Source organism: Pygocentrus nattereri, chromosome 2, assembly GCF_015220715.1.
Source record: "Pygocentrus nattereri isolate fPygNat1 chromosome 2, fPygNat1.pri, whole genome shotgun sequence".
Taxonomy (NCBI): Eukaryota; Metazoa; Chordata; class Actinopteri; order Characiformes; family Serrasalmidae; genus Pygocentrus; species Pygocentrus nattereri.
Window position 1 is genome coordinate 7230638 of NC_051212.1, and position 57500 is coordinate 7288137.

General features: G+C 43.7%; 3 long non-coding RNA genes across 3 annotated transcripts; 1 reads left to right on the plus strand and 2 right to left on the minus strand.

The window, feature by feature from the left end:
- Nucleotides 1–5571: 5571 nt before the first annotated feature.
- LOC119265162 lies at nucleotides 5572–9831 on the minus strand. Its single transcript, XR_005131448.1, has 4 exons — nucleotides 9574–9831; nucleotides 8452–8663; nucleotides 6440–6538; nucleotides 5572–6132 (listed from the first exon to the last, which is right to left on the minus strand). It is a non-coding gene; the product is annotated as an uncharacterized LOC119265162 (long non-coding RNA).
- Nucleotides 9832–11241: 1410 nt separating this feature from the next.
- Nucleotides 11242–14705, minus strand: LOC108415963. Its single transcript, XR_001857103.2, has 4 exons — nucleotides 14281–14705; nucleotides 12672–12883; nucleotides 12321–12419; nucleotides 11242–11847 (listed from the first exon to the last, which is right to left on the minus strand). It is a non-coding gene; the product is annotated as an uncharacterized LOC108415963 (long non-coding RNA).
- Nucleotides 14706–37503: 22798 nt separating this feature from the next.
- LOC119265192 lies at nucleotides 37504–54025 on the plus strand. Its single transcript, XR_005131474.1, has 2 exons — nucleotides 37504–37630; nucleotides 53666–54025. It is a non-coding gene; the product is annotated as an uncharacterized LOC119265192 (long non-coding RNA).
- The last annotated feature ends 3475 nt before the right edge of the window (nucleotides 54026–57500 follow it).

The following is a 57500-nucleotide window of genomic DNA, read 5'->3' on the forward strand; positions in this document are numbered from 1 at the left end:
TATAGATATTATAGATACACCTGTCAATCACAGTTGGGTTTAGTTTGTATTAGTCTTTAAACACACAAAAGTAAAGAGGTCTTAAAGGTCTGACCTTCTTCTGAAACGACTTGATTAATCTGGCGTCTCATAACTGTGTGTTAGTGTTTTTAACAGACACCAGAGCCTCATCTGTGATGTGACTGAGCTGATGTGCTGATTGGCTCCTCCAGGAATATGTTTCACAACATATGAGACATTATGGAGTCCATAGGTTAACTGTGGCCTTTGGGCTCTTGGCGCTCACTCACTGTCCAGTTCTCTTTCTTTCCCTCCTTTTTCTTCGCTTTGATCTCCTTTCAAAGCCCCCCTGCCCCTCCATTCTGTATCGGTCCGACTAATTAAATCACACAGAGTCACCAGAGTCCTTCAGTTCTATGTTTGGTCCCACATTATTGAGATGATCTACAGATACATCATCAACAAACGTTCTGGAGATACTCAGTAGATTATTAACATCATTCTGGTTAGTGTTTAGAGTAGATTAGGATTTGGGTTTGTAGTAAATAGGATTGCAGAACATAATGTCCACCAGGGGAACCCTACCTCTTTAGTAACCCACTCAGGGAGTTTACTTAGTGTTCTAAAAAGGGGCTCGGGGCTCAGTGGTGCTGTACATGTAATGATGAATGCGAGGTTCCAGTAAACGTCAACAATTACTTCACTCCTGTGTCCGCGTCCGTCCTTATACTAACAAGGATATTACATTTGGCGACGAGGAAATCGGTGAACTCGGAATACGCTGTTAGTGATGACAACCGCAACTTGAGAGTTTACAGCGAATGTCGGATCGTGAGGAACCAGAAGCAGCTCGAGTAGCTACAGAAGCTAGCAGTATCGAGGCTAACAACGCGGGAGCTGCTAGTCCACCGGTTAACGGCGCGGGAATGGCTACAGGAATGGTAGGAAACCTAACTGCTTTCGACAGGCAGACTCAGAGTTGGGAGGAATATTGCGAGGTGTTGGGACACTTCTTTGAGGCAAGTGGGATCGCTGACGCAGGGAGAAAGCGGGCGACACTATAAAGCTCAGTGGGTAGCAAGACGTACAGCTTGATGAGGAACTTGCTAAGCCCGGAAAAGCCAGGTGATAAAACATTCGAGGAGTTGACCGCATTACTCCACTCACATTTCAACCCGAAGCCCAGTGAAATAGTCCAGAGATTCCAATTCAATTTGAGGACAAGAGCGGCTAATGAGTGTTGGAGTATGTGGCTGTGTTAAGGGAGCTGGCGAAACATTGGAACTTTGGTGACAAGCTGAAGGAAATGCTAAGGGACAGGCTCGTGTGTGGCATTGGGGAGGATCGTATGCAAAGGAGAATGTTAGCGGAGTCGGGGCTGACGTTTTTCTATGCACAACATCAAAAGCTCAAAAATGACAAAAGTTGACCCCATTACCACACAGTTAGACTTAAATGGACACTGTGTTGAATTCGAAGTGGATACAGGCTGTAGTGTTACCATCCTGACGAAGGCCGATTATGGCAAGTTGTGGGCTGCTGGAAAGGCACAGGAACTGCAAAACTGCTCGACTACCCTGAAAACATACACAGGTGAAAAAGTCACAACCCTAGGGACAGCCAATGTAACCATGACATACCAAAACAAAGCCAAGGACTTACCGGCACCGGACCAAACCTGATAGGCCGTGCATGGCTCAGGGAGTTAGACATGAACTGTGTATATGTCAATAAGATAGACTAGCCCCAACTAACTTTGCAGAATGTGCTTAAGCAGAACGAAGAGGTGTTCAAGGAGGAGCTCGGGACCTGAACAGGCCCACCAGCCAAAATCTACATCAACGAGGATGTGGCGCCAAAGTTCTACAAGCCCAGGCCCGTCCCCTACGCCATGCGAAAGAAACAAGTGTGCATTCCTGGAGAGGGAAGCAGAGTTCCTGGGGCACACCGTGGACGCCTCGGGGCTACACCCTCTGCCGAGCAAGGTAAAGGCCATACAGCAAGCACCCGCACCAAACAACATCACAGAGCTGAGAGCTTACTTAGGCCTACTCAACTACTACAACAGGTTCTTGCCAAACCTGTCAACACTGTTAGCTCCCTTGCACAAGCTGCTACGTAAAGAGACCAAGTGGCACTGGCATGAGGAGCAGGAGAGAGCATTTGAGAAGTCTAAGAGATTCATGCTGTCGTCGGAAGTGTTAGTACATTATGACAGCCAGAAGGACTTGGTCCTGTCCTGTGACGCATCGCCTTATGGGGTAGGGGCGGTGTTGTCACATCGCATGCCAGACGGGCAGGAGTGACCAATCGGCTTCATGTCAAGAACACTCACAGCGGCGGAAACAAACTACAAGTCCATGATGAAGAAAGCAGGTGAGGGCACCATCCACACCAAGGTGTCGCGAGTGCTGTTTAGTTTCCGCATAACACTGCAGTCCACCACAGGGCGGTCACCTGCTGAAATGTTGCAAGGCAGACGATTACGATCCACATTAGATATAGGAAGAGGAAGAGAGGAGGAGACAGGAAGAGGAAGAGAACAGGAAGACGCTATGCTGTAGTAACCCAGACCTCAACGCGAACCTCGGCAATATTGAGCAAGGCAGCAAGTCAGTAATCTATAAACTACATGGATTAGATTTCTTGGCCAACACAGTTATAAAACAACTTTAAAAGCTATAAAATTTATATTAATAAGCTACTCACTACCGGAAGTACACTGGAGGACGGTGAAGAAGATCTGGACAGTCTGCAAGCTTACATCGACGAGTGTTTCGACCGAGTCGTAATGGGAAAACCAACCAACACTCCGTCCAGCAGCAAAGGAGCTCCATCCACCAAGAGGAGTCGCCCAGAAGATTCACCAGGGGCTTCTTCTCAGTCCAGCGAAATGGCGGACATTTTGGAGTCCATTGATAAGAAGCTGTCCAGTTTCGACGCTCGCCTCTCCATTTTGGAAATTCTTCACAAGGAGTTTCAGGCTCTCCGGGAGTCGGTAGAGTTCAGCCAACAGCAGGTGGAAGCACTGGCTGTGGAGAACGCCGCTCTCAGAGAGTCGGTGAATTCCCTCACCAAGGGAATGACCCGGCTCTCGGAGGAGAATAAAAAAATCAGGGAAACCGTCACCGAGCTCCAGGCCCGCAGCATGAGGGACAACCTCGTGTTTTCGGGTCTACCGGAGAAATCGGAAGAAAACCCGGAAACGACAGTGAAAGAGTTCTTGCAATCCTACCTGAAGCTCCCGGAGGACACCGTAAAAACCATCAACTTCGATCGTGTTCACCGTATAGGAGCTAAGCGACCCGGGGCACACAGACCCAGACCAATCGTTGCCAAATTCGAACGTTTCAAGCAGAAAGAGCTGGTGAAGAGCTGCGGACGGGAGCTGAGAGGAACGGATTTCAGCGTCAACGATCAGTTTCCTAAAGAGATCCTGGAGCGACGCAAAATCCTGTTCCCTCTCCGGAAAAAACATATTCAAGAAGGTTCACGAGCTATCATTGCGGTGGACAAACTCTATATAAACGGACAGCTCTATCGCGACCAGGAAACCACGCCATGGCTATACTGATCAGGTGACCTGTGTACACAAACGCCTTTTTTCTCTATCTTCTTTGTTTTTTTTTGTTTTTTTTACATGTCTGTATATAACAATTAATGCCGGTTCAGACAGCATAGTGGACTTTGTTATGTTAAGTAATTATTATTATTTTTATTTTATTTTTATTATTATTATTAATTTTTTTTTCTTTTTTTTTGCTATATTTGTCACTTTGGAACACCCTTTCCTTTTCTTTCTGCATCCAACATGTTTGCTACACAACACACACAACATGCAGTGTGCACTCACATACACATCCACACACACACACACATCTTCAGTGAGCACGCAACACTTTCTCGATTAATTTCAATATGAGCAAACTGAGGTTTGTTTCATGGAATGTGCGTGGAGTTGGTTCAAGGGAGAAGAAGGTGAAAATTATTAATCGGTTAAACGACTTACAGGCTGACATTGTGTTCCTACAGGAGACACATGTGTCCAGAACATCTGCACACACACTCTCCTCTTCACAGTTTCCTCATATGTACTCAGCCTGTTACAACTCTAAACAAAGAGGTGTAGCTATATTAATTAACAAAAGGATAAACTTCTCTATTAGAAACACGATGTCAGACCCCGAAGGCAGATTTATAATACTTAATCTATCTATTCAGAATATAGATTTATGTATTGCCAGTATATATGGACCAAATGTTGATGATCCCTCCTTCTTTCATACCTTCTTCACCTCACTTGCTGATCACTCTGACACCACACATGTAATAGGAGGGGACTTCAACCTGGTACTTAATGCAGAGATTGACAGGCTCAGTACAGCAGTGAGTCAAAGAAACTGGCAGTCTGCAGACATTCTTAAACAATACATGAAGGATTTTGGTCTTTGCGATGCTTGGCGCTCACATCACCCCACTCTGAGAGATTATAGTTTTTTCTCACAAGTACATCACTCCCACTCCCGCCTGGATTACTTTTTAGTCAGTAGCTCCATGATGACGGAAATCACAGACACTCAGATACATCCTATCACTATTTGTGATCACGCACCTGTATCTATGTCTCTGACACAGAAACGAGTTACACCACCAACTAGGAACTGGAGATTTAATACATCATTACTTAAAGAACAAGATTTCATTAATTATTTTAAACGAGAGTGGGCTATATACTTAGAACAAAATAATCTGCCGGAAATATCGCCATGTGTTCTATGGGAAGCAGGAAAGGCAGTAATGCGGGGTAAAATAATTTCTTACTGCGCACATAAGAAAAATAAAGAAAAAACACGTATATTAGAATTGGAACAGAAAAAATTAAATTTTTAGAAAATGCCTATGCTGCATCACCACAAGAAAATATAATTAACAGCCTGAGGAAACTTAAATTGGAATTAAATGAAATACTTGATAAGAAGACACAGTTTATGTTGCAGAGGTTGCGTCTGGAAAACTTTGAACATGGAAATAAATCTGGAAAATTCCTGGCCAATCAATTAAAACTGAATAAAGAAAAAACAGCTATTCACTCTATTAAAGACTCGGTCGGTAATATTACTCATGACCCACAACAAATAAATAACTCCTTTAAAGACTTTTATGAAGCCTTATACTCATCACAGATTCATCCATCTGATGCTGAAATTGAAGAATTTCTTAATGACATAAATCTTCCTAAATTAAATGAGGATCAGATTACAACTCTTGATTCACCGTTTTCATCATCTGAATTCTATAAGGCAATACAGCACCTTCCAAAGTGGGTGTGATACAGTGCAATAAGAAAACCAAGAACTTAATGCATCACATCACAAAACAGACCCCTAAAGACCCTCGTAGCTGCGTGTGAAGTTCAGTCTAAAATGAGACCTTTGAATGATGCAGTGAGGTTCAGTCAGGTTTCAGTGTCTGACAGTGGAACATCACACTGTACAAAACAGTTCAACCTAAACAAGCTGGTGAGGTAAATTAACTAGTTTTATTCAGCGTAAATTAGACTCGTTAAGTGGGTCATTATTTCAGTGAGTTTGTTTATTTGAGTATAAAACTATGTTTGAGCAAACATTTTTATTGGCCAAGAAACACTTTCAGACTTCTTCAGCAGCGTCACGTTAGACTGCCGTAATAATAATCCATGAAACACAGAAATGAAAAACACATAAAATAACACTTTCTGTAGATTATGAATAAAGTGTCTGGTGAATTTAGATCAAGTACATGCAAAAATATAAAAAGAAGAAAATATTGCAGATATAGGGAACATATTCAGTGAATTCTGCAGATGAACAATACTGACTGTTTCAGTGAACAGAACGAACAGTACATACAGAACAACTACAGTGAATTTACATAGAAATAACTCATCACTGTGAGTAACAGGTGCAGCATCTGTGGCTCAGCAAGGCTGATATTTGTGAGGAAATCTGATTAAAATAAAGAGTTGAACTCAAACACCTTCTACTAAATCAGTCCAGTTTAAACAGAAACCATCAGGTTTTCTCAAACACAGTCGGATTAAACCATGAATCCTCCAGCTTTCTTCATCTGAGCTGCGTGAACTTTGGTGGAAACCTGGAGAAACGTAGGAACATCATGATCATCACAAAGTCTAATAGACACAAACGTGATATTGATAAAGAAATCGATGTGATTAGAGACAGAAAGACAGAGCAGGTCTGAGGAAGAAGAGCTCAGACCTCAGGTTGTGAAGATGATGAAACGAATGGAAAAGAGCACAGATTCAGTCTCATGTTCTCTCTGTTATAACACATTTATTAACACATCAGTTCAGGATGAAGTCCGTCAGAAGGTCAATCAAGTGTTGAGACAGAGTCTCACAGGACTGGACATGGTCAGCACGGTGGAACAGAAGACTCACCTCTAAAATCAGTGAGTAGATCCAGTGTGGAGCTCCTCCTTATTTCACTGCTCTCTCTCTCTCTCCTCACATCACAGTCATCAGGTTCTTTCTCTCCGTCTGAGGAGGAACAACATCAGATCAGCTCAGACGTTTCTGTAAGATGTAATCTGGAGCTGTAGAGCCACACGGACACAGGATCATCTGAACGTGTTTCTCAGATATTTCTTTATAGATCGTCTAGAAAAGTAAAGCAAGTCCACCAGAAAAGTGGAAAGTATTGAGAAAATACAGAGAATTGAACATCACAGCCTGTCAGCCCAGCATGATTCACCTCATACCTTATTAATAAATAAAGTGTTTATTCTATCTGAACGAAGAATTCCCTCTACAGACCCTCACAAACACTGAAACCCATGGACACCCAGCAGACTGTAGATGGAGCAGCAGCAGGAAAATCTACAGACATCTGACAGTTATAAAACCAAAATGACGGAGCAAATTAATGAGAAGCTCTCACATCAGAACCGATATGATGTGTTTAATCAGCATCTCAGGCCTCTGTAGAGAATCTTTCCCTCTAACTCCTCCAGAAACGTCCAGTACTGAGGGGGATTCATTTCTCAGTCACAGTTTATTACAGGACTCAATTCAGCATCTTCATCAGAGCTGCTGGACTTCTGGGACACAGGAAACACAAACCAGCCTCAGAAATTCATCCCATTATAGGACTGAGCCACATTTAAAAACTATTCGCATGATATTATCACCCCCCCCCCCAAAACCCCACCTTCATACTGTTCTCACTGTACTCTGAACATTAACTGTTCAATCTTTAACAGAACCACATCCTAGATGATGTGACACTGAGGAGCTCAACATCTCTACAAACTGCTGTTTATAATAAACGGCACTGAAAACAGTCACTCAGGAGCCGCTTCTGCAGATTGAACATGCCCCCTGCTGGACCGCGGAGGCTAGTTCTGTTTTTTTGCCCTCAGGCGCGCCCCCAGGGGCAGGTCACCCCCCCAGGTATCCCCCCCTGTTTCAGAGGTTCCTCAATGCCATTGGTTCGTGCTCAGGAAGCGAAGTCTGGATCTGATTGGATCTAAGCCGGTTCTGAGGCGCGGAGTCGACAGAGGAAGAAAAGCTGAAAGAAAAAGTGTTTCATTTCCATTTAAACAGCAACTTAGACTGCAGATAAAGAGAGACTTTATAATCGCACCTGCTGATGGAGGAAAACTGGGGACAGTCTCAGCAGAGGAGAGGAAGAACGAGGGAGGAGAGAAAGAAGATGGATGAACGGACTTTAACAGAGTCTAATGAAGGAGTGAGAGAAGATCTGAGAGTCCACAGAGAGCCTCGAAGCTCGAAGGGCTCATGGTTCAGTTCGAGATTCCACCATTGCCATCAAGTCAGTAGGGGCTGGTCCATCTTTGGCTCTGTAGGCCAGCATTAGGGTCTTAAATCAGATCTGTGCAGCTACAGGAATCCGGTGAAGGGAGCAGCAGTGGGGTGACGAGGCTGAACTTGGGGAGACTGAAGACGAGTCGTGCTGCTGCTTTCTGGATGAGATGCAGAATTTGTGTAATGCTGCACTAATTCAGTTTAATATTTCGTGGCTCCAACACATCAGCTAATTATCAAACCACTGAAAGAAAGAAATAATTCATGTAACTCATCACAGAAACCAATGAATATATCGAGACTGTGGCTCCTCTTTATTTCACTGCTCTCTTCCTCTTTCCTCACATCACACTCCTCACTCTGTTTCCCACTGACTGAGGAGGAAACAGTGAAACCTTTAATCATATATTTCATTATTAATGATCCACATTCAACAGGTCCAGTTCATTACTTCCACTGTTTCATATAAAAGCTGACGAGACTTTCAAATTTGCTGTTTTAACACATTTTCTGAGCCTTTTATTTTTTAAAGACTTTTATTGTGAAATGAACAGTGATGTAGTGTGTCAGGTGACTGTTTCATGGCTGTACGTGTCTGCTGTGTTTAGTGTCTCTGTAAAACCCACCTGTACAGCTCTCTGGGGGGTTTCTCAGACTCAGTAATGTCTGGATATCTCTCTTCACCTCTTCACCAGTTAAAGGCTCTGTTCTTCTTTCTCTCCTCTTACATCTTCTGTTTCTGTTCTTCTGGTAATCCATTTTCCCACCAGCAGCTGTTCTTCTCCAGCTCCTCTCTCCAGTGTTCTTCAGAAACTCTCAGTCTGCTGCTGTAGGACTTCTGCAGGGGGGAAATCTGGGGTCAGTGCTGTCCATCATTAGTCCAATGTGTCAGTCAACACACCTTACCACCCAACATGCTTCTCAACAGCCAATCAGGGATATAAGCTGGTTCTTTTTTTGGCCAAGCCACAAATCAGTCACAGCAGAAAGATTCCCACATTGTCTAAATGCCCGCCCACTGGACTGTCCACCAAGTCAGGAACACAGGCTGGTGGATGAGGTTCAGTTTATTCTGCAGTGATTACAACAACACCAACTACTACAACTACAACAACAACACCACCACCACCAACAGGCTTCATTCATACTGTGGTCAGTGTATCTGATCCCAGCTGGACTCACTGTTAACAGTGTCACTTCATGCTCCTTATTAATTACAGTCAAACTCACTGCAGTCTGTCTCACATTTACAGTGTGAATATGAAATATTAGCTGAGTTTCACCTCAATTATAACAGAGTGAACACACAGAAAGCAGAGAAACACCATCTGGTGGGCACCATTAAAACTACAGCCTTGTAACTCCGAGCATATCACTGCTGTCGGAAAAAAACCTCGTATCTCCACTTTTGTCACTTCTCGGTTTATGAAATAATTTGAACAGGCATGTTGGCCTTTATATTGTCTGTGAAGTTCATGAAGGATGGAGCAAAATAAACGGCCAAACTTGGCTTGGAGAACATTCCGGTTCCATTGACTTGCATTGAAAGTAATGCAGGTTTTTCCCTTCTACTGTAAAGTTTCCACTTTAGAAACAGGAGGAGCGATAAATAGACAGAAATACAGTAAAGAAATGATGAGTGATCGTCTACAGTGTCTGATTTTTATACAGAATATACGGCCTACAGATTAAAGAGATTCATCATCATCCGCACTACAGCGCAGTTACACTGAGAGGACCAGACGTACCTGTGGGTCTCCACCACTGGACGCAGCGGAGCGACTGCAGGGGTGGTCGTAGTGGACGAGGGGGGAGAAAAGGGCAGCCAGGACACCAAAACGGGCAGATCCACCGAGAATATTCACAGATGCGAACAAACAAAAGAACAGAGGAAAACAAACGAGGCGATTTAACTGAAAACCAGATGCAGCAGGACCTCAACACGAGTTCAGCCGGACCTGCTTCAGCGGCGCCCCCTGCACTTCAGCTCAGCCTGAAAGCGGCTGCCCCAGCGCCGGCTATATAGTCAGCTGATTTCTCCACAAGCCCGCCTACCTCTCTTTCTGTTTTTTATAGACAGCCTTCGCCAAGTGTTTCTATTGAGGAGAGGAAACCTCGCCCTTTTTTGCACAGCAACTTCCTGTACAAACTACCAAACTATTCCGGGAATACAGGGGTAGACCCCCACCCCCCCCCCTCCTCCCCCCGGGGCGCAGCTGAGGGCAAAAAAAAAACAGAACTAGCCTCCCCTTTCCATGCAGGGGGCGCGTTCAAAAGCGGCTCCTGAGTGACTGTTTTCAGTGCCGTTTATTATAAACAGCAGTTTGTAGAGATGTTGAGCTCCTCAGTGCCACATCATCTAGGATGTGGTTCTGTTAAAGATTGAACAGTTAATGTTCAGAGTACAGTGAGAACAGTATGAAGGTGGGGCTTTGGGGGGGGGGGGGGGGGGTGATAATATCATGCCAATAGTTTTTAGATGTGGCTCAGTCCTATAATGGGATGAATTTCTGAGGCTGGTTTGTGTTTCCTGTGTCCCAGAAGTCCAGCAGCTCTGATGAAGATGCTGAAGTGAGTCCTGTAATAAACTGTGACTGAGAGATGAATCCCCCTCAGTACTGGACGTTTCTGGAGGAGTTAGAGGGAAAGATTCTCTACAGAGGCCTGAGATGCTGATTAAACACATCATATCGGTTCTGATTTGAGAGCTTCTCATTAATTTGCTCCATCATTTTGGTTTTATAACTGTCAGAGGGTTTAGTCTGTAGATTTTTCTGCTGCTGCTCCATCTACAGTCTGCTGGGTGTCCATGGGTTTCAGTGTTTGTGAGGCTCTGTAGAGGGAATTCTTCGTTCAGATAGAATAAACACTTTATTTATTAATAAGGTATGAGGTGAATCATGCTGGGCTGACAGGCTGTGATGTTCAATTCTCTGTATTTTCTCAATACTTTCCACTTTTCTGGTGGACTTGCTTTACTTCTGTAGACGATCTATATCACAGATCACAGATGCTGCACCTGTTACTCACAGTGATGAGTTATTTCTACTAAAATACACTAGTTACGGTTTTCTGTCTGTACTGTTCAGTCTGTTCACATTCACAAGGTTCATATTTCCATCCTCTTAATTTTCTACAGTCCTGCTCTGTTTATACTGTTTGTTGATTTTTGTGTTTTATTGCACTTTTAGTTAAAATTTGACCTGCTAAATATTCAGTTTGTTTACTGCTTTTCTCTTCTTTATGCTGCTATTTTCATGTATATATTTATAGTTGTGTCTGATTAATGTGAGTAATAATATCTAATATTAGCAGTGATAAATAAATAAGTGATAAAAAAACAAATTCTGAGTGCAGTTTCTCTGTTTGTCCTGCACTTGTGAAGGAGCGTGAAAACACACACTGCTCTGCTGCTGTTGAATCTGAAAGCCTTTATTTCTCAAACTGATGTCCTGCTGGCCAACAGGGTGAACACGTTTCTGCTGTTTATCTCAGAACTTCTGCAGAACTGCAGTTGAAGGAAAACGCTCATACAGTATTTTAATCACAAGCACATCAGTTTCTCCAGATAATCCCAGAGATGTGGTCCAAGATTTACAGGCTTTAACAGGCTTTTTACATATATCAGGATAATGTATCTCAGGATATAGATCAGGATAATGTGTATATGGATATTTACAGTATTCCACATGGAGTATTGATTATACCCCCTGCACTCCAAACACCTCCGCCTCCTGAGCAGGTAGAGTCAATAGAGTCAGCTCTGGCCTTTCCTGTAAAGTGCAGTGGTGCTGTCTGACCAGTCCAGTCTATGGTTGAGGTGAAAACCCAGGTACCTATAAGGGTCCATTCTCTCAGTGTCCCTTCCTTGGATGTTCACTGGTGGATGGATGGATGGAGGCGACTGTGCCTCCAAAAATCCACCATCACTGTTTGGTCTTCCCGGCGTTGATCAGGAGCTGGTTCCTCATAGCAGTCCACACAGTCCTGTATCAGTCCTCTGTTCTCGCTGTCGTCCTCATCTGCAATGACAACTTCTTTAGATGAATGATGGTTAAATGAATGCAATTTACATGTACAGCATTTAGCAGACGCTCTTATCCAGAGCATCAATCTAGAGAAAGTATCTTTGCTACTTACCAATAGCTTACAGAGAAAGACCAATAGCTTAGAGAGAAAGACCAGTAGGTTAGAGGGAAAGACCAGTAGGTTAGAGAGAAAGAAGGTCCAGAGCTCAGAAACAAAAGGTCACTGTTGATACTGAGAGAAAGGGAACAGCGTTGAACACAGAGCAGTGCAATAAAATAAAATATGATATATAAGTGCAGCAGGATATAATGAATACGGATATACTGAAGACGAGGCGTGCTGCTGCTTTCTGGATGAGATGCAGAATTTGTGTAATGCTGCACTAATTCAGTTTAATATTTCGTGGCTCCAACACATCAGCTAATTATCAAACCACTGAAAGAAAGAAATAATTCATGTAACTCACCACAGAAATTAGTGAGTCTATCAAGACTGTGGCTCCTCTTTATTTCACTGCTCTCTTCCTCTTTCCTCACATCACACTCCTCACTCTCTTTCCCACTGACTGAGGAGGAAACAGTGAAACCTTTAATCATATATTTCATTATTAATGATCCACATTCAACAGGTCCAGTTCATTACTTCCACTGTTTCATATAAAAGCTGACGAGACTTTCAAATTTGCTGTTTTAACACATTTTCTGAGCCTTTTATTTTTTAAAGACTTTTATTGTGAAATGAACAGTGATGTAGTGTGTCAGGTGACTGTTTCATGGCTGTACGTGTCTGCTGTGTTTAGTGTCTCTGTAAAACCCACCTGTACAGCACTCTGGGGGGGTTCTCAGTCTCAGTAATGTCTGGATATCTCTCTTCACCTCTTCACCAGTTAAAGGCTCTGTTCTTCTTTCTCTCCTCTTACATCTTCTGTTTCTGTTCTTCTGGTAATCCATTTTCCCACCAGCAGCTGTTCTTCTCCAGCTCCTCTCTCCAGTGTTCTTCAGAAACTCTCAGTCTGCTGCTGTAGGACTTCTGCAGGGGGGAAATCTGGGGTCAGTGCTGTCCATCATTAGTCCAATCTGTCAGTCAACACACCTTACCAGCCAACGTGCTTCTCACCAGCCAATCAGGGATATAGGCTGGTTCTTTTTTTGGCCAAGCCACAAATCAGTCACAGCAGAAAGATTCACACATTGTCTAAATGCCCGCCCACTGGACTGTCCACCAAGTCAGGAACACAGGCTGGTGGATGAGGTTCAGTTTATTCTGCAGTGATTACAACAACACCAACTACTACAACTACAACAACAACACCACCACCACCAACAGGCTTCATTCATACTGTGGTCAGTGTATCTGATCCCAGCTGGACTCACTGTTAACAGTGTCACTTCATGAAAAGCCCGGCCTTTATACTAGAGCTAATGAGAGGTCACATGGGTAACAGATCAGCAGTCTGGAGAGACAGATCTGTGAAAGGAGCATGGTGGAGGGTCAGGGGCCATGTGAGCTCCTAGAGGATTCTGGGTGATGGAGTCCAGGGAAACCCCTGGTCCATCAGTGTGCGTGACACTTGTTAACATGGAAAAATACAAATGATGTAAACCAGTAAACTGATAAACAAAACATTTCCAGATTAACTTTCCCAACAAGTGGTGTAATTCCACTTCTACTGAGGGGCTCAAACTGCCCACCTAGCCAGGAACACAGGCTGGTGGATGAGGTTCAGTTTATTCTGCAGTGGTGATGATGATGATGATGATGATGATGATGATGATGATGATGACTATTACTATTACTACAAGAACAACAACAGGCTTCATTCATACTGTGGTCAGTGTATCTGATCCCAGCTGGACTCACTGTTAACAGTGTCACTTCATGCTCCTTATTAATTACAGTCAAACTCACTGCAGTCTGTCTCCAATTTACAGTGTGAATATGAAATATTAGCTGAGTTTCACCTCAAATATAACAGAGTGAACACACAGAAATCAGAGAAACACCATTTGGTGGGCACCATTAAAACTACAGCCTTGTAACTCCGAGCATATCACTGCTGTCAGAACAAAACCTCGTATCTCCACTTTTGTCACTTCTCGGTTTATGAAATAATTTGAACAGGCATGTTGGCCTTTATATTGTCTGTGAAGTTCATGAAGGATGGAGCAAAATAAACGGCCAAAATTGACTTGGAAAACATTCCGGTTCCATTGACTTGGATTGAAAGTAATGCAGGTTTTTCCCTTCTACTGTAAAGTTTCCATGTTAGAAACAGGAGGAGCGATAAATAGACAGAAATACAGTAAAGAAATGATGAGTGATCGTCTACAGTGTCTGATTTTTATATAGAATATACGGCCTACAGATTAAAGAGATTCATCATCATCCGCACTACAGCGCTGTTACACTGAGAGGACCAGACGTACCTGTGGGTCTCCACCACTGGACGCAGCGGAGCGACTGCAGGGGTGGTCGTAGTGGACGAGGGGGGAGAAAAGGGCAGCCAGGACACCAAAACGGGCAGATCTACCGAGAATATTCACAGATACGAACAAACAAAAGAACAGAGGAAAACAAACGAGGCGATTTAACTGAAAACCAGATGCAGCAGGACCTCAACACGAGTTCAGCCGGACCTGCTTCAGCGGCGCCCCCTGCACTTCAGCTCAGTCCGAGTCGGCTGACCCAGCGCCGCCTTTTAGACAGTCGCGCATTCTGATTGGAAGGCTCGAGTCTTTGGGCCAGTCGCTTCAGTATCACTGCAGTTGTATGTAAATCTGGATTAATCCCTGCCGCTGTGTTTAGCGCTTCCAGAAGTGACTCACCCTCTGCAACAGCGCACTGAGTTAAAACGCGGGAGCCCATGATAACCGGAAGACAAGTTAGTTTCAGAGTTCAAGTCACATTTGGTCGATGTCCAGAATCCATTATTCTGCCTCGTGTTAGAAAACCTAGCTGAACAGGTTCAATCACACAGCACACAAGAACTCATTAGAGCAGAATCAGGATCAGGATTTATTGTCCTGGTCTGCTTACGACTAAATATAAAATATAACACAATAACAGCTGCATTCCTACCATCACACACACACACACACACACACACACACACACACACACACTCAGACACACACTCAGACACACACTCAGACACACACACACACACACACACACACACACACACACACACACACACACACTCAGACACACACACACACACACACACACACACACTCACACACACTCACACACTCACACACACACACTCAGACACACACACACACACACACACACACACACACTCACACACACACTCACACACTCACACACACACACACACTCACACACACACTCACACACACACACACACACACACACACACACACATACACACTCAGACACACACACACACACACACACACACTCACTCTCACACACACACACACACACACACACACACACACACACACACACACACACACACACACACACACTCACTCAGACACATACATAACAGTGGCGGTCTGCGATCAAATGTATTGATACCTGCATAAAATAATTGCATAAGTAAAAAGTCCCTTCCTCAAAATGACTTGAGTACAAATACAAAAGAAGCAGGTTAAAAATCTACTTAAGTATCGAGTACTGCAGTCAAACATCTAAATCAATGTTAAAATCGACTTTCAATCAACACAATGTCAGACATTCTACCTTATAAATGATTGTTATTATTTTATTAGCATTTATTTGTATTTTGATCATAATAGTACTTTAAAAGTCTAAATGTTTATGTTAAAATACCAAACAACAATAATAGTAACTAGAAAATAGCTGAATAGCTCTGGAGCTTTGGAGTAGGTGTTGCGCCACCCCTGCAATCAGCACTCAGTAGAAGTAATGTTAGGATAATGTGAGGAAAGGAAACATACAGGAAGCTTTCTTTGCTGTTTTAGTTAAACACGTTGTTCTACTTTCTAAATGAAAGTTTTGGGCGAGTGATTTTTTTCCAGAGCAGCTCTGAAACCCAGTTTTTGTTCAGGGAGTTCAGTTCAGAGTTCTGTACAGCTGCTAAAGATCAGAGCGCTTTTGGAAAACAACAGCGTATCACAGCGAAAAACCAGGGAAACAGTTGAAGGAAAGAGTGCGTACAGAAGAAATGAGCAATGAGAAACAAAAGGAAAAAAATCTAACACGTTTTCAAAAAAGCCCAAGAAAGTCGCCGCCAACAAAGAGAGACCCCGCAAGGCAAACAGAGCTGGTAAGTCCTATATTTGAGTAATGGCGCTAAGGTACGTCCGTAGTCCGTTAAAGTGGGCCAGCTGTGCGGCTCAGGGTGACGTGGGACACGAGGTCGGCCCAGTCCATCACCAGGTTATGGAGTAACTTACTGCACGACCAGCAGTGGTAACGGTAACGATGCGGCCCTCGGGGGCTCTGTAAGACTTAGAAGGCCATTCAGTGCAGCAGCGCGGCCTCTAATAAAAGTGACGGCGCAGTGGCGGTCTCTAATAAAAGTGACGGCGCAGTGGCGGTCTCTAATAAAAGTGACGGCGCAGTAGCTGTCTCTAATAAAAATGACGGCGCAGTGGCGGTCTCTAATAAAAGTGACGGCGCAGTGGCTGTCTCTAATAAAAGTGACGGCGCAGTGGCGGTCTCTAATAAAAATGACGGCGCAGTGGCTGTCTCTAATAAAAGTGACGGCGCAGTGGCTGTCTCTAATAAAAATGACGACGCAGTGGCGGTCTCTAATAAAAATGACGGCGCAGTGGCTGTCTCTAATAAAAGTGACGGCGCAGTGGCGGTCTCTAATAAAAATGACGGCGCAGTGGCTGTCTCTAATAAAAGTGACGGCGCAGTGGCGGTCTCTAATAAAAGTGACGGCGCAGTGGCTGTCTCTAATAAAAGTGACGGCGCAGTGGCGGTCTCTAATAAAAGTGACGGCGCAGTGGCGGTCTCTAATAAAAATGACGACGCAGTGGCTGTCTCTAATAAAAATGACGGCGCAGTGGCGGTTTCTAATAAAAATGACGGCGCAGTGGCGGTCTCTAATAAAAGTGACGGCGCAGTGGCTGTCTCTAATAAAAGTGACGGCGCAGTGGCGGTCTCTAATAAAAGTGACGGCGCAGTGGCGGTCTCTAATAAAAGTGACGGCGCAGTGGCGGTCTCTAATAAAAATGACGACGCAGTGGCGGTCTCTAATAAAAGTGACGGCGCAGTGGCGGTCTCTAATAAAAATGACGGCGCAGTGGCGGTCTCTAATAAAAATGACGGCGCAGTGGCGGTCTCTAATAAAAGTGACGGCGCAGTGGCTGTCTCTAATAAAAGTGACGGCGCAGTGGCGGTCTCTAATAAAAGTGACGGCGCAGTGGCGGTCTCTAATAAAAATGACGACGCAGTGGATGTCTCTAATAAAAATGACGGCGCAGTGGCGGTTTCTAATAAAAATGACGGCGCAGTGGCGGTCTCTAATAAAAGTGACGGCGCAGTGGCTGTCTCTAATAAAAGTGACGGCGCAGTGGTGGTCTCTAATAAAAGTGACGGCGCAGTGGCGGTCTCTAATAAAAATGACGGCGCAGTGGCGGTCTCTAATAAAAATGACGACGCAGTGGCGGTCTCTAATAAAAATGACGGCGCAGTGGCGGTCTCTAATAAAAATGACGGCGCAGTGGCGGTCTCTAATAAAAATGACGACGCAGTGGCGGTCTCTAACAAAAGTGACGGCGCAGTGGCGGTCTCTAATAAAAATGACGACGCAGTGGCGGTCTCTAATAAAAATGACGGCGCAGTGGCGGTCTCTAATAAAAGTGACGGCGCAGTGGCGGTTTCTAATAAAAATGACGGCGCAGTGGCGGTCTCTAATAAAAGTGACGGCGCAGTGGCTGTCTCTAATAAAAGTGACGGCGCAGTGGTGGTCTCTAATAAAAGTGACGGCGCAGTGGCGGTCTCTAATAAAAATGACGGCGCAGTGGCGGTCTCTAATAAAAATGACGACGCAGTGGCGGTCTCTAATAAAAATGACGGCGCAGTGGCGGTCTCTAATAAAAATGACGGCGCAGTGGCGGTCTCTAATAAAAATGACGACGCAGTGGCGGTCTCTAACAAAAGTGACGGCGCAGTGGCGGTCTCTAATAAAAATGACGACGCAGTGGCGGTCTCTAATAAAAATGACGGCGCAGTGGCGGTCTCTAATAAAAGTGACGGCGCAGTGGCGGTCTCTAATAAAAATGACGGCGCAGTGGCGGTCTCTAATAAAAACGACGGCGCAGTGGCGGTCTCTAATAAAAATGACGACGCAGTGGCGGTCTCTAATAAAAGTGACGGCGCAGTGGCGGTCTCTAATAAAAGTGACGGCGCAGTGGCGGTCTCTAATAAAAGTGACGGCGCAGTGGCGGTCTCTAATAAAAATGACGGCGCAGTGGCGGTCTCTAATAAAAATGACGGCGCAGTGGTGTCATGCATGCAGCCATACAGTTTCATTTCATCGCGAGCAGATACCACAGAAAAACAGAGGACAACATCTCTTCCAGCTCCTCTCTCTCTCTCTCTCTGTTTCTGAGTGAGTGGAGCGGCAGTGAGTGTGAGAGCGCGTACAGACTGGTCTGAGTGTGTTTCTCCACTCTTTTCTCTTACTTTCCCATCGCCTTTTCCTTTCTGGTTTCATTTCAGTGTGTGACAGTACAATGTGGTGTTTGGGTGGTGTAGGAGGTTAGTGGGTGTTTGAGCAGTTAATGCCGGGTAGAATTTTAAAAATTCATGCCATTTTTGAACATTGCGCCTTTGTCTTTCTGTGTGTGTGTGTGTATGCACCCGCAGTGGGGGGTGGACAGGATGCTGTTTTTAGATGTTCTGTGTAAAATGCTGGGTGGCTGCAGCAGTGATGATTATTTAGTTTTAGCTGGTGATTTTAACTGCACAGAGTCCAGTGCAGATAGGAATCACTCAGAACCGCACGCTGCTTCGCGTAGACGGCTGGTCCAGCTAATCAACACACATGAGCTCTGTGATATTTGGAGGTTTCTAAATGACCAACAAAAACAGTACCTGGGCACATACAAGCGAGAACCGTATCTCTCTAGCAAGACTCCACAGATTTTACTGTTTTAAGCATCATCTTAGTGTTTTTAGACATTGCCAAATCTCACCGGTTGCCTTGTCTGACCACACTTTAGTCCACTGTACAATGGGTGTGAGGCATATAAAGCCAAGGAGTTCGTATTGGCTATTTAACACATCCTTGGTGGATGATGCACATTTTAGAGACACTTTAATTTCTTTTGGCGTGGATTTCAAGCAACTAAGCCTACTTTTCAGTCTTTACAGCAATGGTGGGATTAAAGAGATTCATCATCATCCGCACTACAGCGCTGTTACACTGAGAGGACCAGACGTACCTGTTGCTCTCCACCACTGGACGCAGCGGAGCGACTGCAGGGGTGGTCGTAGTGGACGAGGGGGGAGAAAAGGGCAGCCAGGACACCAAAACGGGCAGATCCACCGAGAATATTCACAGATACGAACAAACAAAAGAACAGAGGAAAACAAACGAGGCGATTTAACTGAAAACCAGATGCAACAGGACCTCAACACGAGTTCAGCCGGACCTGCTCCAGCGGCGCCCCCTGCACTTCAGCTCAGTCTGAAAACGGCTGATCCAGCGCCGCTTTTATAGACAGTCGCGCATTCTGACTGGGTGGCTCGAGTCTTTGGGCCAGTCGCTTCAGTATCACTACAGTTGTATGTAAATGTAGACTAATCCGTGTTGATGGCCTCTCTCTGCCGCTGTCAGCGTGTTTAGTAACCGCATCGTCTGTAACAGCGCGCTGAGTCAAAACGCGGGAGCCCATGATAACCGGAAGACAAGTTAGTTTCAGAGTTCAAGTCACATTTGGTCGATGTCCAGAATCCATTATTCTGCCTCGTGTTAGAAAACCTAGCTGAACAGGTTCAATCACACAGCACACAATAACTCATTAGAGCAGAATCAGGATCAGGATTTATTGGCCTGGTCTGCTTACGACTAAATATAAAATATAACACAATAACAGCTGCATTCCTACCATCACTCACACACACACACACACACACACACACACACACACTCACACACTCACACACACACACTCTCAGACACACACACACACACACACACACACACACACACACACACTCAGACACACACACACGAAAGAAATATGATGTGAAAGACAGTAAAATCCATCAATATTGAACTTAAGTACATACCCAACTGCCACATGACTGACCTTCAATGTTGAAATGTGGTTAAAATAATGTCAGCTGTCGTTTAAACACTGAAAAACCATTGAAGCAACTTTTAATGTTCAAGGGCCGTGAAAAGGCTGACAAAATCATCGACTTTCAATCAACACAATGTCAGACATTCTACCTTATAAATGATTATTATTTTATTAGCATTTATTTGTATTTTGATCGTAAGAGTACTTTAAAAGTCTAAATGTTTATGTTAAAATACCAAACAACAATAATAGTAACTAGAAAATAGCTGAATAGCTCTGGAGCTTTGGAGTAGGTGTTGCGCCACCCCTGCAATCAGCACTCAGTAGAAGTAATGTTAGGATAATGTGAGGAAAGGAAACATACAGGAAGCTTTCTTTGCTGTTTTAGTTAAACACGTTGTTCTACTTTCTAAATGAAAGTTTTGGGCGAGTGATTTTTTTCCAGAGCAGCTCTGAAACCCACAGTTTTTGTTCAGGGAGTTCAGTTCAGAGTTCTGTACAGCTGCTAAAGATCAGAGCGCTTTTGGAAAACAACAGCGTATCACAGCGAAAAACCAGGGAAACAGTTGAAGGAAAGAGTGCGTACAGAAGAAATGAGCAATGAGAAACAAAAGGAAAAAAATCTAACACGTTTTCAAAAAAGCCCAAGAAAGTCGCCGCCAACAAAGAGAGACCCCGCAAGGCAAACAGAGCTGGTAAGTCCTATATTTGAGTAATGGCGCTAAGGTACGTCCGTAGTCCGTTAAAGTGGGCCAGCTGTGCGGCTCAGGGTGACGTGGGACACGAGGTCGGCCCAGTCCATCACCAGGTAATGGAGTAACTTACTACACGACCAGCAGTGGTGACGGTAACGATGCGGCCCTCGGGGGCTCTGTAAGACTTAGAAGGCCATTCAGTGCAGCAGCGCGGCCTCTAATAAAAGTGACGGCGCAGTGGCGGTCTCTAATAAAAGTGACGGCGCAGTGGCGGTCTCTAATAAAAGTGACGGCGCAGTGGCGGTCTCTAATAAAAATGACGGCGCAGTGGCTGTCTCTAATAAAAGTGACGGCGCAGTGGCGGTCTCTAATAAAAATGACGGCGCAGTGGCGGTCTCTAATAAAAGTGACGGCGCAGTGGCTGTCTCTAATAAAAGTGACGGCGCAGTGGCGGTCTCTAATAAAAATGATGGCGCAGTGGCTGTTTATAATAAAAATTACGACGCAGTGGCGGTCTCTATTAAAAATGACGACGCAGTGGCTGTCTCTAATAAAAATTACGACGCAGTGGCGGTCTCTATTAAAAATGACGACGCAGTGGCTGTCTCTAATAAAAATGACGACGCAGTGGCGGTCTCTAATAAAAATGACGGCGCAGTGGCGTTCTCTAATAAAAATTACGACGCAGTGGTGGTCTCTAATAAAAATGACGACGCAGTGGCTGTCTCTAATAAAAATGACGACGCAGTGGCGGTCTCTAATAAAAATGACGATGCAGTGGCTGTCTCTAATAAAAATGACGACGCAGTGGCGGTCTCTAATAAAAATGACAACGCAGTGGCTGTCTCTAATAAAAATGACGACGCCGTGGTGGTCTCTAATAAAAATGACGACGCAGTGGCGGTCTCTAATAAAAATGACCACGCAGTGGCGGTCTCTAATAAAAATGACGACGCAGTGGCTGTCTCTAATAAAAATGACGACACAGTGGTGGTCTCTAATAAAAGTGACGACGCAGTGGCGGTCTCTAATAAAAATGACGACGCAGTGGCTGTCTCTAATAAAAATGACGGTGCAGTGGCGGTCTCTAATAAAAATTACGACGCAGTGGCTGTCTCTAATAAAAATGACGACGCAGTGGCGGTCTCTAATAAAAATGACGACGCAGTGGCGGTCTCTAATAAAAATGACGACGCAGTGGCTGTCTCTAATAAAAATGACGACGCAGTGGCGGTCTCTAATAAAAATGACGACGCAGTGGCGGTCTCTAATAAAAATGACGATGCAGTGGCTGTCTCTAATAAAAATGACGGCACAGTGGCGGTCTCTAATAAAAATGACCACGCAGTGGCGGTCTCTAATAAAAATGACCATGCAGTGGCGGTCTCTAATAAAATGACCACGCAGTGGCGGTCTCTAATAAAAATGACGGTGCAGTGGTGGTCTCTAATAAAAATGACGACACAGTGGCGGTCTCTAATAAAAATGACGACGCAGTGGCGGTCTCTAATAAAAATGACGACGCAGTGGCGGTCTCTAATAAAAATGACCATGCAGTGGCGGTCTCTAATAAAAATGACGACACAGTGGCGGTCTCTAATAAAAATGACGACGCAGTGGCGGTCTCTAATAAAAATTACGGTGCAGTGGTGGTCTCTAATAAAAATGACGGCGCAGTGGCTGTCTCTAATAAAAGTGACGGCGCAATGACAGTCTCTAATAAAAGTGACGGCGCAGTAGCTGTCTCTAATAAAAATGACGGCACAGTGGCGGTCTCTAATAAATGTGATGGCGCAGTAGCTGTTTCTAATAAAAATGACGGCGCAGTGGCGGTCTCTAATAAAAATGACGACGCAGTGGCTGTCTCTAATAAAAATGACCACGCAGTGGCGGTCTCTAATAAAAATGACGACGCAGTGGCGGTCTCTAATAAAAATGACGACGCAGTGGTGGTCTCTAATAAAAATGACGACGCAGTGGCTGTCTCTAATAAAAATGACGACGCAGTGGCGGTCTCTAATAAAAATGACGACGCAGTGGCTGTCTCTAATAAAAATGACGGCGCAGTGGCGGTCTCTAATAAAAATGACCACGCAGTGGCGGTCTCTAATAAAAATGACCACGCAGTGGCGGTCTCTAATAAAAATGACGACACAGTGGCGGTCTCTAATAAAAATGACGACGCAGTGGCGGTCTCTAATAAAAATGACGGCGCAGTGGCGGTCTCTAATAAAAATGACCACGCAGTGGCGGTCTCTAATAAAAATGACGACACAGTGGCGGTCTCTAATAAAAATGACGACGCAGTGGCGGTCTCTAATAAAAATGACGACGCAGTGGCGGTCTCTAATAAAAATGACGGCGCAGTGGTGGTCTCTAATAAAAATGACGACGCAGTGGCGGTCTCTAATAAAAATGACGACGCAGTGGCGGTCTCTAATAAAAATGACAACGCAGTGGCTGTCTCTAATAAAAATGACGACGCCGTGGCTGTCTCTAATAAAAATGACGACGCAGTGGCGGTCTCTAATAAAAATGACGATGCAGTGGCTGTCTCTAATAAAAATGACGACGCAGTGGCGGTCTCTAATAAAAATGACAACGCAGTGGCTGTCTCTAATAAAAATGACGACGCCGTGGTGGTCTCTAATAAAAATGACGACGCAGTGGCGGTCTCTAATAAAAATGACCACGCAGTGGCGGTCTCTAATAAAAATGACGACGCAGTGGCTGTCTCTAATAAAAATGACGACACAGTGGTGGTCTCTAATAAAAGTGACGACGCAGTGGCGGTCTCTAATAAAAATGACGACGCAGTGGCTGTCTCTAATAAAAATGACGGTGCAGTGGCGGTCTCTAATAAAAATTACGACGCAGTGGCTGTCTCTAATAAAAATGACGACGCAGTGGCTGTCTCTAATAAAAATGACGACGCAGTGGCGGTCTCTAATAAAAATGACGACGCAGTGGCTGTCTCTAATAAAAATGACGACGCAGTGGCGGTCTCTAATAAAAATGACGACGCAGTGGCGGTCTCTAATAAAAATGACGGCACAGTGGCGGTCTCTAATAAAAATGACCACGCAGTGGCGGTCTCTAATAAAAATGACCACGCAGTGGCGGTCTCTAATAAAAATGACCACGCAGTGGCGGTCTCTAATAAAATGACCACGCAGTGGCGGTCTCTAATAAAAATGACGACGCAGTGGCGGTCTCTAATAAAAATGACGACGCAGTGGCGGTCTCTAATAAAAATGACGATGCAGTGGCTGTCTCTAATAAAAATGACGGCACAGTGGCGGTCTCTAATAAAAATGACCACGCAGTGGCGGTCTCTAATAAAAATGACCATGCAGTGGCGGTCTCTAATAAAATGACCACGCAGTGGCGGTCTCTAATAAAAATGACGGTGCAGTGGTGGTCTCTAATAAAAATGACGACACAGTGGCGGTCTCTAATAAAAATGACGACGCAGTGGCGGTCTCTAATAAAAATGACGACGCAGTGGCGGTCTCTAATAAAAATGACCATGCAGTGGCGGTCTCTAATAAAAATGACGACACAGTGGCGGTCTCTAATAAAAATGACGACGCAGTGGCGGTCTCTAATAAAAATGACCACGCAGTGGCGGTCTCTAATAAAAATGACGACGCAGTGGCTGTCTCTAATAAAAGTGACGGCGCAATGACAGTCTCTAATAAAAGTGACGGCGCAGTAGCTGTCTCTAATAAAAATGACGGCACAGTGGCGGTCTCTAATAAATGTGATGGCGCAGTAGCTGTTTCTAATAAAAATGACGGCGCAGTGGCGGTCTCTAATAAAAATGACGACGCAGTGGCTGTCTCTAATAAAAATGACCACGCAGTGGCGGTCTCTAATAAAAATGACGACGCAGTGGCGGTCTCTAATAAAAATGACGACGCAGTGGTGGTCTCTAATAAAAATGACGACGCAGTGGCTGTCTCTAATAAAAATGACGACGCAGTGGCGGTCTCTAATAAAAATGACGATGCAGTGGCTGTCTCTAATAAAAATGACGGCGCAGTGGCGGTCTCTAATAAAAATGACCACGCAGTGGCGGTCTCTAATAAAAATGACCACGCAGTGGCGGTCTCTAATAAAAATGACGACACAGTGGCGGTCTCTAATAAAAATGACGACGCAGTGGCGGTCTCTAATAAAAATGACGACGCAGTGGCGGTCTCTAATAAAAATGACGGCGCAGTGGTGGTCTCTAATAAAAATGACGACGCAGTGGCGGTCTCTAATAAAAATGACGACGCAGTGGCGGTCTCTAATAAAAATGACAACGCAGTGGCTGTCTCTAATAAAAATGACGACGCCGTGGCTGTCTCTAATAAAAATGACGACGCAGTGGCGGTCTCTAATAAAAATGACGATGCAGTGGCTGTCTCTAATAAAAATGACGACGCAGTGGCGGTCTCTAATAAAAATGACAACGCAGTGGCTGTCTCTAATAAAAATGACGACGCCGTGGTGGTCTCTAATAAAAATGACGACGCAGTGGCGGTCTCTAATAAAAATGACCACGCAGTGGCGGTCTCTAATAAAAATGACGACGCAGTGGCTGTCTCTAATAAAAATGACGACACAGTGGTGGTCTCTAATAAAAGTGACGACGCAGTGGCGGTCTCTAATAAAAATGACGACGCAGTGGCTGTCTCTAATAAAAATGACGGTGCAGTGGCGGTCTCTAATAAAAATTACGACGCAGTGGCTGTCTCTAATAAAAATGACAACGCAGTGGCTGTCTCTAATAAAAATGACGACGCCGTGGTGGTCTCTAATAAAAATGACGACGCAGTGGCGGTCTCTAATAAAAATGACCACGCAGTGGCGGTCTCTAATAAAAATGACGACGCAGTGGCTGTCTCTAATAAAAATGACGACACAGTGGTGGTCTCTAATAAAAGTGACGACGCAGTGGCGGTCTCTAATAAAAATGACGACGCAGTGGCTGTCTCTAATAAAAATGACGGTGCAGTGGCGGTCTCTAATAAAAATTACGACGCAGTGGCTGTCTCTAATAAAAATGACGACGCAGTGGCTGTCTCTAATAAAAATGACGACGCAGTGGCGGTCTCTAATAAAAATGACGACGCAGTGGCTGTCTCTAATAAAAATGACGACGCAGTGGCGGTCTCTAATAAAAATGACGACGCAGTGGCGGTCTCTAATAAAAATGACGGCACAGTGGCGGTCTCTAATAAAAATGACCACGCAGTGGCGGTCTCTAATAAAAATGACCACGCAGTGGCGGTCTCTAATAAAATGACCACGCAGTGGCGGTCTCTAATAAAAATGACGGTGCAGTGGTGGTCTCTAATAAAAATGACGACACAGTGGCGGTCTCTAATAAAAATGACGACGCAGTGGCGGTCTCTAATAAAAATGACGACGCAGTGGCGGTCTCTAATAAAAATGACGACGCAGTGGCGGTCTCTAATAAAAATGACCACGCAGTGGCGGTCTCTAATAAAAATGACGACACAGTGGCGGTCTCTAATAAAAATGACGACGCAGTGGCGGTCTCTAATAAAAATTACGGTGCAGTGGTGGTCTCTAATAAAAATGACGGCGCAGTGGCTGTCTCTAATAAAAGTGACGGCGCAATGACAGTCTCTAATAAAAGTGACGGCGCAGTAGCTGTCTCTAATAAAAATGACGGCACAGTGGCGGTCTCTAATAAATGTGATGGCGCAGTAGCTGTTTCTAATAAAAATGACGGCGCAGTGGCGGTCTCTAATAAAAATGACGACGCAGTGGCTGTCTCTAATAAAAATGACCACGCAGTGGCGGTCTCTAATAAAAATGACGACGCAGTGGCGGTCTCTAATAAAAATGACGACGCAGTGGTGGTCTCTAATAAAAATGACGACGCAGTGGCTGTCTCTAATAAAAATGACGACGCAGTGGCGGTCTCTAATAAAAATGACGATGCAGTGGCTGTCTCTAATAAAAATGACGGTGCAGTGGTGGTCTCTAATAAAAATGACGGCGCAGTGGCTGTCTCTAATAAAAATGACGGCGCAGTGGCTGTCTCTAATAAAAGTGACGGCGCAATGACAGTCTCTAATAAAAGTGACGGCGCAGTAGCTGTCTCTAATAAAAATGACGGCACAGTGGCGGTCTCTAATAAATGTGATGGCGCAGTAGCTGTTTCTAATAAAAATGACGGCGCAGTGGCGGTCTCTAATAAAAATGACGACGCAGTGGCTGTCTCTAATAAAAATGACGACGCAGTGGTGGTCTCTAATAAAAATGACGACGCAGTGGCGGTCTCTAATAAAAATGACGACGCAGTGGCGGTCTCTAATAAAAATGACGACGCAGTGGCTGTCTCTAATAAAAATGACGACGCAGTGGTGGTCTCTAATAAAAATGACGACGCAGTGGTGGTCTCTAATAAAAATGACGACGCAGTGGCGGTCTCTAATAAAAATGACGACGCAGTGGCTGTCTCTAATAAAAATGACGGTGCAGTGGCGGTCTCTAATAAAAATGACGACGCAGTGGCTGTCTCTAATAAAAGTGACGACGCAGTGGCTGTTTCTAATAAAAATGACGACGCAGTGGCGGTCTCTAATAAAAATGACGACGCAGTGGCGGTCTCTAATAAAAATGACGGCGCAGTGGCTGTCTCTAATAAAAATGACGACACAGTGGCGGTCTTTAATAAAAATGACCACGCAGTGGCGGTCTCTAATAAAAATGACGACGCAGTGGCGGTCTCTAATAAAAATGACGACGCAGTGGTGGTCTCTAATAAAAATGACGACGCAGTGGCTGTCTCTAATAAAAATGACGACGCAGTGGCGGTCTCTAATAAAAATGACGATGCAGTGGCTGTCTCTAATAAAAATGACGGCGCAGTGGCGGTCTCTAATAAAAATGACCACGCAGTGGCGGTCTCTAATAAAAATGATGACGCAGTGGCGGTCTCTAATAAAAATGACGACACAGTGGCGGTCTCTAATAAAAATGATGACGCAGTGGCGGTCTCTAATAAAAATGACGACGCAGTGGCGGTCTCTAATAAAAATGACCACGTAGTGGCGGTCTCTAATAAAAATGACGACGCAGTGGCGGTCTCTAATAAAAATGACGACGCAGTGGCGGTCTCTAATAAAAATTACGGTGCAGTGGTGGTCTCTAATAAAAATGACGACGCAGTGGCGGTCTCTAATAAAAATGACGACGCAGTGGCGGTCTCTAATAAAAATGATGGCGCAGTGGCTGTCTCTAATAAAAATGATGGCGCAGTGGCGGTCTCTAATAAAAATGACGGCGCAGTGGCTGTCTCTAATAAAAGTGATGGTGCAGTGGTGCTCTCTAATAAAAGTGACAGCGCAGTGTTGATCGCTAATAAAAGTTATGGTGAAGTGACTGCGCATGGGCGGTCTCTAATAAAAGTGACGGTTTGCCAAAAAAAACGATCATGCTGTCCTGTAGTTCATGCTTTCCGGCTGCTCTGAAACTGCTGGAGTAAAACTACGTGTGTAAATCCGCAGCTGAGTGGCTCTGCATAGTCCTACCCACTGCACTGGAAAATCCGTCATGATATGAGTTTATTTTACTGTTTATATGTACATTATGAATTTAAAAGTTGACTTTTTCGTTGTAGTGAGTGAATTTAGTTGGGTGAGTGAACCATCACAAAATGTGTCCCCACCAGCAGTGAACTGAACCAAGGGTTCATTTGGAAGCGAACTGAGACCCGTAATTTTTGCTGGACCGCTGTTCACTTGTTTAGTGCGGACCCAATAAAGGTGGTGTGTTCACATCTGTTAAAACAGACCAAAGAGCTTGATAGTCTCACACAAGCATCAAGCACCACCACCTCTCCTCCCTGATGCTCACTCACCCTTTCAGACTAATCTTTACACTAAGAAGCTCAACTCATGTGTTTCTGTTGACCAGTGATGTTTTTTATCCAGACTCCCCTGCATGTGTTTAAATGTCATGCGTTTCTTGGTGAAACAGTAAGTTTGTGTATATTAAAGTCGATCATGTTCTGTGTCCATTTTCCACATGTGCAAGCAAGACTTTCTGTTCAAACAGGCTAAATATTTGTCTTACTCCAAGTTTTCTGAACTGTTCTTAATTATTATTTTTTTCCATTTTTAGATTTTTTAGATTTTTAGATGGCATCACAGATGGCAGCAATGGCAAGTCGTAGATCTGCACTCCGTCCTGCACTGTGTGCTGTGTTGCTCTGTGCTGTTTATAATAGTATTGAAAAGTGACGCTTACTTGCCTGCGTTTTCACCTCCTTTAGCTTTTTTTTATGTCTAATGTTCTGCAGCTGCTTTATGATCTGTTTGTCTTATCAAACAAAATAAAAGGTTGAAAATGTTGAATCATCATGACTTCATGGTCTGCTGGACCAGCGCTACGCTATGCTACGCTGAACCTCTCACCTTAGCCTTGCTTCAACAACTCTTTCCCATACCTTCATGGTGTGGCTTATCAACTTTATACCTCTGTAGTTACTGCAGCTCTGCACATCACCCTTGTTCTTAAAAATGGGGACCAGTACACTGATTCTCCACTCATCAGGCATCCTCTCACTCTCCAGGATTTTGTTAAACAACCTGGTTAAAAAGTCCACTGCCTTCTCTCCTAAACATCTCCATACCTCCACAGGTATGTCATCTGGACCAACTGCCTTTCCATTCTTCATCCTTTTTAAAGCTGCCCTCACTTCCACCTTACTAATTCTCTGCACTTCCTGATCCACTATCTCTTCCCCCATTGTCCTCCTCTCTCTCTCGTTTTCTGCCGTGTTTACATTATCAGTAAACACGGCATAAATTTCCACTGTTATGCTGATGACACCCAGTTACATATATCAAGTAAACCGGATGATAAAATTAAACTTGGCAAGATTGAGGACTGTATAAAAGACATAAAAGATTGGATGTCAAATAATTTTCTGCTACTTAACTCAGATAAAACAGAGGTCCTGCTTCTTGGTTCAAAATTAGCCAGACACAGACTGTCTAACTCAACACTAAAACTTAACAATCTCTCAGTTTCCTCAAGCCTATCTGTTAAAAATCTTGGTGTCATGATAGACGCTGATCTCTCCTTCGACACACATATAACTAACATCACTAGAACAGCTTTCCTGCATCTCCGCAATATCGCTAAATTAAGAAATTCATTATCTCTACAGGATGCAGAAAAACTAGTTCATGCATTTACAGTGCCCTCCATAATTATTGGCACCCCTGGTTAAGATGTGTCAAAAGCCTTAAAATAAATTCAGTTTTTATTGTGGAAACATACTGTCACACTGAAAATTGTAGAAAAATGTAACCTTTAACTCAAGTAGAGTTTTAGGGGGAAAATAAAATCCCTGACTAAGAAATAATTTTTCTTCATAAAATCACCTGTTCCACAATTATTGGCACCCCTAACAATTCTTAGGAAATAAATGTAATTAAAGAATTTCTGTCACTTCTACTGTAGTTTACGAAGTTAATCAAAGTATGTAGGAACATTTAATTAGCAATTCACAACTTCCTGTTTCCCTGGGGTATAATTATGACGTGACACAGAGGCCATTTCTCTTCAACATGGGAAAGACAAAGGAACATAGCATTCAAGTAAGGCAGATGTGTGTTGACCTTCACAGGTCAGGCAATGGCTACAAGAAAATAGCCACTCACCTACACCTGTCCGTATCTACTGTCAGAGGAATTATTAAGAAGTTTAAAACAACTGGAACAGTGGTAAACAAGTCTGGACGAGGACGCAAGTTTATTTTGCCACCACGCACAGTGAGGAGGATGATAAGAGAAATAAAAAGTTCTCCAAAGCTCACTGTTACGGAACTGCAACAAATGGTAGCATCTTGGGGTCACGAAGTCTCCAAAACAACCATCAGACGCTATCTACACGCCAACAAGCTGTTTGGGAGGCATGCACGGAAAAAAACTTTTCTCACTCACAATCATAAACGTAAACGTTTGGAGTTTGCTAAGCAGTACTGGGACTTCAACTGGGACCGTGTGCTTTGGTCAGATGAAACAAAGATAGAGCTTTTTGGCAACAAATGCTGTAAGTGGGTCTGGCGTAACACAAGAGCTGAGTATGCAGAAAAGCACCTCATGCCCACTGTGAAATACGGGGGAGGATCAGTGATGCTGTGGGCCTGCTTTTCTTCCAAAGGCCCAGGGAACCTTGTTAGGGTGCATGGCATCATGAATGCTTTGAAATACCAGGACATTTTAAAACAAAATCTGGTGGCTTCTGCCCGAAAGCTGAAGATGGGTCGTCACTGGGTCTTTCAGCAAGATAATGACCCTAAACATATGGCAAGATCTACACAGAAATGGTTGACCACACACAGAATCAAGCTCCTCCCATGGCCATCTCAGTCCCCAGACCTTAACCCCATTGAAAACCTGTGGGGTGAGCTGAAGAGGAGAGTGCAGAGGAGAGGACCCAGGTCGCTGGATGATTTAGAGAGATTGTGCAAAGAGGAATGGTCGAAGATACCTCTTTCTGTGTTCTCCCATCTTGTGAAACATTATAGGAGAAGATTAGGTGCTGTTTTGTTGGCAAAGGGGGGTTGTACAAAGTATTAACATCAGGGGTGCTAATAATTGTGGCACACATTATTTGATGTTAAACAATTATTTCTTAATGTGGGATTTTTTTCCTACTGAATAAATGCACTTGAGATAAAGGTTGGATTTTGCTCTTTTTTCCATCGTGGTCCTATATTATTTAAAAAAACCCTCAATTTATTAGAAGCTAAAGAACACATCTTAACCAGGGGTGCCAATAATTATGGAGGGCACTGTATCACTTCAAGGCTAGATTATTGTAATGCCCTGCTGTCTGGATGTCCCAGCAAAAGCCTTAACAAGCTTCAGCTAGTCCAGAACGCTGCAGCCAGAGTCCTCACAAGAACTAGGAAGTTTGACCATATTAGTCCAGTTTTATCAGCCCTGCACTGGTTACCAGTTAAATTTCGCATTGATTATAAAATTCTATTACTGACTTATAAAGCTCTAAACGGACTCGCCGCTCAGTACCTGAGTGAGTTCCTCTCCCACTATGAACCATCACGCCTACTTAGATCACAAGGGGCTGGCTTACTACTGGTACCTAGAATTAATAAAGCTACATCAGGGGGGAGAGCTTTCTCATACAAAGCCCCCCAGCTCTGGAATAATCTTCCTGCTAATGTTCGGGAATCAGACACAGCCTCAATCTTTAAGTCTAGACTTAAAACTTATTTGTACAGTCAAGCATTTGGTGACTAGTCTTCCCTGTCAGGTCTAGACCTGCTGGAGTCTACACTGCTCTGTTATACTGTAATCTGTGGTCAGCCACTCTTTACAGAACTGTTTTTTTCTTTCCTTTCTCTGCCGAGCTGATCAGCTGCCCATCCTGTGCGTCTGATGCTGTTGCCTCTTCTGCCTTGATTGGTGCCGCTGCTCACCAGCCTTCTGGACCGGTTTGACCACCACTGAGCTTCTTGCTGTACAGCGCTGTGCAGTCCTCACCCTCAGATCTTTCTTTTCCCACTTTACTATAAAACCTCATACTAATAATGTTTGCTATCCGGTGTCGACCATAGGAGGATGGGTTCCCCTTCTGAATCTTGGTTCCTCTCAAGGTTTCTTCCTCTTTAGGGAGTTTTTCCTTGCCACCGTCGCCGCTGGCGATGCTCATGGGGGCTCGGACTCGGATTTTTTTTCTTCTTTTCTCTTCTCTCTGTAATACTGATTGTTCTGTAAAGCTGCTTTGTGACAACACCTGTTGTAAAAAGCTCTATATAAATAAATTTTGCTTGCTTGCTTTTGCTCATTCATTAGTTCTTCAAAGTACTCCTTCCATCTACTCAACACTCTCTGTTCACTCACTAGTACATTTCCCTCTCTATCCTTTATCAGCCTAACCTGCTGTACATCCTTTCCAGCTCTATCTCTCTGTTTAGCCAAACGATACAAGTCCTTTACTCCTTTACTGTCCAGCCTCTCATACAGCTCATCATAGGCCTGAGCCTTTGCCTTTGCCACCATTCTTTTCACTATGCAACTAGCCTCACAGTACTCCTGCCTACTTCCTTCATCTCTCTGGTTATCCCACTTTTTCTTAGCTGCCTTCTTCTTCTGAATACTCTCCTGGACTTCCTCATTCCACCACCAACTTTCCTTGTCTTCTTTCCTCTGACCAGATGAAACACCCAACACGTTCTTGCCAGTTTCTCTCACCACCTTAGCTGTAGTTTCCCAGTCCTCAGGTAGCTCCTCACTGCCCCCAAGGGCCTGTTGCAACTTTTCCCTTAACTGCCTGCAACCATCCTCCTCCTTCAGCTTCCACCATCTAATCTTTGGCTCTGTCTTCACTCTCTTCCTCTTCTTTGTTTCTAACCTCATTCTACAGACAACCACTCTATGCTGCCTTGCTACACTTTCCCCTGGTACCACTTTACAATCTCCAATCTCCTTTAGGTGGCATCTCCTGCTAAGGATATAATCCACCTGTGTGCACCTCCCTCCACTCTTGTATGTCACCCTGTGTTCTTCCCTCTTCTGAAAATACGTGTTCACCACAGCCATTTCCATTCTCTTTGCAAAATTCACAACCATCTGACCTTCCGCATTTCTGTCTTTCACACCATACATACCCATCACCTCTTCATCCCCTCTGTTCCCTTCACCTACATGTCCATTGAAGTCTGCACCAATCACTAATCTCTCCTCTCTAGGGACACCATCTACCACTTCATCCATCTTACTCCAAAATTCCTCTTTCTCCTCTAACTGACAACCAACCTGTGGTGCATATGAACTGACCACATTCAAAATTACACCATCAACCTCCAACTTCAGGCTCATGATCCTGTCTGACACTCTCTTTACATTTACAGCATTTGGCTGATGCTCTTATCCAGAGCAACTTACAATTTGATCATTTTATGCAGGCGGGCCAAGGTGGTGTTAGGAGTCTTGCCCAAGGACCCTTATTGGTATAGTATAGGGTGCTTGTCCTGGATTGAACCCCAGTCTACAGCGTAGAAGGCAAAGGTGTTAACCACTACACTAACCAACCACCTACATCCAGAACACTTTTCCCAAGCTGTTTAGGATTATCCCTACTCCATTTCTCTTCCTCTCTACACCATGATAGAACAGTTTGTATCCACCTCCAATGTTCCTGGCCTTGCTTCCTTTCCATCTGGTCTCCTGGACACACAGAATATCTACCTTCCTTCTCTCCATCATGTCTGCAAGCACTCTGCCTTTACCAGTCATTGTCCCTATGTTCCTCCTTCCTCCTCTCCTTTTTGATGGTCAGTTATGTTAATGTAACATGTTTTATTTTCTTTCATTATGTTTCCCTCAAAATCTTCATGTCTTCTCTGTTTCCACTGCTGAAGAGAGGTTGGTGTAGCTTCAGCTCTGAGCCATAAAGTGGTCTTCACATGTTTAATATAGTGTAAAAGGTTATAGTAATGGTCTAATATGAAGCGAAATATCATCTTCATCTGGATGTCTTATAGATAGATTTTGAATATTGTCCAATATATTACTGAGTGAAAGAGTGAGGAGTATTAGCATGCTATAGCTGCCTGTAATATGAGAAGTTAACCCCCCCCCAATACACACACACACACACACACACACACGTACACAGAGGAGTGGCTGTGTCCTTCTCACACAAGCAAAGAGGAGAGGACCGGCTACATAAACAGTGCAAACCTACATTCTGCACTAACTGGAACATTTTCCATCAGATAATGTACTTGATGCTTGTTGTGTTGCAGAGATCTAGTAGACAAGGTTTTATATTGGAATATTTGCACGTAGAGTGAAGAAAAACACTAAAGTCAGCAATAATATTCCTTCAAAATCACGTTGAATAAAAACTACTGAAGCTGTCATCTCAGACATTAGAGCAGCACTCCAGCAAACATCTGGCTTCAGAATGGTCTTCATCTGTGACTGGGCATGTGGCTTTAATGAGTGAGCAGGACTGAGGACAAAGAAGCCTTTTGTTGAGTTGAACTGCGGGTGCAGGTTTAGGTTCTTGACTAGTCAACCACACTTCAACCATTTGACTAGTCAACCACCCTTCCATTCATGGGCATGTCTCTCTCCAACTCTTCCATCTCCCGCTCTCCCAGAAGCCATGCAGTAGCTGTGCTGACACACACACACACACACACACACACACACACACACACACACACACACACACACACACACACACACACACACACACACACACACACACACACACACATATAAGTTACCATTGTGGAGAAACCTGTTGTTCTTTGGACAGCGACGTTATTCTGTTTATCCAGTTTATTACTTTCAGCTTAAATCTGAGCCTGTAAATATTCACTGTTTACACTCAGATTTCTTTCTCTGTATTTCTTTATAGTGTTTTTATTCCATGAGTTTCTTTATAGTTGTGTGAGTGATGAATAATGAAATTTACTACAATTAAAAAAACTGAGTCTGAGTGAAGTTTCTCTGTTTGTCCTGCACTGTAGTAAAACCAACACTGCTTTAATTCTGTCAAAGCTGATGTAAACCGGGTGTCATATTGACCTCTGCTGGTCAACAGAGGGAACCATTTTCTGCTGTTCTCCTTCAGAGCTCGCCTGCAGAGCTGAAGGTCCAAGCAAATCGTTTTGAAAAGGATTTTCTCCAAATAGTCAAAGATGTGATCCAAGATTTGATGGTGTTGGAGTTTATCAGAGGAGGAAATGATGTGGAACCTGGTTGGCTGGTTTGGAGGAAGTGATGATTTTATAAGTCGTTGCTGTTTCAGATTTCACGCGATGAAGTCATGAATAAAAGTGGTCAGTAAATTCTCAGAATGTGTAACTGTGTTTATTATGATAAGCGTTTTCTCATCGTGACATCTGAGAACTTTATTAGACGGTTAGTGAATCTCATCAGTGCAGTCCTGTTGTAGATCTTCTTCTAAGATCAGTCAAAGTCCCTCAAACTCCATCACCTCCTACAAACATCTCAGAGTTACTCAGAAGCTCCACTCAGCAGAGCTTTTCATTAGTTACACAGTGACTGTAGCGTGTTTATCAAATCTGATCCTGGACCTGTTCTCCTTTTATGAGACACCATATTGATATCACCCTGATTAGCCAATGAAAGGCAGGTTGGCAAATAATGCTTTGGATGTGATTGGCTGATTCAGCCTTTGACTGACAGTGGCTCCTCCCATCAGTCTGACCAGCTCAGCATCTCATTTCCACCACTAATAAGGCTGAACAGCAGTGAAGAGACGGAGAATAGTCAGTAATGAGCTCTGAAAGACACTGCAGGGAAAGCTGAATGAGAAGAGCAGTGAAAGGGTTTAGATGAACAGAAGAAAGGATGAGAGAGGACAGAAAGAATAAGAACCATCTGCAGACGTCAGGTGAACAGGTGAGCTGCCCCTCAGATAATCAGAGATTTTATTAATGAAGGTTTATCTTATCCAGCTGTTCTCTCTGGTTCTGGAATCTGGTACCTGAGCAGGTCAGAGTAAACAGGTTAGAACAGTGGTTCTCTGCTCCAGTCCTGGTCTTGAAGACCCCCAGGACATATTCACTGCTCTCAGCCTCAGCTCACCTGATTCAGCTCATCGGTTGGTCATTAAGAGCTTCGTGAGTTGGTTCAGGTGGCAGTTTACTCCACTGCTACGACTGCACTGGTTCATACTTTACTGTAATGTAGGTCATTAAAATGATGGAAATCATTAATTGGATTATCAGGCTGAGCTTAGAAAACCAGTAAAATAACCTAAATGATGTTCATCTGAGTGAACGCAGCTCAGTGCAGTCCCTGGATGTGACGTTTGCTGGATGGAGACTAAAAGCTCAACAGCGACTCTGCTAAGCTCTCTGTTTCTGACTGATGTAGGACTGAATGTGATCAATGCAGTTTCATTAAAGTGTGTTAAGTGGTCTAAAGTAGACCTGCTCTGGAGAAGCAGTAGTCTGTGTTTGAGGCTTCACAGCTCACATCCACAGGGAGCTTTTACATGACCAGATCTGCTGGCTGGTCCAGACGTCCGTTCGTCCCTGCGGTCATTTAAAAGTCACTGAATTTACTTTGTTTTCCCATCAGGTTATTTACTGTGAGGTGAGGACAGAAAAAGAAGGACAGAGCAGTGAAATGAAGACAAGCTGCCGTCTGAATGAACTTCTTTATTCCTGCTCTGAGTTCTTATATGGGTCATTAGTGTCCATCAGGAATGATGTCCAGTCCTGGAGGTCTCTGTCCTACACGGTTCAGTCTCCTCTCCGCTCCGAGTCTCCGACTGAACTCCTGAATGACCTGATCATGGATGTGTTGGGCAGAGAGAACATGAACCTGAATTAGTGCACGTTCACGTTCAGTTCATCCACACGTTCACACGTCTCTGCAGTTTCCCTTTTCTTTTCATTATGTTACTTTATTTTAAACCTGAGATTTTAAGTCTTCCTGAGTTTAAACGACTTCTTCATGAATGTAAACATGTTATGACGTCCACGATGTCCATATTCCTACATTTCTGCAGGTCTTCTCCTTTATAAGCAGCTCAGATGAAGGACGCTGGATGACTGACAGGCCAGTAAAATGTGTTTGTGAATGTCTGTAGTTTTCTGGTCAAACTGCCTCGATGTTTCTCTCACTGGACGCTGCTTGTGTTTCAGTCTTTACTGCAGATGATCAGGATCTGCTGTGGAGGTCAGTCACAGATTCAGCTCCGTCACTCAGTCAGAGTCACTAAGACTGTAAAGTGAAGCATGTTTACTGGACTCTGGACTCTGTACAGCCCCTCAGGTTTGATGTTAAGATGCACAGAGTGCCCAGCAAGGCCCCTCCCATTTGAGCCACCCCCCTCTGATAAGTTCCGCCTGTTTTGAGCCACGCTACTCCCATTTGGTGTTTTCCGCCCTTCAACTCTTGTCCAAGAGCGAACTCTGGGTTTTGTTCATATGTGTCTTTCTTTTGGTCCGTTCTTTATTAAATGTACAGACAATGTAAAGGACAACACTGAGCATATTGGATAAGAAGGAAGACGACTGTACTCTGGTTCCAAGCAGCTCACCCAAGACCACTTGGACACGTCTTAGTCCAAAACAATTCCACAATATTCTGTGTGGCTTCTGTTATATCAGCCTTGTGGACGAGTATAAAGACGTTCTAGAGTAAAACGTACGAGCCTCAGTGAGTCTTTCAGTCCATCCAGTTTTCTGTCAGACCTTTAAATTCATCTGATGAGACACAAACACACACAGACCCAACATTTTACCCAGAAATGAGGAAATAATAACACTCTGTCTGAATCAAACACACAGTACATGAGGCTGATGTACAGGAACCATCACACTGTTCACAGGCCACAACAGAAGCATCAGCCTTTCAGGGTAAAGTGAACTTTTTCAAAACTATTCACACCCTTTTCTGCAGAGACGGGCTGCTCAGCACTGCAGGTCATTTCATGTCCAAGAAGCTCTACAGCTATAAAAACACATCTGAACATGAACTCATTCCATCAGAACATCAACACTAGAGCTCTTACAGCAGGGATACTGTCAGCCACAGCACAGTCCCCTCAGACACACTAATGACTGTTGGCATTAACGTAGATCCACTGTGATATGCACATCTATGGTGTGGTGAAGGGGAAAGTCCTCTGAAGCTCAGTTTTGTATTGTAATTAGTTTATTATTCTTTGGCTGATCATGTAAACAACCCCGACAAAGAGGAACAGGACAGTAGCTGGTTATTAGTGTCTTCAAGGCCTGGAATTAGGTAAAGATTAACGGTTTTTTAGGTGGGACAGACACTTTTTTAACAGTGAATGAAAAAACATTACATCAGACACAAAACATCACAAAACAGAAAAAATAGCTTTATTGTATAGAAACAAATTAATAATAAGAAGTAAAAAAAATGCAGATTGTTTGTTTTATCCAGCAAATTAAACAGTCACAGACACTGTAAATACTTACTGTACCTGCTCTGCATTATTCAGCCACATGTCCTCTCTCTCGTGTTCATACAAACACTTGCTGATTAAGTTCTGGGCCCATAATGCACTGCCCAGTAGGAACAAAGTAGAGCCGCTTTGTATAAACGGTCAACACCTGGGCTGGACAGCAGTTAATCAGCCGGTCATCTCTATAATCATTGTTATTATTTGGGCTGTGATTGGTGTCTGATAGAGTATTTGTGATTTAGCAAACGGAAGGATTTTGGAAGTTCTAATAATATATAATTATATATATAATATAATCCATCCATCCATTTTCTAAGCCGCTTCTCCGTCAGGGTCGCGGGGGGATGCTGGAGCCTATCCCAGCAGTCTTCGGATAGTCTTAGAATAATAATTCTAAATAGTGCATTCAGGATTAGAAGCAGTGAAAACCTGTTGCTGATTTGGCCCAAACAGAGCGCTGCTGTACTGACAGTGTGAAGAGCTTCTTAAGGACAACTCTGCACTGAAAATAATCAGCAGGTATAAAAATAAAAATAATAATAGATTAATAGCCTAAAGCCAGAGTCCTACATCATTTTCATGCTAGAATAAACAGCATAAAAGCTCAAAGTTTCAATTCAATTCAAGTTTATTTGTTTAGCGCTGTTTACAACGATGTTGTCACAAAGCAGCTTTACAGAAGTTTGAAAACACCCAGTTACATCATATAATCCCCCAGTGAGCGAGCCAGAGGCGACGGAGGCTAGGAAAAACTTCCTTAGTCTGGAGGAAGAAACCTTGGGAGGAACCAAGACTCACAAGGAGAGACCCGTCCTCCTCTGGTCAGACAGTGTTTACAGTTTAAAAAGCTAAATACCAAATAAAAGCTAATAAATAAAAGATCTCTGCTTGAAGACTGGATGGTAAAGCTTTAGAAACTGCACTGGTAGAGGTGGTCTCTGTCTGAGGCGGTCTCTGACTGAGGCGGTGTCTGACTGAGGCAGTCTTCAGCAGGATAACTGGCACATTAGGCTACACTGGTAACAGTTACTGCCTCTGCTTCTTCTCAGTCACCTCTGCATTGATGAACTCTAAAATATATGGTTCTGGGGTCTTACAGGGGTCTTACAGGGTCACTGAGAATGTCAGGGTTTCCATCTGTGGTCCATCCGGAGGAGCACTGATCATCTTCTCACTGAGGGTGAAGGACAGCAGGTTACTCCTCTGGGACGTCTCTGAAAATACTGTTCACTCATTTGGCAAGAAGATGTCAGTCTAACATCGATTTACAGGCTACAAGGTTGAAAACAGGGTCAAATAAAAAAGCAGTGCTTTAAATAAACTGATCAAAAATATAAACACAACACTTTTACTGTAGAGATTTGACTGAAACTCCACAGAAACCATGGATCCCGACACAGAATTACCATAACAGTGTCTGCAGCAGTGAGACTCAGAAAAATAAACTGGATTCTGCTGTAAAACCAAAGAAAAATCAAGTGTTTCTCTTATAAAGTCTACACACACTTAATAATGACACAGAAACAATGGCATTAAATCAACACACAGGAAGAAAGTGAGGGTCTGAGTAAAAAGAGCAGAGAAGTAAGACTAAGATCAGATTAGAGTCCTTCACTGGTCCCACTGTAGGGACGTTTACAGAGCTACAGCAGCAAAGGCTCAGCAAAGCCCTCAAAGACGAGCAACAAGAGAGAACTAGCATTTCCTGAAGACACTGCAAGGGTGTGTGTGTGTGTGTGTGTGTGTGTCTGTGTGGTGTGTGTGTGTGTGTGTGTGTGTGTGTGTGTGTGTGGTGTGTGTGTCTGTGTGTCTGTGTGAGACAGAAAGATGTGTGTGTTTGGAGGGGCCTTCAAATGAACAGTCATTCTGTTATTATGCAGCTCTTTGTCGAACTGTTCTTCCACTTAACATGGGCTCTCGCGTCTCATCTCAGTGCTGGCTCACCTCTCTTCTGCCACGGAGAACAGCTAAAATACGCCCACAGCTGCACAGAGAGAACATCGTCACGTGGTAGACTCTGACCGCATTCAGATGTTCCCTTATAGAGACGTTTAAACAGGAAATCTCTGAACCCTCTACATGATCATAATATCACAGGCTGTAAAAGTGTCTGCTGTGTTTAGTGTCTCTGTAAAACCCACCTGTACAGCTCTCTGGGGGGTTTCTCAGTCTCAGTTCTTGTATCTGCAAGATAAAAGCCTGGATCAGCAGTGTATCTGATCCCAGCTGTACTCACTGTTAACAGTGTCACCATTAAAAACTACAGCCTTGTAACTCCGAGCATATCACTGCTGTCGGAACAAAACCTCGTATCTCCACTTTTGTCACTTCTCGGTTTATGAAATAATTTGAACATGCATGTTGGCCTTTATATTGTCTGTGAAGTTCATGAAGGATGGAGCAAAATAAACGGCCAACATTGACTTGGAAAACATTCCGGTTCAATTGACTTGCATTGAAAGTAATGCAGGTTTTTCCCTTCTACTGTAAAGTTTCCATTTTAGAAACAGGAGGAGCGATAAATAGACAGAAATACAGTAAAGAAATGATGAGTGATCGTCTACAGTGTCTGATTTTTATACAGAATATATGGCCTACAGATTAAAGAGATTCATTTATATGATAAAATAAAATAAAAGAAAGTGAACAGCCTTGTAAAAGTAGTAAATATTACACTAATATTTAGACTAAATGCTGTGTTAAGTGCGCTGATGGTCAGTACTGACTTCCTCAGTGTGTCCAGACTGAATAGCCCACTGAATACTAACTAGAAGAACTAGAGCCCAGCGCAGCCACATTCAATAATATGTGAAGACCCCTCCCCAAAAGTAGCCCAGAGATATATTTACAGATACGAACAACAGACAAACAAACAAAAGAACAGAGGAAAACAAACGAGGCGATTTAATCCAAAAACCAGATGCAGCAGGACCTCAACACGAGTTCAGCCGGACCTGCTTCAGCGGCGCTTCCTGCACTTCAGCTCAGTCCGAGTCGGCTGCCCCAGCGCCGGCTTTATAGACAGCCTCTGGCAGTGGAGGTTTCTATTCAGTCTCTCTCCGCCAGTGAGCGTTTGTAGTCAGCTGCTTTGCTTTCTCTTTCTCCCTCTCTCTACATCGATTTTAAACCTCTCTATAAGGAAACAACTGAATGCGGTCAGAGTCTACCACGTGACGATGTTCTCTCTGTGCTGCTGTGGGGGTGTTTTAGCTGTTCTCCGTGGCAGAAGAGAGGTGAGCCAGCACTGAGATAAGCGGAAGAACAGTTCGACAAAGAGCTGCATAATAACAGAATGACAGTTCATTTGAAGGCCCCTCCAAACACACACATCTTTCTGTCTCACACAGACACAGCACAAACCACACAGACACACACAAACCACACAGACACACCACAAACAACACCCATGCAGCTCTTTTCAAGCACCCTTACAGTTCCTTTAGGAAATGCACATCTAATGCACATCTTTAGATACTGGTCTTATTTCTTTGGATCAGGAGTATTTGTGGAAAGCTCTCTCAGCTTTTGGGTTCAGCCCAGGTCTTATAGCCAAGATCAGGGCTTTGTATTGTGACGCTGAAAGTATTCTGAAAGTTAACGGTGGTTAAAGGCTCCTTTTAAAGTTCAGAGGGGGATAAGGCAGGGATGTTGTCTGTCTGGCATGTTGTATGCATTGGCAATAGAACCTCTCACACAGATTAAGACACGTTCTCTCTGGTTTTAGTGTACCAACCTGTAACCCAAAGATTTAACTATCTGCCTATGCTGACGATGTAATTGTGATTGCTAAGACTCAGTCTGACGTTGACAACTTAATCAGCACTGTACACAGGTTTGGTAGAATTTCTTCTGCCAAGGTTAATTGGAGCAAAAGTGAGGCTCTGTTGGTGGGAATCTGGTTAAGTGGTGCACCCAGACTACTACAAGGGTTGAAGTGGGCCAGCAAAGGTTTTAAGTACTTGGGGGTGTTTTTGGGTGATCAGCAAACGGAGCAAAGAAACTGGGAAGGGCTCCTTGAAAAAGTCAAAGGTCGACTCTGTAGGTGGACCTTTTTATTGCCTTACTTGTCTTACAGAGGACGTGTCTTAATCTGTAATAATTTGGCAGCGTCATCTTTGTGGCACAGATTAGTGTGTTTAGATCCCCCTCCAAGGTTGCTGTCCAGTATTCAAGTTGCACTGGTGGACTTCTTCTGGGACAAGCTGCATTGGATCCCACAGAGTGTGCTGTTCTTGTCCAAAATGGAGGGGGGACAAGGACTCATACATCTGGCAAGCAGAGTTGCAGCTTTCCGTCTCGTGTTTTACTCCGGAGGCTGGGCGATCTAAACATGGACTTAAACTTGTTTTTAATGGATCCAAAGAAACTACCACAGAAAAATCTGCCACCTTTTTATCATGGACTATTTAGGGTACTTAGTTACTTTAAAGTACAACAGCAGAGGGTCACAACTCTAGGAGATCTATTGGACTTAGCAGGCCCTGATCTCAAGCATGTGGACTCAGTAGCTGCTCGCCTACAGATCAGATCCACCCAGTTTGTGGCACAGCTACTGAGCAAATGGAACGCAGCACTGACAGAAGAAGAGTGCGTCATGCTTCATCCACATCGTAGACAAAACTGTAATGATGATGAGGGGTTATTTCCACAGCTGAGCCTCTTTTGAGGGCCAGCTTTTGCAGGCACTTGATGTTGGTGGCATGGTTGTGGGTCAAACAACTGGGACACAGTTTTATAAAGCTTGTGTAATGGTTCTTAACAAAACTAAGCTAAATGCAAGAGTTGATACACCCTGGCGGGCCAAGCTTGCCTTAGGAGTTGATGTTAAACCGTCATGGAGAGCTTTTTTTTTATAAACCACCGTTAACAAAGACCTATGGTGACCTGCAGTGGGGAAGGTTCTCCATGGCATCATGGCTGTGAATGCTTTTACTTCTGTTTTAAATCCAGCTATACACCCGGAGTGCCCCCACTGTGGTGAGAGGGAAACTGTCTTTCATGGTTTTATGGAGTGTCCCAGACTAACCCCCCTGTTCCATCTTGTAGGATCTGTTTTCAGTTGTTTTAGTTCAGCTTTTACAAAATCAGTTTTTATTCTGGGTTTTAAGTACACTCAAAAGCGTAGAGCGCAATGTCAGTTGCTGAACTGTCTGTTTTCACAAGGCTGGTGAAAACCCGAAGTGATTTTACTTTCTACTCAACCAAAAGAGACCTGGGCAGCTTTGAGGAGATCTGGGGCTGCATGAATAGTCTGTGCTCAGTGAATGATGGTGAGCTTCACTTTGGGGCGTTGTTGAGGTGATGCACCTTTTGGGGAACCATGTTTTATTGGACCTCACTGTGCAGAGCAGTGGGTCTTTTATGTGTGTTTTTTTTTTTGTTTCCTTCCCATTTTTTGTTTTGTTATCATCATAATTGACTGTGTGGACTGATAATAAAGGGTTTGGAACTCTCTCTCTCTCTCTATGTGAGAGTGAAAGTGACGCCAGTCATGCAGAACACTTTATTCAACATTTCATACCTACTGCGTCACTAAAGTCAGTCGGTCTGGTAAAGTTTGTGTGTTTGTGTGTTTGTTGTGCCGTCCTCCCAGTCCACCCCCCCTGAAGCCCCGCCCCTGAGTCTGAGAGTCCTACATCTCTAGACCAATAATAACAAACAAAACATTACTTTCAATGCAAGTCAATGGAACAAGAATGTTCCAAGTCAATTTTCAAATTTCATAAACCGAGAAGTGACAAAAATGTAGTAGTTGTTGTAGTTGTAGTTGTAGTTGTTGTTGTGGTTGTAGTTGTTGTTGTAGAAGTTGCTGTTGTTGTAGTAGTTGTTGTAGTTGTGGTTGTTGTAGTTGTTGTTGTAGAAGTTGCTGTTGTTGTAGTAGTTGTTGTAGTAGTTGTTGTAGTTGTTGTACAGCGTGGGCCATTTATATGGATACACCCAAATAAAATGGGAATGGTTGGTAATATTAACTTCCTGTTTGTGGCACATTAGTTTACGGGAGGGGGAAAACTTCTCAAGATGAGTGGTGACCATGGCGGCTGTTTTGGATCCAACTTTAGTTTTTTCAGTGGGAAGAGGGTCGTGTGACACATCAGACTTACTGAGAATTTCACAAGAAAAACAACGGTGTGTTCAGTTTTAACGTAACTTTATTCTTTCATGAGTTATTTCCAAGTATCTGACCACTTATAAAATGTGTTCAAAGTGCTGCCCGTTGTGTTGGATTGTCAGTGCAGCCTCTTCTCCCGCTCTTCACACACTGATAGCAACACCACAGAAGAAATGCTAGCACAGGGTTCCAGTATCCGTAGTTTCAGGTGCTGCACAACAACAACAACTACAACAACTACAACAACTACTACTACAAGAACAACAACAGGCTTCATTCATACTGTGGTCAGTGTATCTGATCCCAGCTGGACTCACTGTTAACAGTGTCACTTCATGCTCCTTATTAATTACAGTCAAACTCACTGCAGTCTGTCTCACATTTACAGTGTGAATATGAAATATTACCTGAGTTTCACCTCAAATATAACAGAGTGAACACACAGAAATCAGAGAAACACCATTTGGTGGGCACCATTAGAACTACAGCCTTGTAACTCCGAGCATATCACTGCTGTCGGAACAAAACCTCGTATCTCCACTTTTGTCACTTCTCGGTTTATGAAATAATTTGAACAGGCATGTTGGCCTTTATATTGTCTGTGAAGTTCATGAAGGATGGAGCAAAATAAACGGCCAAAATTGACTTGGAAAACATTCCGGTTCCATTGACTTGCATTGAAAGTAATGCAGGTTTTTCCCTTCTACTGTAAAGTTTCCATTTTAGAAACAGGAGGAGCGATAAATAGACAGAAATACAGTAAAGAAATGATGAGTGATCGTCTACAGTGTCTGATTTTTATACAGAATATACGGCCTACAGATTAAAGACATTCATCATCATCCGCACTACAGCGCTGTTACACTGAGAGGACCAGACGTACCTGTGGGTCTCCAGCACTGGACGCAGCGGAGCGACTGCAGGGGTGGTCGTAGTGGACGAGGGGGGAGAAAAGGGCAGCCAGGACACCAAAACGGGAAGATCCACCGAGAATATTCACAGATACGAACAAACAAAAGAACAGAGGAAAACAAACGAGGCGATTTAACTGAAAACCAGATGCAGCAGGACCTCAACACGAGTTCAGGCAGACCTGCTTCACACACACACACACACACACACACACACACACACACACACACACACACACATACACTCACTCACACACGCTGTGTCCTTCTCACACAAGCAAAGAGGAGAGGACCGGCTACATAAACAGTGCAAACCTACATTCTGCACTAACTGGAACATTTTCCATCAGATAATGTACTTGATGCTTGTTGTGTTGCAGAGATCTAGTAGACTAGGTTTTATATTGGAATATTTGCACGTAGAGTGAAGAAAAACACTAAAGTCAGCAATAATATTCCTTCAAAATCACGTTGAATAAAAACTACTGAAGCTGTCATCTCAGACATTAGAGCAGCACTCCAGCAAACATCTTAAAATGGTCTTCAGAACTGATGTTTGAATTTTTCCCTCATCTGTGACTGGGCATGTGGCTTTTTTACTGTGAGCTCATTTAATGAGTGAGCAGCCTTTTGTTGAGTTGAGCTGTGAGTGCCAGTGAAAGGTCTTGGCTATGGTCAACCACACCCTCTCACACATACAGTGGGGCAAAAAGGTATTAGTCAGCCACTGATTGTGCAAGTTCTCCTAATTAGAAAGATGAGAGAGATCTGTAGTTTTCATCATAGCTACACTTCAACTATGAGAGACAAAATGAGAAAATAAATCCAGGAAATCACATTGTGGGATTTTTAAAGAATTTATTTGTAAATTATGGTGGAAAATAAGTATTTGGTCAATAACAAATGTTCAACTCAATACTTTGTAACATAACCTTTGTTGGCAGTGACAGAGGTCAAACGTTTTCTGTGAGTCTTCACCAGGTTTGCACTGTAGCTGGTATTTTGGCCCATTCCTCCAGCAGATCTCTTGGTCTGGGCTGTAGTCAACCACACCCTCTCACTCATAGTTGTGTCTCTCCCCAACTCTTCCATCTCCCGCTCTAAAAGAAGCCATGCAGTAGCTGTGCTGACACACACACACACACACACTCTCACACACACACACACACACACACACACACACACACACACACACATACACTCACACACACACACACTCTCACACAATCTCACACACATACACTCACACACACACACACACACTCTCACACACACACACACACACTCACACACACACACTCTCACACACACATGCACACTCACACACACACACACTCTCACACACACATGCACACTCACACACACACATACACTCACACACACACATACACTCACACACACACACACACACACACACACACACACACACACACACAAAATCTCTGGTGCTGGGCAACGCATCTGCTTTATCACAGCACCCATTAACAGAATATAATTTTCTGTGACTGCAGGTTCATAAAAGGCTAAAAAGTGTGTGTAATCATAAAAATACTACAAGATGAAAGTAAGAAAACCTCTTCAAAGATGAGCAAAGATGTTTGCTGCTTATTACCATGTTTAAACAATACTTACAAAGAAATCAATAAACTATAAGATAAAACACTATAAACTCTACTGTTCACAAAATGGAACAATAAAAATATTACAAATAATAAGCTAAAGAGTCTTTAATGGACTGTGCCTGGAGAAAGGTCATCACTACTCTTTGGTCTTCTCTGCATTGATTAGGAGCTGGTTCCTCACACAGTCCTGGGTCAGTTCTCTGTGCTCTCTGTCCTCCACACAGCCCTGGGTCAGTTCTCTGTGCTCTCTGTCCTCCACACAGTCCTGGGTCAGTTCTCTGTGCTCTCTGTCCTCCACACGGTCCTGGGTCAGTTCTCTGTGCTCTCTGTCCTCCACACAGCCCTGGGTCAGTTCTCTGTGCTCTCTGTCCTCCACACGGTCCTGGGTCAGTTCTCTGTGCTCTCTGTCCTCCACACAGCCCTGGGTCAGTTCTCTGTACTCTCTGTTGTCCACACAGTCCTGGGTCAGTTCTCTGTGCTCTCTGTCCTCCACACAGTCCTGGGTCAGTTCTCTGTGCTCTCTGTCCTCCACACAGTCCTGGGTCAGTTCTCAGTTCTCTGTCGTCCTCGTCTGTAATGAGAACTTCTTTAGATGACGCTGATTAAATGAATGTAATGCTGCACAAATGCAGTTCAATACTTCACAGCTTACATCAGCTAATTATCAAACCAGTGAAAGAAATAATTCATGTAACTCACCACAGAAATGAATGAATATATCGAGACTGCGGCTCCTCTTTATTTCACTGCTCTCTTCCTCTTTCCTCACATCACACTCCTCACTCTCTTTCCCACTGACTGAGGAGGAAACAGTGAAACCTTTAATCATATATTTCATTATTAATGATCCACATTCAACAGGTCCAGTTCATTACTTCCACTGTTTCATATAAAAGCTGACAAAATTTGCTTTTAACACATTTTGTGAGCCTTTTATTTTGTAAAGGCTTTTATTGAGACGTGAACAGAGGGATGTGGTGTGTTGGGTGACAGTTTCATGCCAGGGAAACACTGAGAACGATGTGTCCTGTCAGAACATGTCAGAGGTCAGTTGGTCGCAAAGGCCGTCGCCTGTTTTACATTAAACTTCAAACAGGAAATTTCTGAACCTTCTACATGATCATAATATCACAGGCTGTAAAAGTGTCTGCTGTGTTTAGTGTCTCTGGAGAGCAGAAACCACAGTGACATCACCTCCAGCTCCAATCTCTCTCTCTCTCTCTCTCCCTCTGAGTGTGAGAGCGCGTACAGACTGTGGGGTTTCCCCACTGTTTTCTCTTACTTTCCTATCGCCTTTTGCTCACTGGTTTCATTTTAGTGTGTGGCTGTGCAATGTGGTTAGGTTAGTATGGGTTTGAGTAAAATTTTAAAAGTTCGTGCCATTTTTGAACATTGCGCCTTTGTCTTTCTGTGTGTGTGTGTGCACCTGCAGTGGGGTGGACAGGATGCTGTTTTTAGATGTTCTGTGTAAAACGCTGGGTGGCTGCAGCAGTGATGATTATTTAGTTTTAGCTGGTGATTTTAACTGCACAGAGTCCAGTGCAGATAGGAATCACTCAGAACCGCACGCTGCTTCGCGTAGACGGCTGGTCCAGCTAATCAACACACATGAGCTCTGTGATATTTGGAGGTTTCTAAATGACCAACAAAAACAGTACCTGGGCACATACAGGCGAGAACCGTATCTCTCTAGCAAGACTCCACAGATTTTACTGTTTTAAGCATCATCTTAGTGTTTTTAGACATTTCCAAATCTCACCGGTTGCCTTGTCTGACCACAGTTTAGTCCACTGTACTATGGGTGTGAGGCATATAAAGCCAAGGAGTTCGTAATGGCTATTTAACACATCCTTGGTGGATGATGCACATTTTAGAGACACTTTAATTTCTTTTGGCGTGGATTTCAAGCAACTAAGACTACTTTTCAGTCTTTACAGCAATGGTGGGACTTTGGCATGGTCCAGATAAAACAGCTCTGTCAGCAGTATACTTACAGCGTCACGAAAGACATAGCCCGGTCAATGAAGAGTCTTGAGATAGAAATAGTGGAACTCCAAAACTTGACAGAGTCCACAGGAAATCGAGGCGTTATTGAGGCACTCAAAACTAAAAAAGTGGCACTTGCTGATCTGCTTGGGGTAAAAGCGCAGGGGGCTCTGGTCTGGTCACGCTTTCAGAAAGTGGCACAGATGGATGCTCCGTCCAAATTCTTCTTTAGTCTGGAGCGCAAGAATGGCCAAAGGAGGTGTATACATGCCCTGCGGTCTGAATCTGGAGCTCTACTTTCAGACCCTGCAGGGATTCGTAGTCATGCAGCTAAGTTTTATGGAGAGCTCTACACCTCTGAATACAGTGAGCAACCAGAGCTGGAAAAAAGTTTCTTTGACGGTCTTCCGAAGCTTGTGGAAGACTCTGCTTTGGGCCTTGAGAGGCAGCTCTCCCTGGTGGAGCTGAGTGATGCTCTGCAGGGTATGGAGTGCGGGAAAGCACCGGGTATTGATGGACTCCCAGTAGAATTTTATAAGTCCTTTTGGCCGGTGATTGGCGAGGACTTGCTGGAAGTTCTCAATGACAGCCTCGCTAAGGGGAGACTGCCGTCAAGTTGCAGAAGGGCTGTGCTGACCCTGTTGCCTTAAAAGGGTGACCTTCATGAGCTCAAGAACTGGAGACCTGTCTCATTGCTCTGCTGTGATCACAAGTTGCTCTCAAAAGTACTGGCAGTCAGACTGACGGAGGTCATGGGACAGGTCATCCATCATGACCAGACCTACTGCGTTCCAAGCAGGTCAGTTTTCGACAAGATTTTTTAATTCGAGATATTTTGGACGTCTCAAGACTACTGGGCTTAGATACTGGTCTTATTTCTTTGGATCAGGAAAAGGCTTTTCACCGGGTCAAGCATGAGTATTTGTGGAAAGCTCTCTCAGCTTTTGGGTTCAGCCCAGGTCTTATAGCCAAGATCAGGGCTTTGTATTGTGACGCTGAAAGTATTCTGAAAGTTAACGGTGGTTAAAGGCTCCTTTTAAAGTTCAGAGGGGGATAAGGCAGGGATGTCGTCTGTCTGGCATGTTGTATGCATTGGCAATAGAACCTCTCTTACACAGATTAAGGCACGTTCTCTCTGGTTTTAGTGTACCAACCTGTAACCCAAAGATTTAACTATCTGCCTATGCTGACGATGTAGTTGTGATTGCTAAGACTCAGTCTGACGTTGACAACTTAATCAGCACTGTACACAGGTTTGGTAGAATTTCTTCTGCCAAGGTTAATTGGAGCAAAAGTGAGGCTCTGTTGGTGGGAAACTGGTTAAGTGGTGCACCCAGACTACCACAAGGTTTGAAGTGGGCCAGCAAAGGTTTTAAGTACTTGGGGGTGTTTTTGGGTGATCAGCAAACGGAGCAAAAAAACTGGGAAGGGCTCCATGAAAAAGTCAAAGGTCGACTCTGTAGGTGGACCTTTTTATTCTCCAACTCTTCCATCTCCCACTCTCCCAGAAGCCATGCAGTAGCTGTGCTGACACACACACACACACACTCTCACTCACACACACACACACACACACTCACACACTCACTCACTCTCACACAAGTTACCATTGTGGAGAAACCTGTTCTTTGGACAGCGACGTTATTCTGTTTATCCAGTTTATTACTTTCAGCTTAAATCTGAGCCTGTAAATATTCACTGTTTACACTCAGATTTCTTTCTCTGTATTTCTTTATACTGTTTTTAATTCCATGAGTTTCTTTATAGTTGTCTGAGTGATGAATAATGAAATTCACTACAATTAAAAAAACTGACTCTGAGTGAAGTTTCTCTGTTTGTCCTGCACTGTAGTAAAACCAACACTGCTTTAATTCTGTCAAAGCTGATGTAAAACGGGTGTCATACTGACCTCTGCTGCTCAACAGAGGGAACCAGTTTCTGCTGTTCTCTTTCAGAGCTCGCCTGCAGAGCTGAAGGTCCAAGCAAATTGTTTTGAAAAGGATTTTCTCCAAATAGTCAAAGATGTGATCCAAGATTTGATGGTGTTGGAGTTTATCAGAGGAGGAAATGATGTGGAACCTGGTTTGCTGGTTTGGAGGAAGTGATGATTTTATAAGTCGTTGCTGTTTCAGATTTCACGCGATGAACTCATGAATAAAAGTGGTCAGTAAATTCTCAGAATGTGTAACTGTGTTTATTATGAAAAGCGTTTTCTCATCGTGACATCGGAGAACTTTATTAGACGGTTAGTGAATCTCATCAGTGCAGTCCTGTTGTAGATCTTCTTCTAAGATCAGTCAGAGTCCCTCAAACTCCATCACCTCCTACAAACATCTCAGAGTTACTCAGAAGCTCCACTCAGCAGAGCTTTTCATTAGTTACACAGTGACTGTAGGGTGTTTATCAAATCTGATCCTGGACCTGTTCTCCTTTTATGAGAAAGCATATCAATATCACCGTGATTAGCCAATGAAAGGCAGGTTGGCAAATAATGCTTTGGATGTGATTGGCTGATTCAGCCTTTGACTGACAGTGGGTCCTCCCATCAGTCTGACCAGCTCAGCATCTCATTTCCACCACTAATAAGGCTGAACAGCAGTGAAGAGACGGAGAATAGTCAGTAATGAGCTCTGAAAGACACTGCAGGGAAATCTGAATGAGAAGAGCAATGAAAGGGTTTAGATGAACAGAAGAAAGGATGAGAGAGGACAGAAAGAATAAGAACCATCTGCAGACGTCAGGTGAACATGTGAGCTGCCCCTCAGAGAACTGTACAGGTGGGTGTAACAGGTCAGAGAGGACAGGAGACCCATTTGCCTCTGAAGTTCTGCTCAGTAGAAAGAGAGAGACTGTAATCTGAATGTTATTATTGTCTGATAATCAGAGATTTTATTAATGAAGGTTTATCTTATCCAGCTGTTCTCTCTGGTTCTAGAGTCCGGTACCTGAGCAGGTCAGAGTAAACAGGTTAGAACAGTGGTTCTCTGCTCCAGTCCTGGTCTTGAAGACCCCCAGGACACATTCACTGCTCTCAGCCTCAGCCCACCTGATTCAGCTCATCGGTTGGTCATTAAGAGCTTCGTAAGCTGGTTCAGGTGGCAGTTTACTCCACTGCTACGACTGCACTGGTTCATACTTTACTGTAATGTAGGTCATTAAAATGATGGAAATCATTAATTGGATTATCAGGCTGAGCTTAGAAAACCTGTAAAATAACCTAAATGATGTTCATCTGAGTGAACGCAGCTCAGTGCAATCCTTGGATGTGACGTTTGCTGGATGGAGACTAAAAGCTCAACAGCGACTCTGCTAAGCTCTCTGTTTCTGACTGATGTAGGACTGAATGTGATCAATGCAGTTTCATTAAAGTGTGTTAAGTGGTCTAAAGTAGACCTGCTCTGGAGAAGCAGTAGGTCTGTGTTTGAGGCTTCACAGCTCACATCCACAGGGAGCTTATACATGACCAGATCTGCTGGCTGGTCCAGACATCCGTTCGTCCCTGCGGTCATTTAAAAATCACTGAATTTTCTTTGTTTTCCTATCAGGTTATTTACTGTGAGGTGAGGACAGAAAAAGAAGGACAGAGCAGAGAAATGAAGACAAGCTGCCGTCTGAGTGAACTTCTTTATTCCTGCTCTGAGTTCTTATATGGGTCATTAGTGTCCGTCAGGAATGATGTCCAGTCCTGGAGGTCTCTGTCCTACGCGGTTCAGTCTCCTCTCCGCTCCGAGTCTCCGACTGAACTCCTGAATGACCTGATCATGGATGTGTTGGGCAGAGAGAACATGAACCTGAATTAGTGCACGTTCACGTTCAGTTCATCCACACGTTCACACGTCTCTGCAGTTTCCCTTTTCTTTTCATTACATTATTTTATTTTAAACCTGAGATTTTAAGTCTTCCTGAGTTTAAACGACTTCTTCATGAATGTAAACATGTTATGACGTCCACGATGTCCATATTCCTGCATTTCTGCAGGTCTTCTCCTTTATAAGCAGCTCAGATGAAGGACGCTGAATGACTGACAGGTCAGTAAAATGTGTTTGTGAATGTCTGTAGTTTTCTGGTCAAACTGCCTCGATGTTTCTCTCACTGGACGCTGCTTGTGTTTCAGTCTTTACTGCAGATGATCTGCTGTGGAGGTCAGTCACAGATTCAGCTCCGTCACTCAGTCAGAGTCACTAAGACTGTAAAGTGAAGCATGTTTACTGGACTCTGGACTCTGTACTCTTTACAGCCCCTCAGGTTTGATGTTATTGACCTGTGGGATCTTGTTACCATTCAGATGGGATGTTTTAGACGGTGCATGACAGTCTCAGCATTTTGATGCATGTAAGACGGCTTTAGGTTCTGCATTGATGATTGGGCTGAAAAGATGAAGAGCAGAAATCACAGTTGAAGATGGTTTTTAGATGATTTTCATGTGCTTGCTGAGTTTAACTTGTGCCCAGGGTCCCATGAAGACCATGACTGATCCCTGATTATACAGTATAGTTCAAACAGTTCGCACTGCTTACTGTATTTAAAGACTTTCATATAGAAAACTGTGGAAATGTTTACTGTAAATGTTATTAAACACATGGGAAATATTTACCCTGTTCATTATGGTTTTACACCTTCCTCCATTCTTTAATTTATTGTTTAATGTATTAAGTATTAAAATATCAGTCTAATAATAACATAAGTGGTAAAATATTCCTGCTTTATCAATTTTGTGTTCATGATGAAATGATTGTTACATTTTTAGTAGGAATGTTTGACTTTACTGTACAAATGCTGGACTATTCCAATATCTTATGTTATCTATTTATATTATGTTATTGTACATATACACACACATATATAAAGAAAAATAGTATATAATGAAGGAATGAAAACATCTTACCTTAAAGACAGTAACTTTACAGGAAAAGAAAAAAACCTTTACTTTGAATGTAAGTCAATGGAACCAGACGTCTTTGAGTCATATTGGGCCATTTCTTTTGGTCTGTTCTTTATTAAATGTACAGACAATGTAAAGGACAACACTGAGCATAATGGATAAGAAGGAAGACGACTGCACTCTGGTTCCAAGCAGCTCACCCAAGACCACTTAGACACGTCATGGTCCAAAACAATTCCACAATATTCTGTGTGGCTTGTTATATCAGCCTTGTGGACGAGTATAAAGACGTTCTAGAGTAAAACATACGAGCCTCAGTGAGTCTTTCAGTCCATCCAGTTTTCTGTCAGACCTTTAAATTCATCTCATGAGACACAAACACACACAGACCCAACATTTTACCCAGAAATGAGGAAATAATAACTCTGTCTGAATCAAACACACAGTACATGAGGCTGATGTACAGGAACCATCACACTTTTCACAGGCCACAACAGAAGCATCAGCCTTTCAGAGTAACGTTAACTTTTTCAAAACTATTCACACCCTTTTCTGCAGAGACGGGCTGCTGGTTACTGTTCACTCATTTGGCCAGAAGATGTCAGTCTAACATCGATTTACAGGCTACAAGGTCGAAAACAGGGTCAACTAAGAAAGCAGTGCTTTAAATAAACTGATCAAAAATATAAACACGACACTTTTACTGTAGAGATTTGACTGAAACTCCACAGAAACCATGGATCCTGACACAGAATTACCATAACAGTGTCTGCAGCAGTGAGACTCAGAAAAATAAACTGGAATCTGCTGTAAAACGAAAGCAAAACCAAGTGTTTCTCTTATAAAGTCTACACACACTTAATAATGACACAGAAACAATGGCATTAAATCAACACACTGGAGGAAAGTGAGGGTCTGAGTAAAAAGAGCAGAGAAGTAAGACTAAGATCAGATTAGAATCCTTCACTGGTCCCACTGTAGGGACGTTTACAGAGCTACAGCAGCAAAGGCTCAGCAAAGCCCTCAAAGACGAGCAACAAGAGAGAATTAACAAGGTAGTGACTTTATAAATCACTTAACACGGTTACAGGTTGTTGCTTATTACCATGTTTACACAATATATAAGATAAAACAATATAAACTATATTCTTCACAAAATTTAACAATAAAAACAAATACAAATAAACAAAATACAAATAAAAAGCTAAAGAATCTTTAATGGACTGTGCCTGGAGAAAGGTCATCACTACTCTTTGGTCTTCTCTGCATTGATTAGGAGCTGGTTCCTCAGACACCAGCCCACACAGCCCTGGGTCAGTTCTCTGTGCTCTCTGTTGTCCACGCAGTCCTGGGTCAGTTCTCTGTGCTCTCTGTCCTCCACACAGTCCTGGGTCAGTTCTCTGTGCTCTCTGTCCTCCACACAGTCCTGGGTCAGTTCTCTGTGCTCTCTGTCCTCCACACAGTCCTGGGTCAGTTCTCTGTGCTCTCTGTCCTCCACACAGTCCTGGGTCAGTTCTCTGTACTCTCTGTCCTCCACACAGTCCTGGGTCAGTTCTCTGTGCTCTCTGTCCTCCACACAGTCCTGGGTCAGTTCTCTGTGCTCTCTGTCCTCCACACAGTCCTGGGTCAGTTCTCTGTGCTCTCTGTCCTCCACACAGTCCTGGGTCAGTTCTCTGTGCTCTCTGTCCTCCACACAGTCCTGCGTCAGTTCTCTGTGCTCTCTGTTGTCCACACAGTCCTGGGTCAGTTCTCTGTGCTCTCTGTCCTCCACACAGTCCTGGGTCAGTTCTCTGTGCTCTCTGTCCTCCACACAGTCCTGGGTCAGTTCTCTGTGCTCTCTGTCCTCCACACAGTCCTGCGTCAGTTCTCTGTGCTCTCTGTTGTCCACACAGTCCTGGGTCAGTTCTCTGTGCTCTCTGTTGTCCACACAGTCCTGGGTCAGTTCTCTGTGCTCTCTGTTGTCCACACAGTCCTGGGTCAGGCCTCAGTTCTCTGTCGTCCTCGTCTGTAATGAGAACTTCTTTAGATGACGCTGATTAAATGAATGTAATGCTGCACTAATGCAGTTTAATATTTCACAGCTCACATCAGCTAATTATCAAACCAGTGAAAGAGATAATTCATGTAACTCACCACAGAAATCAATGAATATATCGAGACTGCGGCTCCTCGTTATTTCACTGCTCTCTTCCTCTTTCCTCACATCACACTCTTCACTCTCTTTCCCACTGACTGAGGAGGAAACAGTGAAACCTTTAATCATATATTTCATTATTAATGATCCACATTCAACAGGTCCAGTTCATTACTTCCACTGTTTCATATAAAAGCTGACCAGCTTGAAACTAGTGTTACTCCAAGCGCTGCACTGGGACACGAAGGCCGTCGCCTGTTTTACATTAAACTTCAAACAGGAAATTTCTGAACCCTCTACATGATCATAATATCACAGGCTGTAAAAGTGTCTGCTGTGTTTAGTGTCTCTGTAAAACCCACCTGTACAGCTCTCTGGGGGGTTTCTCAGTGTCAGTAATATCTGGATACCTCTCTTCACCTCTTCACCGGTTAAAGGCTCTGTTCTTCTTTCTCTCCTCTTACATCTTCTGTTTCTGTTCTTCTGGTAATCCATTTTCCCACCAGCAGCTGTTGTATCTCTTGTATCTGCAAGATAAAAGTACTCGCTGTTAACAGTGTCACCATTAAAACTACAGCCTTGTAACTCCGAGCATTTCACTGCTGTCGGAACAAAACCTCGTATCTCCATTTTTGTCACTTCTCGGTTTATGAAATAATTTGAACAGGCATGTTGGCCTTTATATTGTCTGTGAAGTTCATGAAGGATGGAGCAAAATAAACGGCCAAACTTCACTTGGAGAACATTCCGGTTCCATTGACTTGCATTGAAAGTAATGCAGGTTTTTCCCTTCTACTGTAAAGTTTCCACTTTAGAAACAGGAGGAGCGATAAATAGACAGAAATACAGTAAAGAAATGATGAGTGATCGTCTACAGTGTCTGATTTTTATACAGAATATACGGCCTACAGATTAAAGAGATTCACCATCATCCGCACTACAGCGCTGTTACACTGAGAGGACCAGACGTACCTGTGGGTCTCCACCACTGGACGCAGCGGAGCGACTGCAGGGGTGGTCGTAGTGGACGAGGGGGGAGAAAAGGGCAGCCAGGACACCAAAAC